Raw genomic sequence first — 71,020 nt, 5'->3', positions numbered from 1 at the left:
ATCCGACGAATGAGAATTTTACACATAGAAAATCCCCATTGGTCGGGGCTGTTAAGGGCTTATCGGATCCAAACCGAAACCCGATAGCTTACCGGCGACTCGTTACGGTGGATGCCACATGTCGATCACCCTTGACGAAAGCACTTTTATGACGCGCGACTTATCATAATTTTGGTAATGTCATGGAACATTTCTACGACAGCACATGTATGACTCTCTTGATTCTGTCATAAAATCGTCATGGATGTACATGCATGAAAGAACACGTGACCTACTGTGACAAACACGTATCATCACGGAAGTGTATTTTTTTTGTAGTGTCTCTTGCTCCAGTGACGAAGCCAACTATCGTGTCGTGGCTCACGTTGTGGCTGAATGTTCTTGGCTTTGTCAACTTCATCATGAGCTTCATCGCCCCCTCCACACCGCCACTCTCGTATTTTGTGACAATGTCAGCGCTGTCTACTTGGCTTGCAACCCGGTTCAACATCGTCGTATGAAGCACATCGAGATTGAAATACATTTTGTTCACGAAAAGGTGTCTCTCGGTCTGACTCGGGTTCTTCATGTGCCATCTTCGCACCAGTTTCCTGATATTATGACAAAGGGTCTACCGTGCAGCTATTCATGGACTTTCGGTACATTCTATGCGTCCGTCCATCTGACGCATTGATTGTAGGGGGATGTTAAAGTACATAACTTGTATAGCTATATCCTACCTCCGTATCTTCCTAATTATACTCGCTTGTAGATTGATACGAGGAGGTATGTTCGTTGGCTTCCAACGCTCCATGTAATCGTGATATAAATATAGAGCTGATCGCCCCGATTGAGTGGCGTCTTCCCTCATCTCTCTTGCCCGTTTATAAAATGCAAAACATTCAGTTTATGACTGGTGACTAAGATGAACAACCCAGATTTCTCCAAAGTTGCAACATTTATATTGAAGCAAGTCTTAAGCTGTCACTACGTTCCCCACTTAAGACTTGGGGGCTACATCTAATATGGATATAAGGGAGGTACACCTTCAAGTTCTCAGTATTGAGCAAACCGGGTATCATATTCTTTGTTGAGAAATTTACAAAGTTTATCTCCTCCAAGCTATTCATAGAAAGGCCCGGAAAACCGAATCAGCTATTTGATGCTATAATTACAAAAGCAAGCACCAAGTCATCACAAGGTGATAAACTCAAGCTTGGGGTTACAGTTGATACATATATTGGAGTTGAAAGAAAATTTAGATTAACCCGGGCTGGGAAAACCCAACCTGGGAGGATCCTTCCTATAAGGACTTGGTCTAAAGAAACCAAGGACAACAAATTACATGAACTAGTGTCAGCAACAATCATGACCCAGTGTCAGCAACAATCATGACCCGACATCATCAATCTCTGTAACTCGGCAACTTCGACGATCGCAACTCGACAAGCTCTACATCCTCAAGCTGACTAAACATCAGACGAATATATTAAGTCTAATTTTTTTATCAAGCCGACGTATTCAAAGCCGGCTCAGTATCATAAGGATATCTTAAGTCCAATATTTTTGTCGAACCAGAGCATTGGAAGCCGACTCAAATGGATTATTTTTCCCCAATATTTTTCTGCAAGAAACTAGCGTCATATAGTTGATTTTGAAGCCGTCCCATTGATGTAACAAAGAGACCCGGACTTGCCAAGAGGAATTCCATTGAATAAAGCTCTTGGATTTTTGCATTGGCAAAGTTTGACATATCTGCTAAAAAAGATTAGTTATGAGATCATGGCCATGTATCAAGGTGGCTGAGATGATGTCACGATATGGAGTAATTCAATAATTTCTATGTGTGCAAAATTTGCACGACCTGACAAAGATTGACTAGGTCGGGTGTCTTCAAAGAAGGAAATGACAAGGACTGTAGGATGAACATACGTTGGTTCAGAAGAACCCTCAACCCGACGCATAACCTATCAAATTTGTTCTTGTGTTATTTTTCAAGATAAGTTTAACATGGATAAATCCAAATTAAACTAGGGCTAATGTTGGGGATATTCCCCATGGTTTGACCTGGCCAGGAGGTGTAACCCGACCCATCACTTGGCGGCCAATGAGTCACCTGGCTTAACGGGTCGACCTGGAAGACAAGGACTAAAGGCCCAGTGTGCAACCCAGTAGGAAGCCAGCTCGCGAAGAGGCTGGAGGCCGGCTCATGGAGAAGGCCCAGACTAGGTAAACCCAGCCAGGAAGATCACGACCCGGCCGACGAACCTTGCCAGGAGAAGACCCGGACTAGACTCCGGCTTGAAATAGAAAGGAAACTGGTAGTAATCCTACTAGGACTTTACATGAAGGCACCCCTTCAACTTATATAAGGAGGGGCAACGCACCCCAAAGGGGGGAGACAGACAAGTATTAGAAAAGATCAAAGTAGATGCTCTCGAGATGAGAGGTAGTAAAATAGCACCATTGTAATCAAGATCATCACCATCATCAATATCAATTAAGCAGGATGTAGGCTTTTTCCAACATCGCGAGGGGCCGAACCTGGGTAAAACTTGCGTCTCTCAATTCCAACCAACCCCGTTCAAGCTACCACCTAGGTGCAGTGGCCTCACCACTAAGTCATTTCGCAAGGACATCTTGCCGTGACAAAACTACGATAAGCAGGCTCAAGGTAGGCTAAAAAAGCACCATGCTATCAAATTTACTTTGCGTATTGTTTTATGATATAATGCTAATACATGAGCCTTTGGTTTTGATAGCCGCGGTGACAGAGCTTGAGGTTGTTAAGGTTGAGCTAAGTAGAGCTCGGCGGGAGGCGTAGCAGCAAAGGCTGCAGCCGCTCGGGCCGAGAAGGAGCTAGCCAAAGAAATGGTAACTCAGGGAAAGGACCAGGTCCGGGTCGTCGAGGTCAAGGACACCCTGAAAGGCATGTACCTTGATCGCAACGCCTTTCAGGAAGAGGAGAAGAAGAAGGCGACCATGGAGCTCAAGAACCTGAGCCTGGCATACGCTGAGGTCCAGACCCAGGCCCGGGCGGACCGCGAAGTGCTTCAGCAAGTGAAGCAAATCATTGATGGTCAGCAATTTTTTGCATCAGTGTATTTTTTGCCGCAAGGGGTTCATCGAGCTCACCCAAGTACGGCGATCCGCAGAGGCTTTCGGGGACCTCACGAGGAGTGCTTCAGATGTCGGCCGCTACTTCGGTGCTCAAGAGGTCCATGCCACGGAGAAGGCGTTCTAGAATCTGTTCCAGGCACCATCGTACCCAGAGCTGCTCAATAACCAGATGGAGCTACTCATGGAGCTTTTCCGGATGGCGAAGCCGGCACTACAAGATCTCTGCGTCCAGCTCTGGCCCGCGGCAGCGCTGCCTAGCAGCTTCTTCGGTCTACTGGCCCGCCTGCGAGAGGTCGGCCCTCAGGTGAATCGCTGGAGGGCGTCCAATGGGCGTATGCTTGCATGGCGACACACTATCGGCATATTGATGCGACACTCATGGCCTCGGGGCCCTGAAGGGAAGAATCAGACCGTGGAGTAGTACTTGATTGGGGTGATGGAGGGAGCTCAGATCACTGAGGAGCCGTGTCCCAAGGACACATTATACTTCGGAATGACAAAGTTAACACGATGTAAAGACATGCTTTTTGTTTGGTAATAAATGTGGCTTTATGTTCCAATGTATGAGCGTATATATTTATTTGCCCTTATATTTTTACTCTTGTGTGACCGAATTGGCTTTAGAGGCAAGCACAGGATACAAAGGGTGTTTCAGGTGCAGTTTCGACCCTTAGCCGATGTCTTGGTTCCCAAAGGCGGTCCACGCATATGAAACGAGGTAATCGGACTATTTTGGTTTCATAGCTTTCACTTAGTCTTTAAGATCTTAACTGTGGGTACTAGTGAATAGCCCCCGATGTGTGAAGTGTTCAACAACTGGTCGGGGTTTAAGCCGCTATTCACTTCGGCCTATTCGAATAAAAGCCTCTCATTTTCGTGGATGATCTCCAACAAACCTTTGTTTCACACTGTCTTCGCATTGCCGAGTAATTTACGCTTACAAGGACAGTTAGTTTTCGGCTTTCTCCGCTGAGCCGCTGAAACATTTGAAATGTCGGCGCAGTCGCAGTGGTTCTACCTTTACACTCTTAGCCGAATGGGTCGTGAGCGTTAGAGGCAAGCACAGGAGTCGGGCAACCCAACTATTGATACTACTAGAACTGGCAAGATACAGATTTCTAGAGAAGCACAAAGCAACATGATACTACTACAACTTCGATTCATTCACGCCAGACCACATAACCACCTCATACGACTGGCAAGATAGAGATGTCTAGAGATGCAAGGTGGCACAATCTGGTGCAACCAATTAGTTAGTCCATTGGACGCGGATGCTTGGATTTGCCTTCTATCAGTCGTTGGACGGAGGTAATTCAACGGATGGTATTCAAAGTTGTTCATGCACTATATAGGGTGTCACGTCAATATATTCAAAGATCCTAGACATCTATGAGGTATCACCTCTTATTTTGAGCTTCTTTTTGTTGGATTGAATCTTGCTCATGCTCTTATTTTATCTATATTAGATTGAATCTTTTGGGAATCAATGAGATTTAATATGATGCATGTCTAGTATAAATATGAAAGACACCCGAGGTGATGTCTAGCATCATTTATGGGGCTTCCTGAAGCAACATGGGGCATGCTCAGTACATTAAGATTAAGGATAGAACTATGAGGTGTTCTTAGCAATACATTTGAGGTCTCATCCCACTTTGATCTGACAAAAGATGGAACTTATGTGTGATTCTTTACCACACTTTTTAGGGTATATCGTAAATTTTCATCAAGGCTCATTAATTTATTCACATTGATTACCAAACCTAGTAAATAAACACATGATTTCTTACTAGGATGATGCATGCGAGTGAAATATCAAATGTTGCTAATAAGCACTCAAAAATCTATTTAGTTTAAGGATACATCAAACAGTAATTAGGTATAATTGTGTAACATCATAATTTTGAATACAATGGTCTGGAATAAAGAAATAAATAGAAGGTGATATAGTATTCACCATGATTGGTGTTACAACATGTTTGACGTCAATCATTAAAACCGATGTAAATTTATAAATAGTAGTAACTTGGTAGAAGAAAGTCGCATGTTGCCTCCCTAATGATCGCAAGTCTTAGGGTAGCATTCGCACTTGGCACCCATTAGTATTTTAAACCGGTTCTGGCATTGTCCATCATCCCATCCGTCTTCCACACAACTATCTCGACACATTCCATTTTGATCAAGATGGCATTTATCCCAATGGTTGTGATAGCACATGTTTTCAGTAGATGAAACCTCGCCAATGTATAAATAGACAAGGTTAGGAGAAGTAATATGAATGAATGTGTCCAACAATGTTGATATGTCATTGCACAACATGAAACTTTGGCAAAATGTTGATACTATGGATAATTATACTTACTACATGTAGCCATAAGGCAGAAAAGAATCAAACAACACATGGTTGTCTTCCTCCAGGCCTCCATGTTATAATGGGAGAATGTTGGTGATTTTGCTGAGAGAAGGAAAAGAATGTTGTGAAGATGGTGTGTGTTTTGGTTTCTATCGTTTTGAGGTTCTTATAATGTCCATGCCCTATAGATAGTATAAATAGTTAGGTCGTAAGGCCAAGAGGAAAGCAAGGAAGCAAAATTAACCGGAGGAATACAACTAAGTGAACTAAACTTGGCACACACCTTACAACTTAAAATAAATAGTATATCTATCACCTATCTAAGTTTAGCTTGTTGAACTGAATTATTCTGCACATTGATAGGTGATAAGTGCATTACTATTTATATAGCATCCAAACTAAGATTGACGGTAAAGCACATTGGCTACAAAAAGGGAACCAATGATATGTTATTAATTTATCTATGATTTTTGTTCTATTCATTCCACAATTCTATTAATTACAAAAATATTCATATTTATTTGGACCAACATATTAATCAAGTTTGTATATCTAGTTCATGTTTTCAATACATATGCTTTATGTGAAAATAGGTTTTTGGAGTTCCATGGGAAATCTGGAAAATTAGGAGGGTCAACTTAATAAAGGAAGGGAATCAAAAGTCCAAGGAACAACGTCAGGAAGGACATTGGTGTATGGACACCCTGCCTAGGTTCTTATGCACACTCTGTCGGGGTTGATTTCTGATGCCCTTGGTATATATACACCTCAAAAAAACTTGGTCATATTTATCATATTTTTTTTGTTTGGTGGCACTTCGCAACCCAAGGCCATCATATCTATAGTCATATTAAGGTAAGCTTCCTGAGCAAGGAAAGATCGCCATCTTAGTTAACATTGATAATTGATGCTCTCATGGCAATATGTGAGGTGCCCATCAACAACATCAATCATTATGCTCTCATGATAAAGAGATAAAATCTGTTAGGTTATTCTTTATCTTTCATTTTTCCAACAATAGGTAAAAAACCATGTTTTAACTTCTTCAGATGGCATTGACATTGTAGTCTTAACAACATGGCACAGAGGAGTCCATCATTTCTAAACCAAGAATCGTATGCGAATATGGAGTCACTCACTGACAATTCGTTTCATTAAATTGTGTGTGATGGCATAACTATCTCTTGTTGTTTCTTCCCATATACCATTTGCGATCATACTAGTCATCACACACATTACATGTCAGATGGAACGTGTGCATTGTACTGTCAATAGCACATGCAAAAGTTCAAAAAATCACTTTATTCTAGTTATGTATTGCACATGTTACATTCTAGGTGAACCGTGTGATTTAATATGTTCATAAAACATGTATTCTTTTAATAAATTGTGGGATTTGATGTAACCATAAATTTCTTCATTGGATCACAACCCAACAGACGCCTTGAGATGTAACACTCAGTGTACTCCTTTGGAAAGCACTAAACAGAAAGGCATTTAGTTACACGACAATATTAAATGTTGTAACATGGCAAGGCGGTGAAACAGAAGTAAACTACCCTATCTAGTCATATTAAATGAGGTGGGAAACATTTACATAGCATCTCTCAAAAATACCTCATGGCATTTAATTAGGATAATTAAGGTTCTTCCCTAAACAGTATTATAGGAGTTGCTAACAACAAACTCAATGGTATATGTGAAAATAAAGTTAATTAGCTATGAGTTTAGTTGCAATCTACACATTTGTACAGTCCTAAACCATATATAAAATTTTGTGATCCGAACTGAAGTTAATTAGTTACGAGTTTAGCAATTTTACAAGGGTATTTGAGCAATTTTAATTCAGACACCAAGTTAAAAATTGTTGACATATGTGAAAATAACTTATTAAGAAACTTGACGAAATTCTAAGAAACTTACATACATAACATATTTTAATTGGACCAATGGTTTAAAAGTTATAGTATATGCATACAAATGGCATTTTTCAGAATTTATAAAATATGGAAATAACTAATATAGATAACAAGACTAACACAACTGAGCATCAGATATTAAATCGCACCCATAGGCGGTGCATAGCAGACTCGCTACTGTGCCAAAGCCTGTTACAGGAGGCCAGCAAGCGAGAGGCGCTAAAATGCCTACACGTGAGATATAGGAGGGGCACCCACCTTGTGGCCCAATGGGCGTTTGGTGACAGGGGCAGAGCAAGGCGGCGTGACTGCTAGATGGGCTAGCAGATCTAGCTAGGTTGCTTGGCTAAAGGCAGTCGGATTGCTGCGGGCAAGTTGTTGGCTGGCCCACATGCATTAAGCGAGCTAGGACGCAGGCAGGCGATGCAGACGAGCTCGAGGCTCCATCGAGCATGGCGGCAGAGAGCATCTGCTCGGGGACATTCATAGTGAGGGCTAGATAGGGAAGGAACGGACTGATCCAGGAGTGAGGAGGCGAGGGTCCTCGATTTTGGTTAGCGGCGAGCTGCTTCGGCCTGGTTGGTTCCCCGGTAATAAGAAATAGATTTGAGAGGGAAAGGAGGAAGGGAGAAGAGGCCACGATGATGACACGCTGCTTCTAATCGCTAGCGGCTCATCATTCGTCGACATGAGGTGGGGATCGTGTGCGTGGAGCTACGCACCGCTCGAAGGAGCTCGAGTGTCTCCCATGGCATGGAGGGTTGTGCTTTAGAAGGGGATCTCATGGCTCAGATTAAGGTTGGGCTGGGTTTGGGTGGTTGTGGACTAATATCAAAGGAGTCGTCCCCAAATTTTTACGGTTTACAAGAAATGGAATGGAGGCAATGCCATTTTTTGCATGGAAAATGGAGGAAATGCCTTAAATAGACAGGTACATCAACGGAAGTGTTACATCAACGAAAGTGTTATTCTGCTCGAGAGCTCAAATGAGCTTGGGTGAACAGCAAAATCGACAGAAGATGAAAAAAATTCAAAAAAATTCTGAAGTTTATTTGTGGTCACCTTTGACAAAAGTTTTCTATGTTTGAAAATTTTCATCAAGAAATGACATCCGTGGAAGTCATGACAAAAAAAATCAGTACTCCAAAATGCTTTAAAAATTAGCATTTTTGGTGTATCAATTTTGTTTTTTTACGACTTCCAGGAATATTCTTTCATTATAAATTTTTACAAGCACATAGAACATTTGTCAAAGGTTAACGCAAAAAAAATGGAATTTTTTGAATTTTGTACTATTTTCCTGATTTTACTGTTCAATAGGAGCATTTGAGCTCGGGTGCAAATACTCCACGTCCGTACATCAACCACTCTCTTGAAGAAAAAGACAACCCTTTGTTTGACACGAGAAATAATAACAAACAACGATGGTTATCATGTTACTATATCTCTACGCGCGCCAGGGGAAATAAAAAAAATTGCGGGCGTGCCAGTGTACTGTAGTACACAAAGAAAAGGATGCGGGAAACGAGTATTTCATTAATCTCATTGGAGAAACAAAAGTACAAGATCCCGTAAAGAAAAAGTGCGCTCCGGGGCTTACTAGCGCGGCCAGCCTGACTATGGCGATTGCGGTCTCCTGGTTCCCGGGGCCTCGGGAGGCTCCCGGTTAATTACTCCTGCAGGTTGCTCCGTGAGATACCTCCGATTAAGCTGTGTGGTCGTCTTCGTCGTCTTCGCTTCTCGTCCTCCATGCATGATGATGATGATGTGTGTGTGGGCAACGGCAGAGCCCGTGTCCTCGTCGGTACACGCGCCGCAAGTGGCGTGGCCTTAGCGGTGGCCGCGCCTGCCCTGGCTGTCGTGCCTCGTCGGTCTTGGCGGCGTTGGAGTAGTTGGTGTTGGGGTAGCATGGGTCGCGGTCGGCTCAGACTTCTTGATGACATGTTGCTTCATCGGGGTGTTCAAGGGGCTACGCCTTGCAGGAGTAATGGTTTGGGGAGACCGGCGTCAGTGTAAAAATAAACTGACACACGCTCACATTGGCGTGGCCGGGGTGGTTGGCGCCTCATCTTGGCTAGACGCCAAGTATTTGGCGGTCTGCCAAGGCAAAGGCGCCGCCTCACAGGGCCGTGGAAAGTGGTGTCGCAAAGGCCGCATCGCCTTGGGCTGGTACTACGCGAAAGAGTGACCTGTGCGCCGGCGATGCCATGGACCTGTACACTAAGGACCTGTCCGCCATGGTGGGTGCGCCTCTGGAAGGAGGGACCGGTCTTGGACAGCGTCGTTGCACTAGTAGAAAAAGGGTCAAACGTGAAGCACATTAGTGCCGGTTTGTAAAAAAACTGGCACTAATGTGATCAATAGTGTCCGTTCGAATGGCTATGCATTAGTGCCGGTTCATAATGAATCTTTAGTACCGGTTCGTGCCACGAACCGGTACTAAAGGGGTCGTGGCAGGCTGGCGTCAGGCCAGGGCCCCACGAGCCCGTTTAGTGACGGTTTGTGACACAAACCGGTACTAAAGGTCTAACCTATAGTATCGATTTGTGTCACAAACCGGCACTAAAGAGTCTTAACCTATAGTACCGGTTTGTGACACAAACCGGCACTATAGGGCAATTTTCAAACTCTACCCCCCTCCCCCCCCCCCCCCCCGTGTGTCGCCATTTCAGTTCTGAAAAAATCAAAAGAAAATGATAAAAACTTCAAAAAATAAAATCCTTCGAAAGGTAGTTATATTACTACATCTACTAGTTAGGAAAATTTGAAAACTTAAATTTGGACATGTTTTGCAAAAAGTGTAGGGAAAATGTAAAACGGCTATAACTTTTGCATACGATGTCGGAAAAAACGTATAATATATCAAAAAATTCAGCACGAAAATCCGCATCCGATGGAGACGGCCTATGGCCTGTTTGCAATTTTTTAAAATCCTCAAATTCCAAAAGGAAAAAAAGATATGGTCAAATTTAAGTTTTTTTAAATTTTTTTTGTTAAATCTAGTCAAACTACTTATTCAAGAAGTATTAATGTTACTACATAATTATTCAAGAATATTAGTGTTACTAAATAATTATTTCAATTTTTTGAATTTTGGTCAAATCTGGTCAAACTATGGTCAAACTATGATCAAACTTATTCAAGAAATATTAGTGTTACTAAATAATTAATGTTGTTTAGAATAATAGTTTCAAACTCAAACAGTGAAATGTGTGACTTCATGCTCAAGCTAAACTCCTGAGGGTTAATAGGATTGACATCTTACTATTGTCGGGAAAACAACAAGTACAGACTTGGAAACAAAGGAGAATAGAACCCGAAAGTTAAGCGTGCTCGGGCTGGAGTAGTGAGAGGGATGGATGACCGGTCGGGAAGTTAGATGATTTGGAATGAATGATCCACACTTGAGCAGTTAAGAGAGGTGATTAGAGACTAAATCACCAAATAATTCAGAAAAAATAAAAATCAAATAAAAATAATCAATTTTTTTTCCAAAATTAAAAAAAATTAAAAAAAACCTTTTAGTACCGGTTGGTAACCATACCAGGGCGCGAGCTCACGCCACGTGGTGGCACTTTAGCGTCGGTTCGTGCCGAACCGGTACTAAAGGGGGGGGCCTTTAGTGCCCACCAATTAGTGCCGGTTATGGAACCGGCACTAAAGACCCTTACGAACCAGTTTTAAAACTCCGTTTTCTACTAGTGTTGCAATATTCGGTTCAGTGAAGGATCTGTACACCTTAATGATAATTAATACTCCTCTGATCTTGATCATGACTGTGCTTTGTGAGTAGTTACGTTTGTTCCTAAGGACATGGGAGAAGTCTTGTTATAAGTAATCATGTGAATTTGGTATTCGTTCGGTATTTTGATGAGATGTATGTTGTCTTTCCCATGTGTCCTCGGGAGCGCTTTGCTTCAGTTAAGAGTTCGTCCAGGCTTGTCCTTTGCTACAAAAAGGATTGGGCCACCTTGCCGAACCTTAGTTACTTTTTTTATTTGTTACCCGTTACGATTTATCTTATCACAAAACTATCGGTTACCAATAATTTCAGTGCTTGCAGAGAATACCTTCCTGAAAACCACTTGTCATTTCCTTTTGCTCCTCGTTGGGTTCGACACTCTTACTTATCGAAAGGATTACGATAGATCCCCTATACTTGTGGGTCATCAAGACTCTTTTCTGGCGCCATTGCCGGGGAGTGAAGCGCCTTTGGTAAGTGAAATTTGGTAAGGAAATATTTATATAGTGTGCTGAAATTAACTGTCATTTGTTACTATGAAAAGTAATCCTTTGAGGATTTTGTTCGGGGTATCTTCACCCCGACCAGAACCATAATTAGTTGCTCCTCAATCTGCCAACAGCCATCGCACCCACAACACCCTCAACGTATCAGCATGGGCCTACACGGTGTGGCAAGAGAGGTGGTACTCTTTCATATCTACTTAAGTTATTGATCTCACCTGGAAAATAGATCTACCATGAAGGGAAAACCTGTCCACCGTGGCCTTGTTCGTCGCAATCTGTGCGTCATGAAGGGAAAAGCGAAAGTCGGGCTGCATCGTCAGCGAGCTCCAGTTCCGCCATGCCGTCTCCTTCAAGAACGTGATGCAAAACCTGTACGCCTGTGTATCCTTTGCCATGAACCTGTTCACAGTGGCCTTGTTCGTCGCAATCTGTGCGTCGCGACCTGTACACCATGGGCTATTCGCCGAGCACCATGAAGGCCGCCATGGTAGAGCGCCGGGGCTAGCGGTTGGGCCGCGTCGTTGGCGAGCTCCGACAGCTCCCGAGTCATCTCCAGCCAAGAACATGACACCTGAAAATAAAAGGCTTAGCATAGACGATCTCCGGCGGTGTCGGTGCAGTTTGCTGTTTCGGTGCAGTCATCTCCGGCGGCGGCGATGGGATCACACGAAGGTCATCTCTGGTGACCGGCACATACTCTCCGCGTAGCGCATGCATGCCGGCTGCGTTGGCCCGTCTATGCGATCTGGTCTTCTGCCGGCTGCGTAGCCGCGTAGATGTGTGATAGATGAGTATGGGCGCTGGTGAATGGATGGATGTTGGAGGTGCGCGTGATGGATACTTGCGTACGTGAGTTATGATGGATGAAGTGCAGCGTGATGGATGAGTACGATCTGTGTGGGCGCTCGCGAATGGATGGATGTGCAGCCTTGCGGCGTGGGTTCTCCCTCTCTGGCCGTGCGTGGATGTGCAGGGCGTCGGCGTCTACGCGTGCGTGCTTCCTCCCTTTGCGTGAGGAACTGATCGCTTTATATAGGAAAGAGCTAGGGCTATGAGGCTCTCACAGCGCGCCGCCAGGGGTCGTTCGGCCGAACGCACCGTCAGGAGAGATATGCGGCAACGCATCTCGTCTTGTTATCCTCTCTATTAAAGCTAACCACCCATCCTTATCCAATCACAAACCAACAGCCGTACTAATAAACAAAATAAAATGCACTGTGGCTGCTCTTGGACCCAAGAGATGCGCACGTGACGTGTGACTCCAGGAGGTTCAACCGAGTTGCCCAAACACTTTAAACATCGTGTCAAGTTTAGGGCGTTGGCCGGAATATTTAAATGACATACTGGTGATTGAGAAAGCTAATTAGCATGCAACGCATGCATGCATCAGGCTCAAGTCCACATGCATGAACTATGGCCACCGAAACGTGGAGAAAGCTTTTCTTTGTACGTGTGCATATCAAATACTACCAAAATCATTCTTCCTTTGATTCTATGAAAAAAATTATATGATATATACTCGTGCTCATAGATACTTTGGCGCGACAAATTCTCGTCGAACACCCTTCTCTTTGATCTGTATACTTTTCTCCCAAAAAAGCACATATGATTAGGCAATTTGATCTATGTGGAACGAGTCATAATGCATAGTGGCAGATGGTTGGGTCGATGTGAAGGAGATTAGTTGTTGGATTGCATGCATGGAAAAGGAAAGATGCTGAGATTAGCATCGATGACAGTCACATGAGACTTGTTTAGGGAGGCCAAGGTCAACACACATGGAAAGTGAAGTGAAGTGACGCATGCACATGTGCTGGGCTGGCACTGCTTTGTGCCGGTGGCTAATGAATTACGCTAGAATTAGTTGCCTACTAATTAAGCAACTCCAGTGCTGCCCATCAGTTATTGGGCTCTCAGAAGCAGCTGTGAGTTCTAAAAAGCATTGCTCTTGTACACACATGTACTACAAGTCTATGGTTATCTCAAGTATCGGTGCCTTTTCATCAAGAAAATTGCTAATTTTGTACTGATGTTTCTGTAATGTGCGGCGATATTCTTTTTTGTATGCTATAAGCCAAGCTTTCGGGCCGGGCCTTGGGCTTTGAGCTTTCCCTTGGTTCGCGATTGGCCTTTTCATCTGCACAATTGTTGAGCTTCAGGCTTTGGGCTGGACAAATGCTACGTTATTGAAGATCAGCCTTTTGCAAGCCCGGCCTGAAACCCAGCCCGGCCAGAGGAATGCCCAGGTTTAGTCGATGGACTTGAGTGAGATGAGAGAGAGAGAGAGATATTTGCATTCGAACTCCAAACTTCGCACTCATCTCCTTGTATAATTGACTAGTATCACCTGCATATTTAATTAGCACCAACACACTAGAACAATTAATTTAACCAGCTGCAGTAAATTTCAGATCGAATCAAGGTTAATTAATCATGGCAACGACCTAGTATATTTCGGAATGCCAAAGTTAGCACGATGTAAAGACATGTTTTTTGTTTGGTAATGAATGTGGCTTTATGTTCAGATGTATGAGTGTATATATTTATTTGCCCTTATATTTTACTCTTGTGTGACCGAATTAAAAACTAAAAGCGACCAGTCGTCGGCTTCAATCCCTATGTACAGGATACAAAGGGTGTTTCGTGTGCGGCTTCCACTCATAGCCGGCGTCCTGGTTCCCGAAGGCGGTCCGCGCATATGAAACGAGGCAATCAGATTACTTTGGTTTTGTAGCTTTCACTTAGTCTTTAGGAGCTTACCTGTGGGTACTGGCTAACAGCACCCCCGGATGTGTGAAGTGTTTATCAATTGGCCGGGGTTTAAGCCGCTATTCATTTCGGCCTATTTGAAGAAAAGCCCCTCGTTTTACATGGATTTCTCCAACAACCCTTTGTTTGACTGTCTTCGGATTGCCAACTAGTTTGCATCTACCAGGACAGTCAGTTTTCGGCTTTCTCCACTAAGGCGCTGAAACATTTGAAATTTCAGCGCAATCGCAGTGGTTCTCCCTTTACACTCTTAGCCGAACGGGTCGGGAACTTAAGAGGTAAACAGAGGAGCCAGGAAACTCAACTATTAACGAAAATCGAGGTTCGAAACTAGTGCATTTAACAAAACATCCAAGATGTCGAATAAACATTTCGGACTTATCAATTGGCCATGAGGGTTTTTAAAATCGAAATCCCTGTATCGCGAAAGTAATCTTTTGGTTCCGAGGCAAGAACTGAAAGGAACGTAATTATATGCATGAAGGCCTCGAGGGGCATATTATCTTTTATTTCATGTGGTCAAGACGTACATGCCGAGCCTTATAAAAGAAAACTTAATAACAAGATACAGTATGGAGCGAGGAGAAGGAAAGGGAGTAGAGAACAGGGTGAATGGCACCAAGGTAATTGGCTCGAGTCCTCCCCTGCCGCACGTCTACGCCTCCTTGCTGTCTATCAGCACATCCTCGTGTATAGCGAGGTTGGTATGCACAATCTGCTACCTCGGTCATTCATTTGCTTGATGTCGTTGACTGTGGAGTCCTTTTGAAAAGGTGTGCAGTTGCTATTCGATGGTCAAAACCATGCGTTTGTTTTACAGTGTCTTGTCGGTATGAAAGCTTGTTCTTCATCGTTTCTTGGTTGATCCGAGGACGACGAGTCATGTGATTCGGCTCCTCGACCTCCCATGGGATTTTGAGTGCAAAGTTGTGCACCCTAGGGACGTAGTACCCTATCAGAGGGAGGCAAACAAGGAGCTTGTACCTCTATTTGGGGTGCATAGTTGGCTGACCGAGGTCGATCGGTGTTGCATGTGTACACTTCGATGAGACGAGTGTGTTTATCATTACACGAGCTGCCTCCTTGGTTGCCTGGACCTCGGCTGTGAAAGTTGCGGTCTGCTCCTCTGTACGCAGGGAGTGCTCCGTGTTGCCATTTACTATGATAACACCGTTTGGTCCCGGCATTTTTAGTTTTAGATATGCATAGTGTGGGACTATGTTGAAACCAGCAAACGCGGTGTGCCCAAGGAGTGTGCGGTAGCTGCTTCTAAAAGGGACGATGTCGAAGATTAGCTCTTCACTGCAGAAGTTTTTGGGCGACCCGAAGACTACTTCCAGCGTGATTGTTCCCGTGCAGCGGGCTTCAACACCAGGTATATATGAGACCTTTGAAGGTAGTGGTGCTGGGCTTGATCCGAGATGAGTCAATACACATCTTCCGGATTGTATCCGCGTAGATTAAGTTGAGGTTGCTGCCTCCGTTCATAAGGAAACGTGTAAAATGGAATCCGTCAATGATGGGATCCAAGACCAAGGCTGCCAATCCACCATGCCGAATGTTGGTCGGGTGGTTGTGATTGTTAAACGTGATCAGGTAAGTCGACCATGGATTGTACTTCGAGGTGACTGGCTCTAAGGCATAAACGTCTCGAAGTGCTCATTTGCGCTCCCGTTTGGGAATGCAGGTGACGTAAATCATGTTTGAATCCTTTACATTAGGGTGGAATTGCTTTTGGCCTCCGTTATTCGGCCGGCGAGGTTCATCCTCGTCTTTGCTCCGAGGTTGCCCTTTATTCTGCACCCCACCCCACCCCCCCCCCCCCCCCCCCGTCGCTATTTTCCTAGCCTGCTTGAAGACCCAGCAATTTCTATTATTATGATTTGTTGGTTTATCCGAGGTGCCATCGATCTGGCATGGCCTATCGAAGATCTTGTCCAGCTGGCTAGGTCCATCTTTGTTCGCTTTAAAGGGTCTCTTCTTCTGTCCGGCTCTAGGGCCGTTGAACCCTGCGTTAACCACGGCGTCCTTGGTATCACTCCCGCCGTTCTTGTGCATGCGCTTCTTCTTATTGTGTTTGGGTTTGCCATTGCCGTCGCGGGCTCCCATGGTGCCGGTTTCGCCATTGTGAGAGCTGCGGGCCAGCCAGCTATCCTCTCCTGCGCAAAAGTGGGTCATAAGTGAGGTCAGGGCGGCCATGGTCCTCGGCTTATCCTGCTCGATTTGGCGTGCCAGCCATTCGTCCCGAATACTATGTCGGAACGCCGCGATCGCCTCTCCATCGGGGCAGTCTACAATTTGGTTTTTCTTGGTGAGGAATTTGTTCCAGAATTTTCTGGCCGACTTGCCGGGTTACTGGGTAATATGAGTTAGGTCATCGACGTCCGGAGGTCGGACATAGGTGCCTTGAAAGTTTCCCTAAAGGCATCCGCAAGTGCTTCCCAGCTCCTTGTTTCGAAAACAAAATACAAACAAACGCGGAAATAAATATGGGAACTCTATATTTCATTCATCATCGTACATATTACAAGTACATGGATGTTACATGCTCCCACGGGAGTTTGTCTATTTTTCCTTCTTCCGACTATGCTAAAGGAGTATCTAACTTGGAGAGATTGCTTGTAGTCTGTTGATTCCCGGGGCTTTTGCAAAGTGTTCGATTAATTACATCTGCAGGTCGAGCCTACGGAAAACCTCCAATTAAGCTGCGCGCGTTCGTCGTCAATTTTTCTAATCCATGATGCATGTGTGATGTTTGGAGTAAAGATATAGATGGTGGTGATACGTAGGTGCGGGTGGATTTGTTTTGCTTGAACCCAGTGATGGTACACCATTGCCATGTCGGTGTTTAGAACAGAATTTGTTGATGAAGATGGTGACTTTTGCCTTGTCGGTGCCAAGTCATGTACCCATGAATTCATCGAACACGGACATATGTATGTTGCTTTTGCCTCGTCGGTACCCAGCAACGAAGTGTGCGATACCTTTTAGGATTGTGACATGTTAATGGAATATAGTGATCTGGCCTTGTCAGGACTTGGCCATGATTTTGTCTAGTCTTGTCGGCACTAGGCATAAGATGGGTATGATGGATTTGACCATTGTCTCATGGAGATTAGGGAATCGATTTGAGATAGACAATTGATAAAGCATATATTTTCTCCTTTATTTTAACAATCAAACTCTTTCTGGTAAAGGTTGCACAATGCCGACATAGATGAAGCAATCGATGGTGTATTTTTTGTGAGGATTTTCATCTACTCCGCATGAATGACGTTGATGAGGCGGTCATGCCATGGTTGTAGGTTTCCTCATGGGCGACGTTGATGAGGCGGTCGTGCCTTGGTTGTAAATTTGAACATGGACGACGTTGATGAGGCGGTCGTGCCATGGTTGTACATTACCGAGCAGCCAAGTTGAGATTGTTTCTTTTCCATCACACAAAGATCAATGATGCGATCGAATCTCAGAACTTACCATCGAGGCCAAAGCTTCTTGGTGCAAAGATCAGCATGTTGATGAAGCTCCAGCGTGTGTATGCGTAGAGGTGATGATGAGAAAGAAAAAGAAAAGCCACTAAAAAAATGGGGTTGTACCGCACATCCATGTAAAATTGACACGTTGTTACATGAAAAAGTCTCCCCTGATTTATTAAGCGAAGGTTGTATTATTAACCTGTTTTTATGCATGAAGAAGCATGTTTTGTATGTAGCTAAGATATAGCCACCTTTAACAAGCCACTTGCATAATTGCCGCCACTACATCTCTTTTTCAATGGATGCTCTACTCTATACTCCTAGCAATTGTGCAAAAAAAAAGACAAATTAGTACATCAAGCACTCTCTTGAAGAAAAGAAGAAACAACAACCCTTCTCTTTGATTTGTATACTTTTATCCCAAAAAGCACATGTGATGAGGCAATTTGGACTGTCTGAAACAAGTCATAATGCGTAGTGACAGATGGTTGGGTCGATGTGAAGGAGGTTAGCTGTTGGATTGAATGCATGGAAATCGAAATATGCCGAGATTAGCATCGATGACAGTCACATGAGACTTGTTTAGGGAGGCCAAGGTCAACACACATGGAAAGTGAAGTGAAGTGCTTTGTGCCGGTGGGTTTAATTGAATTACGCTGTTGGAAAATGAATTACGCTGGAATTAATTGCCTACTAATTAAGCAACTACAGTGCCGCCTATCAATTATTGGGCTCTCAAAGCACAGCTGTGAGCTCTTAAAAATCATTGCGCTCTTGTGCGCACCTGTACAAATCAATAAAATTATGAAATGGTCAAAAGTCACTGCACTGTATACACATCACTAGTGACATTTGCATGCCACGTCACTCGGAACGATCTCTAGTGTCGGTGGACTTGAGTAAGATTGAAAAAAAAAAGGTGCATATTTGCATTCTTCTAAGCCCCAAACTTCGCACGTCTTTTTCTATTATTGAGTAGTGTCATCTACATGTTTAATTAGCACTAGCACACTTGCACTGTTAATTTAACCAACTGGGTCAAAGTCAATTGAATCGAGGTTAATTAGTCATGGTCACGAGCTAGTCTATTGCTATTTATTCAGTCTACTATGAGTCGTCTGCAACTAGACCCGATAATAGCCCGTGCGGTCGTAATGGGGCACAAGTATTTTGTAGACAATCATCATGATTTACCTGTCATTTTATTTTTAATGCGATTAGGTATTAAAAAATGGACTTTAGCGGTAAATTGATGGGAAAAATCAGCAAACCAAAAATGGAGGTTAGGTGGGGAGGGAGGACGAACAAAGGAACGTAAAACATAATCTTGCATTTTTTTTAAGTAGGTGAGTGTTTTCATTTTGGCTAACATTTTTTTTCATGACAATTTTCACAGTATATTATAGAATAAGCTCAACAAGCCACATTTTCATAGAACACTACTCGTGCAAGCATCACCGCATGCACACACTTGAATAGCACCTACTAAAGACATGAGTTTCAGAGTTTAAAGATCGATGAGATCACCAAGTACCCTTCTAAGCATCCGACCACACACACACCACCACCACAAACTGAACATAAGGTTGTCGTCCAATAAGGGCCCACATTTTCAAACTAAAAGACAACTTACTTAATTCTCTTTTAAGATGTAGTAGTTTGTTGAAAGTATTAATTTCGTTTGGATGTAATTAACTCTCACTGAAATTTGTAGAAACTTCCCGTGACTAACTGAAACCACAAGAAACCTCCAATAAAACCCTCAAAAGTGACCAGTCTTTTTCTTGTTTTGTTGGTACTATAGCATGATTAGGTAATCTATCACATGCATAATACTATTAATTAACCTAGTATTAATACGAGACAAGTCATACATGGTTGGCAAACAAAAAAAGTTGAAAAGAAAACATGTCACAAACTCACAATGCATAGTGGCTGGTTATTAGCTTTGCGTTGGGAGGACAGGTGGTTGGGTCGATGTGGAAAGGATTAGCTGTTGGATTGCATGCATGGAAAGCGAAAGATGCCGAGATTAGCTTCGATCACAGTCACATGAGACTTGTTTAGGGAGGCTATGGTCAACAGGAAATACACTGTGTGAAGTGACCCATATGCACATGAGCTCAGCTGGCACTGCCGACTGAGCCGTTGGCTAATTAATTAGGCTGAAATTAGTGTACCACCATTCAATTATTGAACTACCATAAACAGTCTCGAGAAGTACTAATTAACTCTTCTGCACGCACCCTACAAGTCTATATATGCAGGTATGAAATGGTCAAAATCACTGCACTGTCCACACGTCACTAGTGACATTTGCATGCCAGTTCACATAATTTGCTTTCTATTAACTTGGCTGGCAGTAACATATACTCCCTCTATAAACTAATATAGGATCTTTTAAAGGACGCGGATTTGGTGAACATGGGTGCGCGCACATCCTTTATGAATAGTAAATTCAAAAAATGCTAGAAAAAATAAAAAACTGAATTTATTTTTTAATATACATAGTCAACCGGTATACTCGCATATGAAGTTTCACAAAGAAATCACATCTGTGGTAATCTGGTCAAAAATGACAAAATCAAAACTAATTGAAGCTATATTAAAAGACACTGTTTAATGAATAGTATGGTCGCATTTGTATTTTCTTCACTAAGAATACCATGGGTATCAGTACATCATGAAACTTCACACGTGAGTAGAATGATCGACTAAGGTTCATAGCGTGAAATTTCAAAAAACTTAATTTTTTCTTGTATTTTTTTATGAATTTACTATTCACGTGGGTGCGCGCGCACCCATGTTCACCTTTGTATTTTCGTCTTTTAAATCACTACTTTAGTATATACTCCCACGAGGTCGGTGAAGGTTATTGTACTTCTTCCTTTGATGCATATTAACTATCGCTGATTTAGTACAACTTTATATCGAATGGGAGTACTAGTATCCCCTGGGTGCTTAATCTACCTAGCTGGAGTCAAAGCCGTTCAATCGAATCAAAGTTAATTAGTTATGGCGAGGAGCTAGTCTACTGGTATTTATTCAGTCTACTAAGCGTCATTTATGACGAGAGGATTGGGTCACCCTCTGAGTCAACTTTAAGAAACCTTGACCTAAATTTTAATGCAGCATAATAGTATATAAGTTTACATGGATGCTCAGCTTTGAACTGTTCAACACCGACCGACAGATTAAGCATTTGGAATCCAGCGCACAATTTTCCAACGGTCCACTCCTTCCTACTACTACTACGTTCCAAAGCGGAGCAGCATGATAATTACTCCCTCCCATAATATAAGATGTTTTTACGAGCTGTCAGCTTGCAAAAAAGTCTTATATTATAAGATGAAGGAAGTATTTTGCGTGAGGTCCATTGTCCTCCTGTGCCTAGTGGTACCAAAAATAAAGCCGGATTTATGAGGCACACCAATAACACTGACCATATGTCCACCAGGACTTTGAGAAACAGTATATGGCTGCGGTAAATCTTATCAAGATCTTGCCATGTCAAAGAATTCCTCATTTTACCACTTTTTTACGAGTTCTCATGTTACCACCTGGTTGTGCAATATTTTCACATTTACCTTGTCTAGCCAGACTTTCAATTGTAATGCCCATGTGACGTCTGACTAGGACGCCACGTCATAATTTTTTAACACAATATAGACGTAGACGCTCGTATATACGCGTATACACTCATCCCTATAAATATACACGCACACCCTATCCCTATGAGCACCTTCGAGAGATTGGCTCGGCATATCATCTTGAGATTGATGAAGTCACCAAAGGTGTCTCGTAGTCGACAGGAACGTCTCCTCTCACTGAACGCACATCGCCGAAAATCCTGAAATAAATCCAGGATAAATACAAGCACCAGGACTTGAACCCTGGTGGTGAGGATACCACTGTCCACCTAATCATCCAACCACAGGTTGGTTCACCACGTCACAATTATTCTAAATCAAAATCCTGGGCGATGCTTGGGTTTCCAATCAATTGCAGATGTCGAGTCTAAAGCACATCCTACATTCACAAATATAAGATATTTTAGATATTTCTATATGGATTACATATAAACTGAAATGAGTGAATAAACACCCTGTACAAATCAATTGCAGATTTCTATATAAGATATTTTAAATATTTCTATATGGACTATATACAGATTGAAATGATTGAATAAACACACTAAAAAACATGCCTATATATACAACTGATTCATAAAAAAATTATACCCTCTGTACAAATGCCGTAATTACAAAGACGGTAAGATTACACCACAAACAATAAACAGTTGATAATTGAGCTGAACTAATGTCGATTGCTGAAATTGGCAACCATCGTGAGCATGGATTATTAGGATTAAATTAACCCGTGACAGTTTTTCACTTTCGTTGTGAGATAAGATTTTTCTTATCACCTTAGCAAAACATAGAATTTCTCACGCTCACACTGTCAACATTTAGTATTTACACGCGGGCGTCCTCCTCGAGCTGCCGAATCCGACTTAAGTTTCATATACAAAAATAAAATGAAAATTATTGCCGGTCAAATATTTCAAAGCCTAATGGGGCATTCCATTGCAGAGTCGACACCCATGTCGAGGCCATGTGCACGCATCTGCGTTGCAGAGCTAAATTCCAAAGCCAGGAACTGTTCATCAAATAAACAATCTCACTCGAATAAAAGATTTCTGCTTTCGGATAGTGGAAAATGTACAGCGTGGTAGCTAGGATAAGCAGTGACATGGACCATGTTATGTTTAAAAAGTGAGAGTCCTTTCTATTCCATTGGTTTACCATAGTCACAAATCCATGCCTTAAATAGTGTTTGGTAAGATAGTGTTACTGTACAACATCCACCTACTAAAACGTTTTCATGTCCATCGTTTTGTCATTATCGGCCCATAAGTCTTGTGCATAGTTTCCCGAAATTAGTTGCAAGATTCTTGACAATGGTGCTCGGTCGCGCATGGGTTCGTTGGTTAGCACAAACCAGCCCACTTTTAAAACACTGACAGGATAATCCCCTTCCCCCTCCCCCCCCCCAACCCCCGCGTCGCCTCCCTAGTGGCTCAGGGGAGAAAACCCTAGCCGTCACAACCTTCTCTCCCCTTCCCCCTCCTATTCTCGTCTCGCCGTCGCCGGAGGGCGCATTCCGGCAAAGCTCAGGTCGGCCCAAGGAAGGTGGCGGCAGGGCACTAGTTCCATGCTTGAGTGACGCCGAATTGAGCGCGAGCATGGGCGGCACGGGGCAGTTCAGGGTGTGGATGGGCGCCTGGTGCGGGGCGTGGGCGCGAGGCGCTGGGCCACAGCGAGGTGTGCCTTCAGATCCGCGCGACGGCATGGCGCGACAGAGGCATGGAGCTGCGGGCGACGGCGCCGCGGTAAGGGCTCAGCGTGGCGGCCCGGAGGGCCTGGTGGTCGTGGCACGCGGCGCCAGTGTGGCCTGGGTGTCGACACCCTGCTCGGGTGCCTAGATCTGGGGACCTCCTTCCCCGATATATGGCTCTAGGCAGGCATCAAGGAGGGGGCTTGGCCGGGTTGCTCCTTGGTGGTGGAGGCGCAGCCCGGGGGCTGGCAGCTTAGTGCATAGGGTGGCGGTCAGCGTGGAGGAGCCATCGGTGTTGCTGCCTAGTATGTGCGCGGTGCGGCGCAGCGATGGGCGCGCGACCAGATCTTGGCTAGCCCAGACTTGATGATGGCGTGACGCTAGCGGCAGGAGATCCGACTGTTGGCGTGGCACACGAAGGTGGTTGGTCAGGTTGGCTGGCCGGTCCTTGGCTTTGGATGTTTGAGGCTGCCAGTGAAAACCGCCATTCGGCTGTGGCCGGAGCCATTGATGGCAGCGCCTTCATGCGTTGTATCCTTGTTGGAGCCGTCGATGTGCAGTCATCATCCTCCTTTCCATCATGCTCCGGGGCAAACCCTAGATCTGTTCTCCCAGATCGACAATGATGAAGCTCAGATCTCCCTCTTGGGGCATTGTTTTGGAGTTGGATCTGGTCAGAGGGACCCGTGGCTCGTGGGTGGAGCAGATGCATGCCGGTCGTCGAGGTTGGGCAACTTGAGCACCCTTCACATGCGAGGAGCGCCAGATGAGCCATGTTGGTCGTTTCTCGTGGGATTGGAGCGGCATATGTCCGCGTCCTTTCAAGCATGTCGTCCCTCTCCAGTGTCGACGTGGTTGATGAATCTGCTCATGGCAGACTGGACTGATGCGATAGTTTCGGTGTGCACTCTGGTAGCGAGCGACGCTCGAGTGCCCGACTATGCGTGTTGTGAGTTGTCCGCCTTGCTGGCGTCTTGTATGTATTGTGCTGCTTTAGGCCTAGGTTGCTAGGTGTGGCTTGCCATTGTTCAGGTTTTCGCCCGGCTTTAATAAACCGAGCAGTTCAGGTTCTGGTTCTTGTACCATCTTCGTCTTTACAATGAATATAACAGCTCTCCTGTTATTGTTCAAAAAAAAAACAAGTCCACTTTTCTCAACCATAGGAGCATGCTTGAAAACTTTCTTCTAGTACATCAGGTGGCGAGGAGACTGCATGCGAGGAAATGCAAAGGCGCAATGTTGAAATTAGATATCTCTTGAGTTTATGACTACCTCTCGTGGCTGTTTGAAGTTCTATGACAGAAGGGTTTCTTCGCGAGTTTTTTGTTTTGGTAAAGAGCCCCCTCCCCCTGCGTTCCATTTCATTAAGAAAAGGAACCTCAAAACGAATTCCTTACAACCCCAACAATATATGTCTCCAGAACCCAGCAAACTAGCTCTCATACAGACTATCAAGATTATATGAGTTTTAAACCCTAAAGAAGGCACACGGGCCGGCAGAGACATCAACGATACCCATAGAACACCACATGGATAGAATCTTCCTCCTCGGGATGTTTTTGTCGGTATTCCAGTGTGGTTCTTCCTCCATGTGTTGCCTTCCCCACCGCCTCCTTCCACGACACAACTCCAAGCCACCTTTTACAATGAGTTAGTCTGGTCCCAGTGCAAAAGGTCTTTTCACCTCATCCAGGGCAAGGTCTGAAACTCCATTAGGGCCCCCCTTGCATTTCCTTGAAAGGGTTTTTCTAGTCCCTCAGATACCAAGAGACCAGTCCGAGTACCTGTTTCATAGATACCCAAGTAACCTTATTAAAAACAATAGAATTCCTAAAATTCCGTAGCCCCCACGGGACCGCAGAAAGTGACTACATTAAGATGAAGACATCTCTTATTACAGAGCCGTAACTTTGCAACTAACTCTTTTTTTTCCTGAGTTTATCATAGGTCATGATTTTATTTTGCGAAAAGTGGCGTCGAAATTCTTGGACCCTTTGGGGAACCTTGACACTCCACACAACACAGCAGGTAGTAGATACAAAGGTTGAACCCCTCTAAAATTAATAGCAGCATACAAGGATTTTAGAAGAGTAAACCCCTCTACTTTTTCGTCATCTCTAAAGGTACCGAATCTAAGAGTATTAAAATCAGGTCAAACCATTGGATCATCAACTCATCATAAAAAGTTGTCCTAAAAGTGCGTCTATTCTAAACCCATAGGGCGAAAAGTAGACAAAAGTTGGCATCATCATCACAGAGGAAAAAGAAAGAAGTTTACTCGACCATGGTCACCGTTGTAGGAACGCGCGAGATTTGAGAAAAGAGTATCGTTTTCTTTAATTCGGTAAGCATTTATTCGCATAATCACATTAGTTTAGGCAGGTAAATAACGGGCCCGTCGCAACCCACGCGCATTGTCCTAATAGTTAATTAAGAGAGGGGGAAAAAAGGCTGGTATTTATTTATGTGATAAAAGGAGGGAGCCAAAATGGGCATGCTATTAACTCTAGCCTAAGCAAGACACGGTGCTGAATCAATCATCAAGAAAGTAAGTAGAAGAGAAACCGCGTGGCAAGAGAGAGAGAGGGGAAGAAAAGAAGAGAATGGAAAGTGTTAAATAAATAAATAAATAAAATTAGAGAATGGAAAGCGGTGGTCAAGCTGATAAAAGTCCGTCCTTTTTCCTCTGCTCAGTAGAGTAGAGTGGACGAGTGGAATCCAGTCCAGCTACGGAGGGAGTCATCAGTGGGTGGCAGCAAGATCACGGGTGGGTGGGTGAGAGGGAGGGAGGAGAAGGGGAATTTTTGGTTTAGGAAAGAATTTAGTCACTGTTCATCTCGTCTCATGCTTGTTTCTCTTTCCGTCCGCGGTTACCTTCCCCTTCCCTGCATCCCCGCCGCCTTCAATGCCACCACCGGTCTTTCACTGCTGGATCTGATCTCCTGAGAGAGCTACCTTGTTCCAGCTGTTTCTTCAGGAGGCGATTTCTCCTTGGCTCTCCTTCTTCCTCCTCCGGAATTCGGTGCGAATCCATCCGTGCGGGGATCTTTTGCTCCACCCGGGTTCGGGTTTCTTCTTGCCATTTCCTCCGTTTCTTGAGGCGAGCTGACATCTTCTCGCCGCCGCCGCAGTAGGAGGAGGAGGGGAAAGAATTCTGCCTCGTTTCCGCGCGAATCAGTCCGCGGAATCCGCGGCCGGATTTCCTTTCTCCCCGCCGGATTCGGTGCATGGAACAACCACCTTCCGTATCCAACACCAACAACAAGGCACTGCTGCTGCTGTGCTAGGCTAGGCTAGCCTCCAATCATGGCCTCCTCGCCCTCCCCCTCGCCGGGGGCCACCAAGGCCTCCCCGGCCGACTCCGTCGCGCCCGCCACCTCCTCCCCCTTCTCCCCCGCCCCGGTCAAGCTGCCCAATGACACCCCGGCCGACCCGCCGGCGGCCCCTCCCGCGCCCTCCGCGGCCGTGCCGCCGCAGACGCCAGAATCCCCGCCGCCCCCTTCTCCGTCGCCGCCCCCGGACCCCGTCGCGTCGCCGCCGCCGGTCCCCGTCGCCTCTCCGCCGCCCACCCCGCCAGCAACAATGCCGCCTGCTCAAGTGCCGCCGCCGCCCGCGCCTGCTGCCGACCCGCCCAAGCAGTCGCCTTTGCGGCCCCCTGCGCCGGCCGCGTCGCCGCCGCCGCCAAAGAGCACTTCTCCACCACCAAGCCCGCCGGATCGCTCGACCGCGCCGCCCGTGCCGCGGTCACCACCGCCGCGCCACCCGGGGTCGCCGCCTCCTCCAACCGAGCCGCAGGCGCCGCCGCCCTCTGTCAGTCCCATCATCAAACCTCCCACCAGCCCCTCCCCAACCCCTGTAGATCCCACCACCCCTACTGCTCCCACCACCCCCTCACCGCCGTCGACGCCAGGTTTTGGTCCTCCATCCGTGCCTACCAGCCCAACAACAACACCACCAACACCAATTGCTCCCAACATCCCACAGGTCCCCTCATGGCAGGACAGCAGACCCTCGCCGAGCAGCGGTGGATTGTCTAATGGCGCAAAGGCGGGGATCGGCATCGTCGTGGCGATTCTCGTGCTTAGTTTGATCGGCGCCGGGTGCTGGTACAAGAAGAAGCGGAGGAGAATGACCGGTTACCATGCCGGGTTTGTGATGCCTTCACCCTCACCATCTGCTTCTCCACAAGTGTTACTAGGTAAGTGCATTCCCGTGCAATGAGCTCCGTAAGTGCATTATTCCTGTGCTGTGACCTGACAACTGAAACTCAATTTTTGTTCAGGGCATTCAGAGAAGACTAAAACCAATTACAGCGCCGGGAGCCCTGAGTTCAAAGACACAATGTCAGAGTACAGCATGGGCAACTGCCGCTTCTTCACCTACGAGGAAATGCACAACATCACAAACGGTTTCTCTGATCAAAACCTGCTGGGGGAAGGCGGCTTTGGGTCTGTTTACAAGGGTTGCTTGCCCGAAGGGAGAGAGGTTGCCATTAAGAAACTGAAAGATGGCAGTGGGCAGGGGGAGCGCGAGTTCCAGGCCGAGGTGGAGATCATCAGCCGCGTGCATCACCGCCACCTGGTTTCTCTCGTTGGGTATTGCATCTCGGGCGACCAGCGCTTGCTTGTCTACGATTTTGTGCCCAATGACACGCTGCACTATCATCTACATGGTATGTATCGTATGGTGTTAGTTAACCTTTCATTTTGATGCTGCGCGACATCTTTTGATGTCCCGAGTTCCGACTGAACAGTCGTTGTATTTTGATTCTGCCGTGTCATATATAGGACGTGGAGTGCCGGTTCTGGAATGGCCAGCCAGGGTTAAAATCTCTGCTGGATCGGCTAAAGGAATAGCATATCTTCATGAAGATTGTAATGCCCATTCTCATTCATTTGCTTTCCATGCCCTGCTTTCTTCTCATCACACCTGAATTTTCTTCCCTTTGGCAGGTCATCCCCGAATTATCCACCGAGATATAAAATCCTCTAATATTCTGCTGGATAACAACTTCGAGGCACAGGTAACAATGCCATCTACATAACTCGGGAAACCCACTGTAATATGATTGTTGATACTGAATTGGATACTGTGCATGTACCAGGTTGCTGATTTTGGTCTTGCAAGACTAGCCATGGATTTTGCTACGCATGTAACTACACGGGTGATGGGAACTTTTGGGTAAGTATAAGAAGCTGACTGGTACACGACAATAGTTCACATTTTCTCATCTTCTGATGATATTATTTTTATTAATTTAGGTACATGGCTCCAGAGTATGCATCCAGTGGCAAATTGACAGAGAAATCTGATGTCTTCTCTTTTGGCGTTGTCCTCTTAGAGCTCATTACTGGTAGAAAGCCCGTCGACGCATCAAATCCATTGGGTGATGAGAGCCTTGTCGAGTGGGTAAGCTTTATTACTAAATGAGGATTTCAGCTCTGTTGAAACAATGGGAAAGTAGCCACATGATAGCCCTGATTCATTCACTAGTAACTGAATCTTAATATGAAAATCTACTACATTACCAATATATTCATAGACAATGTGATGATGATCAAATCTTTCAGTTCCAGTTATTTGTCATGATTATTCGTAAAGGTTATAATATGTGTACCATGTGAAGTCGTGAACCAGCCAACTGAAAACAGCTTCCGACACAATCCTGTTGTAACTCTGGTTTATAAGATTGATCCTCTGTGGTCAGCAACATTTCCTGACCCCCACAGTTATCTGCAGGCTAGGCCACTGCTGACCCAAGCGCTCGAGACTGGCAATGCAGGGGAGCTGCTGGACCCCAGGCTGGACAAGAACTTCAACGAGGTCGAACTGTTCCATATGATCGAAGCGGCAGCAGCCTGCATCCGACACTCGGCAGCCCGGAGGCCCCGGATGAGCCAGGTACGAGGATATCGATGAGATTACATGCACCACATCATCTTTTCAGAACAGCAACTACACCACATCCCATTGGATTGGACCAGAGGTTAAAACATTTTTATCACCGGCACATCTGCTCTGTCTCAGGTGGTGCGCGCTCTCGATAGCCTAACCGACGTCGACCTGACCAACGGGGTGCAGCCGGGGATGAGCGAGATGTTCAACGCCCCCAACACCGCGGAGATCAGGCTGTTCCAGCGGATGGCGTTCGGGAGCCAGGACTTCACGACCGACTTCACCCAGTCCAGCAGCTGGAACAGCAGCCGTCAGGGCGGTGGAGACGTCGACGCCTCTGGTGGGCCGAGGCACTCGCAATTGCAACCGTAGTAGTATAACTAGCTAGGGTGGGGGTATTACTGCTCCTTGGTTCATTTCATGCAATTCGTTGGGTGGATCGTCCGTCTTCGGGTTTTTTTTTCTTGGGGTCGTCGTCTCGGCTGACTGACAGATGGATGCATATAGCGTGCTGGGAGCCGTCTATGAATAGGATGGGCCGCAAGTCACTGACTCTTGGAGGGGAATTGTGCGCCTGGTTGATTGGTAGACCTGGTCTCTTGGGAATCATGGGCGAAAGAAAAGAAATGCTTGGTTGTTATGTGGGGTGGATTCTTGGTGTAGGTGGAGCTGAGAGGGACATGGAATTATGCAGAGGCTTGTGCGCATGAGCAGTGAGGTGGGATGGAGGCTGTGCGTTGCGTTGCACATGAGAGAACGTGGGTGGGTGAAGGGAAGGGAATAATATATCTGTCATGTCCACTTCAATTTGGCTCTTTCCCTTTTCTCTAATCCTCGTGAGAAGATGCAAAAAGCTTTGCACATCCTTTTTGTAATTTTTCTCTCTTGTTTTCTTTTTTTTTTTGGGTGAGGTGTTTTTCAGTTGCTCGTGTTTTAACCCACATGGACCATGATCTGAAACTAGTAAGATCCTCTGGCTGCGGAGTCACGACACGGTAGAACCGCAGACACCACACATATTTTTGTTGGACGTAGACGACTAGTGTCTAAAAAACAATGACATGGAGATTGCCATGTTACCGGTAAAATGCAAAACTGTTACTGAAGATAGTGGTGGGGCGGGCGAGAAAAAAGAAGCGTTTTGTTTCCAAGTCTGACCGAGTGATGATAGCCGTAATAAAAGGACATGGAGTATCCTCATCAAGAAAGAAAAGAAAAGAAAAAAGGACATGAAGAATCAAGGATGAAGTGTCTACATTTATATCCTAAGTAGAAACCTTGCACACGTTTTTCTTTTCTTTTCTTGGACAATTTAAGCAAGGGAGGTCATGAAGAATCAAGGATGGAATGGGTTGAGCAGCCAAATTTGACCTCCCCTATCCCATGATGAGATGAGTTTGATCAACACACACCCACACGAATACACGATGACAGACACCAACTGTGGTGCATTATGTGTGACGGTGGCCCATGCGCATCACCACTACTCCCACCACCTACTACTGGGGTGCGGATTCTCTGCCTTGCCATGGGCAAGGCAGGAGCTACAATGTTCCACCTTTGTCCGAGAGACATTGGATCAAAAATGGGTGGTCCAGATCGGGACAAAGACTGTTGGATCAGATTTGGACGGTCCGTTCTTGATCCAAGAGACGAAAGAAGTGGAAAGGCAGAGGTACAGCAGCTCTCTGCCTTGCCCATGGCAAGGCCCATGGCAAGGTAGAGAATCCACAACCCTACTACTGGTACTACTAATCAGACGAGCTAGCAACGTGGGGAAAGGGACGGAGACACGAGCCATTGTGTACCACTCAAAACAAGAACAATAATTTCACTTAAGGGAAACCGGAAATGGGAAGCCCTTCTTTTCTGTTCTTCAAGAAAAAAAAACTCAAAAGAAGAAGAAGAAGCCAAGAACACCGACAAAGGCAAGAAGAATCGCTCGGCGGTGGGTGGCCATGACCCGAAAAACCGCAAGGCATATGTATATTTGTATAAAGCCTAGGTTCTTACTACTCCCTTTGTACCACAATACTTGTTGTTGGGAGAACTTGTACTAGCTTTCTCTAACTACAAGTATTTCGCGGTACAGAGGGAGTATATGTTTTTGCTAATGGCGTACAGACTCCGCTATGCTCAGCTACAAATCCTATCATGTCCGCAGGAAAAAAAAGGAGATGAGAAATACCCTACCATACTATGCCCACATGATTGCAACTCACAGTCACACAATTATTTGCTCCACAACATTTACAGGCTCAGGCTGCAAACCCAATTATTCATCTCCTCTGCTGCACATCATCTTACTACACATCTAGTTGCTGAAAGGATGCGCGAGCAGCACACGGTCACCTTATTATCTTCACATTTTCCATCCATCGATGCATCATGTTCCGACTTAATACACCATGGATCACTCCCCCCCCCCCCCCCCCCCCCCCCCCCCACTACGGCTCACACAAACAAGATACAGCAGTGAACATACAACAACCTTTACACCTCAGCTCCAATACGCTCATGGTTTGGTAACTTCGCATCACAGCGAGGGACGCAGGCGCGACGAAGATTGCCTGCATCATCATCAAGTCAGAATCGCTAAGGCGGCGGTGGCCCAGAAAAAGCTCTATTCCACTTGTTAATCGTGTTATTTTGTACTGCACCCTTGATTATTATTACTATTCCACTTCGGCCAGATCGTCAGCGTGGTAAAGACCACAAGACTTCTTTATGGAAGGAAATCTGAGGAGCACATGAGAAACTTACATGGACTCTACGACGATGGCTGAAGCACCACCTCCGCCGTTGCAAACTCCGGCAACCCCAAACTTGCCCTGTTTCTGTCTAAGAATCTGCGGTGGAGCAAAAAAAAAAAAAGTTCAACAGTATGAAATTGGATGCAACTATACCAAAGGACAGGACAGCAGCAAGATCAAGATATCCAACTTAAATAAAAACTATTGTTTTAGCTTAAGAGGAGAGAGATTCCAGAGCTACTCTACCAAGGCAAAGGAACGGTCAATATCCTTGCAGATTATAAACAATTTTGATGAAATATAACAGGAGGACGAACCAACACTACGACAGCAGAAGGCCATGAATCTATCACAGTCTCCCATTTTGTATGGGATGGAAACATACATACCCCGAGCAAGGTGACTATGATTCGGGCACCACTGCAACCGATAGGATGGCCCAGGGAAACAGCGCCACCACTTATATTCAGTTTTCCCTGAAATAGTTAAATGCCCATTAATATTTATAAAACTGTTTCCAATTACATATTTTCTGAAAAAGATAGTTTACTGAAGTTTTTTAGCAGCTTACAGGAGAGATGCCAAGAAGTCTCTGATTTGCCACTGCAACAACCTGCCAATGTCCAGAAGAATATAGCTAAGTCTCACCTTCATGCTTCAGATCTGATTATACTCTTAAAAAGTATGAAAAGACCATTCACATACCGAGAAAGCCTCATTTATCTCATAATAATCTATTTGTGAATCTCGGAGACCTGAATTTGATATAGCCTTTGGGATAGCAAGAGCTGGAGTTGTTGTAAATAGCTCAGGTGCCTGAATCGTAAGGAGTGTCAATACAACAAACTCTTTGTAATAATGCATAATAACAAGATAAAAGAAAAATAATGAACACGAATCATACGGGAAAGGATCATTGGATGAGAGTAGCCAGGTTCACAGTTTTGAGACAGGGGAAAGGATAATGTTGGTACAAGTCATTCATTATAACAAGAACAATGGGTCGAGATTTCTCAAATGAAATTTGTCTCACCAACAATGATTAATAACAAGGCATGTAAGATTTACCTGAGCAGCATCAGCATACCCTCTGATCCTTGCAATAACTTGAAGGCCAAGGTTCTTGGCTTTCTCCCCACTGACTAGCACAATTGCAGCAGCACCGTCGCTGAACATTGGAAGATAAGAATGACACTACAGTTACACTTCCAAGTAAACATTGCTTTACATAACTTATATTAACCATGGAGAAAGCCTACGAAATAATATAGCTTCAGTACACTCTTAAGATGATACATTTACTACTGAAGATATACAACACAGTTTGGCTGCATACTGCATACTGCATACAGAAGGTAGCCTGGCCGTGTAAAAATAAAGCTACAATGCTACACTAAGAAGTATTATAATTCTGAATGATACTTCGATCACGGAGCTCAATATCTACTACTCCCTCTGTTCACTTTTATAAGACCTTGAAGACATTTCAGACAATGTGCAAACCAGCCCATTTTGAGTTGTCTAAAACGACTTACAAAAGTGAACGGAGGGAGTAGCTTTCAAATGCTTCATTCAAGATTGTGATAGCGTACTGGACTGTGGCTGCACATTAGCTACTCTGCAAGATTTTCCATCTAAGAAACTATCCAGAGATAGTAAACGACTAGTCAGAGTACGAAAACAGCGAACCTTATACTAGAAGAATTGCCGGCAGTCACAGAGCCATTCTTCTTAAAAGCCGGTCCAAGTTTCTTCAGCTTCACTGGATCGTACTGTGCACATGGATCACCAGACGAAACATGTCAAAACCAGAAGGAGAAGAATAAAATGGGTGTGCTGATGGTTACTATTGCCACAGCTTAATTTCTGTATTCTATTGAATCCGCAATAGTAAAATTGAACCATGTCGGTTTCAATAAAAATCAAAACATGCCTAAATGACATCAAAGGAATCCCTCTGTAAGACAGATTCCATAAATTTGCGAGATTGCAGGACTACCTACCTTTGCAAGACCCTCATCCTTGTCAACAACAACTGGTGGTCTGCCTCTACCGGAAGGAATTTCAACCTGGTCAACAACAGATGTTTGAAATTGGTACCTAAGCGTCAATATTTCATACAGAAGAAGAGTTTTGGTTGGGCCCTCAAATAATGCGCATACCGGAACAATTTCCCAATCAAACGCGCCGCTGTCTCGAGCCGCTAGTCCAAGCTCATTGCTCTGTACGGCATAAGCATCCTACATGAAAGAGCAAGTTCGTTCAGATAACTAGATGTGCAGTTCTAGCTGTATAAAAAGTCTGAAACTCATAAGGATCGGTCAGAAATGCTGGCAACCTGCTCCTCCCTTGTAATCGAGTGCTGATCTGCACAGAGCTCAGCGCACATCCCCATATGGAAATCATTGTACACATCCCACAACCCGTCTTTCAGCATCCCGTCGATCAGGACATCATGCCCAAACCGCGATCCTCGTCTGCGTTTCATCTCCACAGGAGGTCACTATAAGCAATTAAGCTACACAAGAGAGGACCCTGGCTCCACCAAAAGCTATAACAATAAAGAGAAAAACATGCGAACCTTGCCGTGGCAGCGTATTTGGGGGCATTGGACATGCTCTCCATGCCGCCGGCGACCACGACGTCGTTGATCCCCAGCTGAATCGACTGCGCAGCAAGCATGACAGCTGCGAGGAGCAGGCCAACAACATAAGTTTATGAGCAGCAGTGACAACTGACAAGCAACTTTGCAGGTGAGGAGATGAAAATTTTGGATACCCTTCATCCCCGAGGAGCAGACTTTGTTGACGGTGGTGCAGGGGACGGTGTTGGGCAGGCCGGCGCCGAGGGCGGCCTGCCTGGCGGGGGCCTGGCCGAGGTTGGCGCTGAGGACGTTGCCCATGAACACCTCCTGCACCAGCGCCGGGTCGACGCTGGCTCGCCGGAGAGCACCTGATCAATCAACCGGATGTAAGACGTCGGAGGATGGCTGACCGGCCGACAGCTCGGATCCGGCCACCGCGAGGCGATTTGAGCAACTGCTTGATTACTAGTGGCGGGGGAGTGAGAAAGAAGAGAAATTTCGGTACCCTGGATGGCGACGGAGCCGAGCCTGGTGGCGGGGAGGGAGGAGAGGGAGCCGAGCAGGGCGCCGATGGGCGTGCGGGCGACGCCGACGACGCACACGTCCCTGGGATCCAGGCCGCCGTCGGGGGCGCTGGTGCTCGGGGGCGGCGCCATGGCGCGGTGGTGGACTGCCTTGGCTGTCGGCTCCTACCCCTCTGTCTCCGTGCTCGCCGCCGGCGGGTGGATTGATTTGGCCGGAGAGAGAGAGAAGTCAGAGACGGGGACGGCAGCGGCGAGAGGGATGGGGAATGGCGTGCCGTTAGAGGACAACGGAATGCCGTTCCGGGCCTGGACTCTACCAGATAAGCTGGGCTTGCCTTCTAGACTGGCCCAGCATATTTTTTTTATTCTAAAAAAAAGGCAGCATTTTCTTCTCCCATGCAAAACATGATCTATTATAAGAAAAAGGGTTTCCCCCTCTTTATATTATAAAGCATACCACCAAGCATCCGAAGTCACAAAGTCAAGTACAATAAGTCGTAGAATCATGCTGGGGGCACAGCAAGACAAGCCCCAAATAAAGCTAAGAGGAGACTCTAATCCGGCTCGGGAGGAGGAGGTGGTGGCGGTGGAGGAGGAGCAAAAGACGCTGCCGAGGCATCAAGACCCGCCATGATGTTGTCGATGACGCCTCGGTCGCTCTATTATTAAGAAGAAGAAGAAGAAGAAGAAGAAGAAGAAGAAGAAGAAGAAGAAACAGACAAGGCGAGAAATGATCTATTATCCATCACTCGGTGATGAGCAGGCCGATGAGGTCCCCGACGACGCCGCATCACTCCGTCGTCTCGCGATCCATGTCGGCCACCGGAGGTTTTTTGTGGATCCCCTTAAACGCGTTCTCGCATGCATTGCCCGCGGCCTTCGCCTCGGACACGATCTTCAGTGTGTCGGCATAGTGCCCACCGTTGAAGCTGGGGCGGGCGTCGACCATGAGTTCGGTTGCCGCAATGACATGTGCCTTGACACATACAATATATCCCACGCGGGCCCCTCGGGTTTGCCCTGGTGCTTACCGCCTAGGTCACAGATGACCGCGGCATTCGTCTTGGCGGTGTTGGTGGCGATTTGCAGGGCGACGCTGGCGAGGTCATGCTCGGTGGACGCGTGGCCGCTCTTTGGGTCGGCGCTTAGCACGGCCACGCACAACGCGGGGTTAGTGGTCTTCTTGCATGTGCGGGCGATGAAGTCGATGTCGCTGCGGGCGGCGGGGAGGCCGATGAGGTCACACTCGATGCTCGCGTTGCGCGCTCTTCTTCTCCCCCTCCAAAGCCCCGCGCGCGTCGGCGCCAGCGAGCCGCACCCATGGACGCACGCGCCGGCACCCCGCTCACCCCGTCCTATAGCCGCGACCCCCCCCCCCCCGCCACCGCCGCCACAAACCCTAGCCCGGGTGGCGTTGGCCTCGCCGCCGCCGGAGCTCCTCCGACGAGCGGCCTCGCGCGCGGCCTCTTCATGCCGCCGCAGATGACCTCGGCGGCGGGTGGCGTCGCATCGGCGCCGGCCCGAGCCGCCACCCCCTCCTCCTCAAAGCTCCCCAATGCGGCGCGGCTAAAGAAGGGCAAGACATCGGCGAAGAAAAACAAGGCAGCGGACGGCTCCGGCACCTCCAAGGCGAAGAGGAAGAAGCTTGCGGGGCGTGCGACGGGCGCGGCGGCTGCCGAAGCGCCCGCAAGCTCACTCGTTGAGCCGGCGGCCGGCGCGCACAACATGTTCGACGAAATGCCTCCAAGGTAAAAAAATTCTAACTTTTCATTTTTTTGTTCTTTTTTGAATGCATTCGTCACATATAGATAGCTTATTTGCATTGTGCAAAAAAATTTGTAGTCTCAATGATGATGCATATATGTCAACGATGGGTGTTGGCTCCAACAATTCGCATTGGTCTCAAACCAATGACATGCATTTTGAAGACCATGAGTTCGAGGTGGACGAGGAGGGTGAGGGCATTGTCGGCGCACCGAAAGGAAGAGCGGGCGATTACACCAACACCGATGACATCTTACTATGCAATACTTGGTTGCAAGTGTCGAGGGATCCATCCGTTGGAGGCGATCAAAATAGAGATGCTTATTGGAACCGGATGAAGGAACACTTTGATGCTCGCAACGTGAGTGGAATTGACCGCTCCAACCGATCACTTAGGTCCCGGTGGTCGACAATCAACTCGGATTGTCAAAAGTGGGCGGCTTGTCAAAAGGCGGTTGACAAGTTGAACCCAAGTGGCACAAATGAGGACGATAGAGTAAGTGCCATTTCATCTTACATGTTGGTGCTAAACTTGCTTTGTTTTGCTTGTTGTTGGTGCTAACTTGCTTTCTTTTCATGTAGTTCAACATTGCGCAAAACTTGTTCAAAGAAGAGGAGAGAAAAACCAAGAAGGGGAAGATCAAGAAAGGAAGGGTCTTTACTTTGCCTCATTGCTATGATGTGTTGAAGGATGATGAGAAATGAAAGAAGCGTGAATATTTGTATGATTTGCATTTGAGCGACAAACGGAAGCGAACAATTAAGTTGGATGATGATGGTGATGAGGATGATGCATCAAGTGATGACGGCAAGAGAAGCCCTACACCCAACTCGGTTTCTTACTCGAAGCCAAAGCGACCGGATGGGTGCAAGAATGAGCAAACCCAAAAGAAGAAGAGGAAAGGAGATGATGAGCTCAAACATGCTATGGAAGATATTGTGAAGGCAAGAAAAGAAGCCAACGAGGTGAGGAAAATGGCAAGGACCCAAGATGCCGCGGCCGAGGAGAGGAGGTTGGCGGCCGAGGAGAGGAGGGTGGCGACCGGGGAGAGGAAGGTGGCTTTGGAGGAGAGGAAGGTGAGCAATGAGGAGTGAACTAGGTTGTTGGAATGGGAGAAGCACTTGTTCTTCTTGGACACAACTAACCTTAATGCGGTGCAAAAGGAGTATGTCAATCTTGCCCAACAAGAAGTCTTGATCCAAAAAAGAGCCATGGTTCGTGCAATGGGTGGCGGTGGCCTCGGCGCCATGGGTGGCGGTGGCCACGGCGCCATGGGTGCCATGGGTGGCTTCGGAGGTACCATGGGCGGTTTAGGTGCAATGGGAGGCATGGCTGGCTTTGGAGCACCCCCTGACGCTATGTCCGATGGGAGGCATGAGTTTTGCTTCTCTCATGGGAGGCATGGGTGAACCTCCGGCCGCCATGGGCGGAATGTCTTTCGATGAGCCTCCTCGCACACATTCTCATGAAAATGCCGTTGAAGATCTTGCCAACACCGTTGGAGCTTCACGTGATGCGGTGCGCGAGAGGGAGGAAGATTCATCTTCGGAGGCGGAAGAATCGTCTTCCGAAGATGAGGACGAGGACGAAGACGAGGACGAGGAATGATGTGTCTTTCCTTTGTGTATTGAACTTGATTTGCATTTTGAACTTGGTTGGATGAACTTGTGGGCATGATTTTAAACTTGTGGGCATGAACTTCATCAACTTGTTTGTGTGAAATTTTTATTGTGTTGAAAATGTTCATCATTTTGTGTTGAAAAATGCCATATGCAATGCACCGGCGGGTCGCGCGCGCTGCATTTTGGCGCGCTGCTGGAGCGACGCGCGCGCGCTGCATTTTAGCGCAGCCGTTGGAGCCACCGCTGCCGTCCGCGCAAAACCAGGCGAACGGCGCGCGGCAAATGCCTTTTTTGCGCGCGGCGCGTTGCGCGGCTGTTGGAGATGCTCTTAGTCCCAAACAAGTTGGGGTAGGCTAGAGGTGAAACCCATAAGATCTCGCAACCAACTCATGGCTCTGGCACATGGATAGCAAGCTTCCACGCACCCCTGTCCATAGCTAGCTCTTTGGTGATACTCCAATCCTTCAGGTCTCTCTTAACGGACTCCTCCCATGTCAAATTCGGTCTACCCCGCCCTCTCTTGACATTCTCCGCACGCTTTAGCCGTCCACTATGCACCGGAGCTTCTGGAGGCCTGCGCTGAATATGCGCAAACCATCTCAGACGATGTTGGACAAGCTTCTCTTCAATTGGTGCTACCCCAACTCTATCTCGTATATCATCATTCCGGACTCGATCCTTCCTCGTGTGGCCACACATCCATCTCAACATACGCATCTCCGCCACACCTAACTGTTGAACATGTCACCTTTTAATCGGCCAACACTCAGCGCCATACAACATTGCGGGTCGAACCGCCGTCCTGTAGAACTTGCCTTTTAGCTTTTGTGGCACTCTCTTGTCACAGAGAATGCCAGAAGCTTGGCGCCACTTCATCCATCCGGCTTTCGATGGTTCACATCTTCATCAATACCCCCATCCTCCTGCAGCATTGACCCCAAATACCGAAAGGTGTCCTTCTGAGGTACCACCTGGCCATCAAGGCTAACCTTCTCCTCACACCTAGTAGTACTGAAACCGCACATCATGTACTCGGTTTTAGTTCTACTAAGCCTAAACCCTTTCGATTCCAAGGTTTGTCTCCATAACTCTAACTTCCTATTTACCCCCGTCCGACTATCGTCAACTAGCACCACATCATCCGCAAAGAGCATACACCATGGGATATCTCCTTGTATATCCCTTGTGACCTCATCCATCACCAATGCAAAAAGATAAGGGCTCAAAGCTGACCCCTGATGCAGTCCTATCTTAATGCATCCAATGCATCCAATCGACAAATAAGTGTAAATTAATATACCTTCTTCATGAGAGGTAAAATAGATGTTGATACAAAAAATTATACCAAAATCAACTAATAAATGTGCTCTAGCAAAAACAAACTGATGTAGTGGCATGGAGTACATACTTTTATAATATGGACGGCATGCGAGAAAATCCTTATGATATGATCTGCCTTAATCACAATATATTTATTCATTTTGCTATATGGAGTGTAATAAGAAATCAAATAAATGAATGAAGGATCGAGTACTCTAAGTCTTCCGAATTCATTAGTGAATAAATATACATTTTTTTTGCAAATCAACAAATAAATGTACTCCCGTTGTGCTTTCCATGAGTCGGAATTTTGTTTCAAGAATGTAACAAATGAAGACAATCAAAGTTGATACGAAGTGTATCTGGACATGGCAATCCCACCACCTAAATTTTATCATTGAACAATGATTGATAAGTTGGTCAAGAAGAACAATTATGTACAATTAAGAACAGAGAAAGGAACAACTCTATCATGTTGAGACCGAAACTGTCGTCTAATCCCGGTTGCACATACACTTGGTATGAACTGTAAAATACAAAAAAAAATCTGAACTTTTGTCAACAAACTTTTTCTTAGTTTCCCCCCTGCAAAAAAATTGCTTATGTTTTAACCTACTTGCTCATTTCGTGATGATGATATGGGAAAAGAATAAAAGATTTTTTTTGCCTAGACATTACGAATGTGTTTTCATCATGGCATTGATGATCTGGGAAAATTCAGGTTTTTTTAATGAAATTGTTCGACAGCTTGCTAGGAAAGAAAAGCCTACCGCGATGCAAACAGAGCACATAGGCCCCAGGCTAAGTTGTGATTTGCTTCTGGGCCCCCTCCCTGGGCGATATGGTACCAAACGGTAATATGTCTTGTATGCCCTAGGGCGAGGCTATGTCTCGCTTCGTGCGATACAGAAGCTAGTCTCGCCTGAAGAGCGCGAGACTGGACCGGCCGCGGGAGGCCACGGTCCTCAAAGCGCTCGCTATTTCTGTTTTCTTTCACATTGTTTTTGTATATACTTCTAAATATTCTAAATATATATTACAGAAACACTTTATATTTTTTAAAATGTTAATCATGCATTAGAAAATGTTAAATGTCTATAGAAACATATTTTAGGAACACTTTACATTATTCTCTGTTTTTTTCTCGACAAGAAAAATATATCTATTACTGAGAGGAATAGACAAGCCGAGAAATGATCTATTATAGATCATTTGGTGAGGAGCGGGCGGATGAGGTCGCCGGCGAGGCCGCAATGCTCCGTCGTCTGACGGTCCATGTCGGTCACGGGAGACGTTTTGTGGATCGCCTTGAATGCGTTCTCGCATGTATCTCCTGCGCCCTTCGCCTCAGACACAATCTTCAACACATCAGCGTAGTCCCCAACGTGGAAGCTGGGGCCGGCACCGGTGATGAGGTCGGCTGCAGCAAGGACATGTGCCTTGACACATACATGCCACACTGGTGCCTCGGGTGTGCCCTGGTGTTTGTAATCTAGGTCACAGATGGCCGCGGCATTCTTTCGGGTGGTGTTGGTGGCGATTTGCAGAGCAATGCTGGCGAGGTCATGCTCGGTGGATGCTTGGGCGCTCTTTGGGTTGGCCCTTAGCACGGCCATGCACAATGCAAAGTTATTGGTCTTCTTGCATGTGCGAGCGATGAAGTTGATGCCGCCGGCGTGGGTGGTGAGGAGGCCATAGGACATGGCGACAACTACAATGAGAACCATAGCTAAGGATGTTGCAACGCTTGCCATTGTAGTTTACACTTTGTATGAACCTAGGCGTTGCTGTGTTGATGTAATACACGAGACTCTACATATCTATATATGCACGGCACATGGGAGGAAATCATACTGATATGATACGCCTTAATGATGGTCTATTTGTTCTTTTTGCTAAAGGTAAGCACATATCAAATGTGTAATAGTACTTGCGAATCAAATAGTGATGTAGTTATTAAATGTAGAATAAATGCATCAAATCAAAAAATAAGGGTACCCCTACTTTCATTGAGCTTAGAATTCCCAAATTGATGTATCTTCTTTATGAGAGGAAAGATAAACTAATCTTTGATAGTAGAAATTTATACAAAAATCAACTAATAAATGAGCTCAAGTAAAAAAATAGTAAAGGCATTGATATGGAGTATAAATATTTATAGGTGGACATAATGTGAGAAAATAATTATAATATTGTCCGCCTTTATCATGATTTTTTTGGCTACACACCTGGTGGGGCCCACAGCTATAAATATTAAACAAAATTTTAAAAATATTTTTAGTATTTAAATGTTATTAAATATATAGCACCCTAAAAAGTACAACCAATTTTTTGATAGAAACGATTAAAAGACAAAGAGAACAAATAAATAACTAAAAAAACTCATGGAAAAGTGGGCCGGCCCATTTTTCCTGGCTATCAGGCGGAGCATATCCTATTTAACGCTACCAGGCCACCAATAAGAGGCAGCTCTTAATCAGCGCTACGAGCGCTGGGTTGTCGTACTGGCACTCACGTGCGCGTTCTCTTTGGGCCGGCTCATTAGCATGAGAGCTCACTACTTGATCGCTCAACAGCTGGATCGCTCGCTCGACAGCTGGTCTGCTACAAAAAAAAATCTCTAATTCGATCGTTCCATAGACCGTTTGACCATGTTCATAGATATTTGGAAAACAATTATCAGTTTGAAAAAAGGTTTATCAGTTTGACGAAAATTTCACAATTTTGAGAAAAAAAATCATCGATTTTGAAGAAAAGTTCACAAATTTTAATAAAATCCATCGATTTTGAAGCAAAGTTCACGAAATTGAAAGAAGTTCATCGATTCTGTTAAAGAGTTCACGATTCTGGAACAAGTTCATTGTTTTTGAAGAAAAGTTATGAATTTCGAAAGTTCATGAATTTTGGAAAAGTTCATCGATATTGATAAAATGTCTAAGATTTTTGTAAAAGATCTATTTTTATAAAGAAATGTTCACGAATTTGCAAATAATTCACACATTTAAGGAAAAAATAAAAGTAAAGGAAGATAAAAATAAGAATAAAAAAGAAAGAAAAAGGAATAAGAACCATCCAAAAAACCATTCAGCGAAGTAGGAAAACCGATTTGGGAAGCTTCCCAAAACCAGGGGCCTCCGTGAACTGAAAAGGGAGAAAATGAAAAGAGAGTAGTTAATAGGCACGAGTGTTGAGATGTCCTTGTTGAAAAAGGATAAATGGGCCGGCCCAACACAGAGGGGCGTGGGGGGTGGGGGGTGTGTGCGCCATTTGGCCAATTAGGCTTTGAACGGCGCTGAAGGTGCCATATAGGGTTTGGGCCATTTTTTATATATGTTGGGTGCTTTTTATATCTCGCTTGACACAATATAGAACATAGCCTTGCCTCAAGCAAACTTATGGTGGGCCTGCCCAGCTGTGTTACGTACGTTGTTTTCCTTTTTACATTGGAGTATTTTAAAATATATAATATATTTTAAAATTTTAATTACTTGTTCATCGCACATTAAACAATGTTCATGCAGTTAAAAACACCACACAACTTTTAATTTTTTTGATAGCATTCAAAAAAAAGTTGTTGACATTTAAAGAAATCACAGATTTCAAAAGATGTTACTGATATTTTTATTAAATGTTAATACATAGTAAAAAAAGTTTGTTCAATTCAATTGTTTTTCATACCATTCAATAAAATATGCATGTGTTATATAAAATGTGTTCATGACATTAAAAAAATGTTTATACGGTGTAAATAGTTAATAAAAAGGTTCGTGCCATTTAAAAAAAGGTTCAACCTGTATTTGAGAAATTTTTAACATAAAAATATATTCAAAACATGTGCTTGAAAACAAATAGATTATGTATTTTAAAAAAGGTTCAGCGTCTATCAAAAAAGGTTTCACATGTATATGAAAAATGTACAATGTATATTGAAAAAGTAGTCATGTGTTGAAAAATAGAAAAAAAAAGTAAGGAAACCAATGAAGAAACACAGTAAACCAGTCAAAAAACATGTAGAAGCTTCTAAAACCGGCAATAGAAGCTTCCTAAAACTGGCCATATTGGGCTAGCCCATGTAGCAAATGCCTACTATGACACGGAATATCGTCTCCTGTAGGCAAGATATAAGATATAGCCCTCGCGATATATGTTCCCCTAAAAAACGTACTATAGATATCCTTATAAATCATGGTCTTAAACTGTCAAGCAAATTAGAACTTAACAGCACATAAGATTTGCAGCCTAGGTTGATCTAGCCAGCAAATGGCCACTGAGTTAACTTAGGCCCAAATGCAATAATACGCGTCACAAGTTGTGCAGAATTGATTGCTCTTCTGCCTATAGCTTCGGTTTAAGGACTCTCATTCGGCACAATCGGTGTGATCATCAGCCCTTGCCTTGCACCCCTACCCTACCCAGTCTCGAGCCACCTTGATCGTCTGGATTGTGCCCCCCCCTGCAGTGCAGCAGGCAAAAAATTTCCCTTAAAAAAATGAGTCGCAGGGTCAGTGCACGAGATAACTAACTGTAAATTATCAAGTTGCTAATGCGTAGTCGGTGGAAAGAAATTATATGAGAAAAAGGGTTTTCCTCCGCTTTGTATTACAAAGCAACCATCCGATACAACCAACGATAGATGCTGGGGCGGAAGCAGCACAAGCACGCCCAAAAGAAAAGAAAAAGAAAAAAGAAAAAGAAATATGCCGACAACGGCAGGTCGACGAAACAAAGATGACCAGTGACCGCTGCACCCACCGGAGAAGTACCACCGCGCTTCTAGCACTCCGAGGCGTCGCGTACCAAGCAACACCTTCAGGAAGGAATGCGACGACGACGCCGCTGCTGCCCGGACAAGTTCAAGGGTTTCCCCTGGTACGCAGAGGGCAGTGGGGAATGGGCAGATCCGACGCCCTTCAGGAAGGTCCGGCGGCGCCCGCAGGCGTCACCGCGTCGGTGATGGACGAGCCACCAGGGATTTCTCCCAACCCAAACAACCACCACCACCCCACACGATTGGAAGTGCTCCACCAGAACTGCCGCCCACCAACATGTGCCACCACAGTCACTGAACCATCATCGCCGTCTCGCTGAGCCACCGACACGAGACCTGGAGGAGGGACGAGGGGCCAACGGGCTCGGGGGCAGCCGCAACTCAGCCGATGGGAGGGGACTGCCACCACCGCCGATGCGGAGCCGACCGGATGTGACGACATGAGCTTACTAGGCCCGCACAGGCCCGTCCGGACCCCAAAGGATCCGGACAACCCCTGCCGCCATGCTGCAGCACATCGGCGGACGAAGCCGCCACCACCCGCATCCCTCGACGCCACGCCACCACCCCAGGGAGCCACGCCGCCGCACGCCGGAACGCCGGCCCGCCCCAACCCAGCTGGGGCCCAGAAGAGCCCAGATCTGGGCGGAGCGGAGGCCGGCGGCTAGCCGCACCACCGCGCGCCCCGCATCAGAATCGCCCGCGCCCGCCGGACCCCATCGCCAGGACGCACCATCGGCCGCCGAAGAACACCGCCGCCAGCCACCATCGCCCGAGCAGAGGAGGCCGCGCGCGGGGATAGGCAGGCCTGCCGCCGCCGGCACCACGCGGGCAAGGCCCGGTGGCGCGCGCTGGCGGCGGCAGGAGGAGCTTGGGGGCGCGCGGGAGGGGAGCGGCGTCGCCCCCCCCCCCCCCTCGCCTTGCTCGGGGAGGCGACGCGGGGGGTACAGGGACGGGGGGAGGTGGAGGGAGGAGCGGGGGTGCGGGGGAGGCGAGCGGCGGCGCGGAAACCCTAGGCGGAGCGGGATGTGTGACCTCCGGAAAGAAATTATATGTCCACCCAAAGTACAAATCTTATTAATGGACATGTTATCATACTGTTGACACTACCTGATCGACCATAAGAACCTGTATTCAGGGTTGACATGATACTGAGAGCACAAAATTTTGCAGGCTATCTCCCCTCAAATTCTCCTTTTTTTGCGGGCTATCCATCTGCAAGCAGCGAGCTTTAGGTTATCTCTAAAAATCAGACTCAAGTGAATAATATGTTACATTATAATTCTGATATGGAGACAACGATGCGTACCTCACAGGGACTGAAAACTCATAGGAATTATTTGCCCACACGAGAATTTTCCACGCCAAAGAGAGGACTGAAGCACCTAACGACGGACAGAGTTGTGAGCTAAACAGAAACACGTACCAGCGCCGTCCTTATCAGTTGGCTGTTTCTTCAGCAAAGTGCTTGGCTCCAAGCCAACCACCTTGCCTTTTCTATTCGGCAACTCATGGCCCAGAGAGAAAATATTGGATACCCTTTGTCCTAGGGTGAGGGAGTCCAACATTTTCTGGTATGATTAGGACTTGCCATAAGGTTAGTCATCATAAATTCCACGTGCTTTCGTCCTCAAGAACAGACCGGCATCCTTGACTTGGAATGATATCCCTCCCTCTTGGTCATAGTCAACATTTCACCTTCTCCTATTTAGTACTACCTCCGTCCGGAAATACTTGTCATCAAAATGAATAAAAGGGGATGTATCTAGATGTATTTTAGTTCTAGATACATCCTCTTTTGTCCATTTTGATGAAAGTATTTTTGGACAGAGGGAGTACTAGTTGGGTGGGAGTTGGGGCACACCGGGCGAGCTAGAACATCCACACTGTTCGTGAGAGTCTCTTACTAATTAAATGGCGAAAGCAGGCAAGCCCACGGCTTCATCGTCTTGCTTTGTGGTGCCGCTTCTCTACTTGATGATCACGGTCCTGCTGTCTTCTGGGTGCAAATCCGTGGGCGCAACGGATACTCTTCTTCCGGGCCAATCTCTGAGCGGTAACCAGTCCTTACTCTCGAAATATGGTTCCTTCAAGCTGGGCTTCGATTCAGATTCTACACTCGGCATATGGTACATGAACTCATCAACTTGCAGCCCTCCTCTAGTTTGGTCGCCTGATGTAGATTTTCGATATTATATACATAAGACTTTGCCCTCTTCATTCGGACTCTCAGAAGATGGCAGCATATATCTCAAAAATGATGACGGCTCACTTGCTTGGTCATCACTTGGTACGGACGCTATACCTATCTCTGCAGTTGCAATACTTGTTGACAATGGAAATCTTGTAGTAAGAGACCAAGCGAATATCTCTTTGGTGTCATGGCAATTGGCAAAGCTTTGACAACCCAGTCGGTGCACTGCTGCCTGGAGGATGGCTGGGATTTAATAGGGTCACTGACAAGAACGTCTCTCTTGTTTGGAATGGTTACGACTATATCCTGAAGATAAATGCAGCGCAAAGTAGAGGGTTTACTGTGCAGGATACTCCCAGCTGGATGGACATTCGTGAGGAGGATGGAGGCTCTTTTCTGTTGTTCAATGATGCACATCTATACATACAATTGCATGATGATGGTACTGTCAGTGCTGCTAAACTAGGGGACTGTGGTCCGGCGCTGTGGTCTCAATATAGTCGATGCGGGATTGCTGCATATTGTGGCCCAGACAGCATTTGTGTAGTGGCATATGCCGAAATCCGGTCATATTGTTTGAGAGTTGCAGCTCCACATTGTCTATCTAATCTTTCCGCTAAACAAGACATCTCTTTTCATCCCATAGATGAAGTCCTTGTATTTCCAGAAACTCCGTCGTTGGTGCAGGTCAGGGACATCAGAGAATGCGAAGCTATTTGTTCCGGTGACTGTTCGTGTACAGCATTTGCTTTCAATGTAACATGCTTACTGTGGTCTGTGGAGCTGCACAAACTCACAGTAGGGATCATGCCTGGTTCAGATGGGCGTCTGTACGTACGCACGGCTAAGCAAAAAGAAAATTCGGGTTCCAAGATTGGAATTCTTATTCCAACAGTGACGGGTGTTTTGCTCCTCCTCCTTGTTGCTCTGTTTGTTTGGTGGAGAAGCAAAAGGAAGATATTCACAGAAAGACCAGAGAATTGTAGCGGTGGCCTTACGATCTTCTCGGACGCGCAGATGAAGAAAGCGACGAGAAATTTCTCTGAAAAACTTGGAGAAGGAGGTTTCGGCTGTGTTTTCAAGGGGACATTGCGAGCAGGTTCCTCCATGGTGGCTGTCAAGAAGCTAAAAGACCTTGGGCATGGAGAGAAGCAATTCCGAGCGGAAGTGCAGACAATTGGAATGATCCAACACATCAATCTTGTCTGTTTATTTGGGTTTTGTGTGGAAAGAAGTACGAGGATGCTGGTATACGAGTACATGGAGAACGGATCTTTGAACTCCCATCTGTTCTCCAAGAAGGGTTCTTCAAAATTACCCTGGGAGCTGCGGTACCGCATAGCACTCGGAACCGCGAGAGGCCTGGCCTATCTGCACGAGGGATGCACGGACCGCATTATACACTGCGACATGAAGCCGGACAATGTGCTCCTTGATGCAGACTTCTGTCCCAAAATTGCAGACTTCGGCATGGCCAAGCTGCTTGGCCGAGATTTCAGCAGGGCACTGACCACAATGCGAGGGACCATCGGATACCTTGCGCCGGAGTGGATCTCGGGGGTTCCGATCACACATAAGTCAGATGTCTACAGCTACGGCATGATGCTTCTTGAGATCATATCAGGGCGAAGGAATTCAGAGATAATTAAGGAAGGGGAGTTTACCTACTTCCCCATCTTTGCTGCCGTCAAGGTCCATGAAGGAGATGTGGTGTGCCTGCTGGACAGTAGGCTGGAGGGCGATGCGGATGTGGAGCAGCTGACCAGAGCTTGCAGAACTGCGTGCTGGTGCATTCAGGATGATGAGGATCATAGGCCAATGATGGGGCATGTTGTTCACATGCTAGAAGGTGTTGTAGACGTCCAAGTACCACCCATTCCGAGGTCTCTACAGAATTTTGTGGGAATGGATGATTGCTCTCACTCTACAGCCTTCTATACTCTTTGAAAGGCTACAGACCTCATTCTGTTTGTCGATGAAGTATCACAGTTTATATGTATCTTTTGTATTTTCTAGACTGCACTCCTCCCCTATTTATTTCCCAAGGTTCGGATAAGTGGTTGTTGCGATTCATTATACTTATAGTGATATCCTGCAATTATCCCCTATTTATTCCCATGGTTCTGATGAGTTGCGATTCATAAATCCTTATAGACTTCCTGTGATATCCTGCAGTTTTAAGCGAACGCCCTCACTTCCTTTCTATGCTGGCTGGCAAAAGTGTGAACTACATATAATTCCAATTTAAGGACTCAGTCCAGTCAGTGGTGGATTACCAATCCTTGCATCCCCAATCCCCAAACTTCAACTAAAAACTGTAAATGGTGTTGTAAGCATACCTTCAACATTGAGAGTTTCAGGACTGCTGTTGGCATATGAGGGTTTTTAGGCATGAAGTTATTTGTCTAAAAAAAAGGCATATGCAGTTATTATTCATAGTTATTGTTCAGAATTCATCGAATTTGAGTATTTGTTCAGAAAATTGAAGTGCTCTACTACTCTTTGCTCATGCTGTCAATCATAATGGGAGGATTGCAAGGCACTATTAGCAAGAAAATTGCGACATCGTGTCTCCAAGGCCTGAAACAAAAGCGCCCCTGCTTATGCAGAGACGAAATTTGGGAGTTCACGTCCTCCTCTGTGAACCACCGCAGATACAACCACAGCGCGCCACCCACCATTAGCTCAGCCACTGAATTAGTGATGCTGGTCGTCCTAGCGCAACACAGATGAGAGGGGTCGCGCAGGTGAGGTGCAGGAGACACATCCTAGTGGTTTCCTTACTTCCTGTGGACACGAGCTGCAGTTTAGTTTTGGTTTCGGTTAATTGAGGGGGAGCCAGGTGATCTGCAAATGTTGTACTAAGTTGAGATCATGGGTTCAATACTCAAAATCCCATTGTGCTGCAATAGTCTGTGTCGTGTTACAATTCGAAATAAATACGTGTTGTGCTAATAAGCTCTGTTACTCTGTGTTTCAGTCACGTACAACAGTTTGATACTCCTCAAAGTTTTGGTCATGAACACCCTTTTTGTAATCCAACTGAGATTGACAACAATAACAAAGACCGTGGCAGCGGCAACATTTAAAAATACATGCTTTTATCCCACATGATTTCTTTCAAACTATGTATGTAATTTTAAGAGGATCAAACAATACACTACTAGGCAATCCAAGTAAAAAAAGAGCAGATGTCATTTGTTAATTTTCTCTCTCTTAGTAATTCATATATCATGATGAGGCAGTCCATACTTGATGTGTTTCAAATAAACACGAGGATATTTCAAAAGTAATTTGTATACTTCCTCCATTCTCTTATACAAGGTCACTATCAAAAATACATTTTACATCAATACAAGGCCACCAACAGTAATCGAAGCAAAAATTAATGATGTTTTCTTGTACTAGCAACTTTTTAATACTTACATGCATGTAGTCATAATGACACTTAGCTACTTCCTTCCCATTCATTTTTTTGAGAATCACGGGGGGGGGGGGGGGGGGGGAGTTCCCCCACCTGAATATATTACTCAAAGGACTGCCGAGGCAGTAAGAACAGCATTACATAGGCACGGTGCACCGTGCAGAGAGGTAGGAGCGCCACGAGAAGACGTCCTCCTTGTCTTCTGAAAGCACAAGACGGTGAGACCATAGGTCTAGAGCGGAAATAAGGTTCCTAAGGGTTATTACAGCGCTTTGATCAATCATCCTAAATACTATGTCGTTGCGAGCCGACCAGATCATCCATAGCAGGGCCAATAGTACTGAAGGCCATGCTGAGGTAGGGAGGTGGGTAGGGATTTCGACATCCCAGAGGTCTGTGATGTCGTCAGACTGAGGCAAAAAACCCAGGCGTTGCCAGACCCTGTTGGCAAGGGGGCATGATATGAACAGGTGGTTGGAGTCTTCTGGCAGGCTTGCGCACCGAGGACATATATCTGAGGCGATGATATGTTTGTGTGCAAGGTTGCACCTGGTGTTGAGGCGGTCCTTGAAGAGCAGCCAGGCGAATACTTTGAGCTTACGAGGTATCTTTGCAGACCAGATAAGCGGGGCATGATGATCATGCTCTGGTTGCTCCATGATTGCGGCGTATGCATGCTTGGTGGAGAAGGCGATGCCATGTCGAAGGAACCGTTGGTCTTCCCCAGCCGACGGCATAAAATCCTGCAAAACAGCCACAAGCGAGACAAGTTCTTGCTTTGCCGAAAGGGAGAGACGGTTACGGAGGTTAGCTTGAATACCGAAATGCAAAATGTTAGCCACTTTTACCACCTGGAGAGTGGAGTGGGAGAATAAGTGGGGGAAGGTAGTGGCTAGGGGTTGTGGAGTCAACCAGGTATCTAGCCAAAAGTAGGTGTGTGAGTTTATGGCGTATTATTGATCCCAGTTAACGAAAGAAAAGTTGACTTACAAAGCAGTCATTAAATTTTATCTTGGTACATGTAATCTGAGTTTGTGGCCTTGTATAAGGGAATGGAGGGAGTATTATGAAATACACCAAATGTAATTGCTTAAGAGAAAACTGCCTAAAATAAACACGATTTTCTTAAATTTAAGTGGGGACTAAAAATGTCAGTGTGGTACAGTTAATGCTTACCGGAGAGACTGGCGGCGGCACCTCTACGCCCGTCGCCGGCGTCGCAGCGAAGGCACCTTACCTCGCCTCTCCGGCTGCCCCGTCTCCTGCGCAAACGGCAACCTTGAACAGACTGACCCCTCCGCGGCGGCGCGAAAATCCGGCGAGGGATGAGTTTGGGGCAAAGGAGAAGGGAGTAGCCGCAGGCGGGAGGGGGGAAGGCAGCGGCGGGAATCTCTCGCTGGGATTTGGGGGATGGGTATCGAGAGCAGCCACGTCCACGGAAGGAAGAAGACGATGAGGCCTCTCTCGCGTTCACCGGGCCCTGAAGGGGGACTATAATGGGCCTGAAATCGTACAGCCCATCAACATAACTTATTTATTTATTTTTAAAATAATCCAAAACTGTGAGTACATAATGCAACCGTGAACAATTTCCTATTTTATCCATGAGATTTTCATCAAAAACAAAAAAGATTAACATTTTACTCATCTTACAGCTATTTAGACATTACTGGCTACTTAAAGGGATAATCCAAGAAAATGCTTGAGAATACCAAGATTGGACTTAGAAAATAACGGGCCACGTGTGGGGATTCGGCTGGAGTGTGCCGTCGGGAGGAAGGAGCGGGGTGGCTGTGCGAGATGATCAGAGGACCAGCGGGTGTGGGCGTCACGACGGTGGATGGGAGGAGGGGAAGGCGGTGGGGGATCGGTATGTGCAAGATATATTTTAGTTCAGATTAGCCGCAACTCGTACCTATATATAGGAACTCTTTGGCGAGTGCCTATGGTCAGGAACTCCGCAAAATAGTCACATGGTGAAAAAAAATAAACGATTGCGAAAACAATGCCGAGTGCCGTAACCCGGGAGGCAGGCAAGAGTGGCCTACCGTAACGGAGTACACAACAACTGCTGTTGTCGCCGCGCGTGGCACAAACTTCGCCAAATCCGTCCTGCCAGGAACTCGACATATTTCGTATAAGCCGAGTTCCCTTTACCCGGCTCTCAGCAACAACACGCTTCTGTTGAGTCAGGCATGTTGCCGAGAACCGTACTCGGCTTACATTGTTTTGCCGAGCTTCCGCAGTTTGATTTTCTGCAAAAATAATGGCACTTGGCAATGACTAATTTTCAAGTAGTCGGGAATGAATTTTTTAATTTAGATATTTTTGTGTAATCTCATCGTGTATGGTGGGGGTATGAAATATCAAGTTTCCCAACGCACCTAGGCTTAACAAACAATATTGACCATAATACCCTTGATTACACTAATTTAATATTTTATTAGAAGGACTTCTCCATATGGATGGTGAGTAAAAATCAGAGGGGTAACTAAGTACCTGAATGTACTTGGCTACTTGCCAACCACCGTAACACAGCTTACTTACTCAATATTAGGTAGAGAGTTAATTTTGCAAGTTCAAAATGAGCAAACACTCCAAAGACAAACATCCTTTAAGATCCAACGACAGTGGTGTTAGTCCGTATATGCAATTGTGGAGCAATCAGTAACACATCAAACCCTGTTTAGATGGCATTATGAAAATCCTCCTGTTTTCAAGCATGCAACCACATTGTGCACGAATAAAAGCAAGTAATGAACACGTAAAAAGAAGCAAGTAATGAACATTCTTGAGGGAGGAAGCAAACATTTTATATATAGGTGCCTATGGTAATCCGGGATGTTTATTTTTCTTTGATTTCCATGTGAACAGTAGGGAGGGCCCTTAGTTTTTTCATTTTTCTAAGTAACCAATGCACTTGATTCAGCCAATGAGCTTATAAGCTATAGCATGTGAGAAGACCACCAAATCGACCATGCCCATGACTACGACGCAATCGTTTGAGAGCCATCTGCATGGATGGCCTTTGTTGTGGATCTTCGACGATGCAATCCATGCCCAACCTAAATACGGTGGCCATCTCCTCCATGTACCGCGATTGATCTGGGATGCCCTTGTCGACGATGACCTTAAACTGTTCCAGGTTGTTTGCCATAAGCTCATTGCAATTGTCTCACGTCCAAATTGCCAACTGGCCATCCACTCCAGCTCTAGTGGCCACCTGCCCAGTCACGAGCTCCAGCAGCACTACACCGAAGCTATAAGTGTCTACCTTCTCCGTCAATTGGCTTGTTGCAACCCCATATTCTGCAAGTAATCAATTATTACTACTACTTAAAAGACAAAGCAAGTGAAGACATAATTCCATTTCCCAACCTACCTGGAGCCGCATACCCAAATTTACCAGGAGGCAGGTCCGTGATTGGCAACGGTTGGTTGAACCCGGCCATATTCATCTGTGCAGCACCAAAACTGGCAATCTTGGGATTCAACTCGCGATCAAGCAAGATGTTGCTAGAGTTGATGTTGTGGTGGACAATTGGCTTATTGCACCCATAGTGCAAGTGGCACAGACCTTTGGCCACGCCGATGGCAATGGATCTTCTCTCTGGCCAGCTTAGCAGCCAACCAGCATCCTTTTCCTGGTGCAACCAGTAGTCAAGGCTTCCATTCACCTCGTACTTGTAGACAAGCATGATTGCTTCCTCCCTCTCAATGACATCTAGGATTTTGATGATGTTGTCGTGATATATGCTAGCTAACAGGATCATCTCAGACTTGCAACGGTTCTTGACATTGTCATCTACTAATAGCATTGGGTTCATGTTCCGGAATTTCTTGACGACTAGTGTAGTCGGGAGACCAATGCCAACAATGTCCTGAACATGCACCAAGTATAGTTCATCCTCCCCTGTCCTTCTACTAGCCCACATCCTTCTCACATTATTTTCAGTAAGGTTGTCAACTACGCCTTGTTCATTGTACTCAATCGGCGGTGTTACTGTAGGACGGCTCCAGAACTGCATCCTCTCAGCGGCCAGACAGGGCGTGAAGACTGTTTGTGTGTCAAGGTTGTATCAACCTGCGAACACTTTTTTATTAGTATTGAGAAGCTTGATCTCCCATTGGTTCAAAAAGGTTTTTCTATTAACTTATTTCCACATTACAATGCGTATTAGGAAATGGGGTATGCATGCATGAGCATTTATGACCAGACAGCTCTATGAGGCAATGCATGAACCCTACACAACCGCTCTTACACGAGCTGTTGCTAAGATGCACTCGTTTTTTGAAACGTATGGAGTACTAACTATTAAGAGATAACGGGAGAAGCAAGCTCGTAATCAGTTTTAGCCAGAAAGGTAATTAATTTGAGTCAAATAGTGACAACAAAGGAACAAATAATGGTGGATTAGAATAATATGTTGGCCTTTGAAATAGTTCAGGATTTTCTGGACCTCGACCTACAAAGGAACTTTTCGCGTAAAGGCCATGAGATCCTGCTACTATATTTATTGCGCAATTTGGTTCTTCATACATGATACAAAGGTCAAATTACTGAAGTGGTGATACATTGCTGGTAGCCTGCACCTATTATAACTTTTATTATGGATATATTCTAAGTCCTGCATCCTTGCAACTTATTTACGTGATAGTATAGAAACAAGACATCACATGATAACATCAAGAATCCCCGGCGCGCGCGCGCGCGCGAGAGAGAGAGAGAGAGAGAGAGAGAGAGAGTCCTGCATCCTTGCAACTTATTTACGTGACACTCGGAAACAAATCACACATGATAACATTTAGAACCCAAAGGGGGGGGGGGGTTCAAAAGCTAGAGAGAGATAGAGGGGGAGGGGAGGGAAAGATAGTGAAACAACACATCATATGATCATATGATAACAATCAAAAACCATAGATGGAATGATGGATAGATAGATAGAGAGAGTCCTGCATCCTTGCAACTTATTTACGTCACACTAGAAACCACTGAGAGATAGAGAGATATAGAGAGGAGATAGAGAGAACAAGAGAGAACAAGAGAGAGAGAGAGAGAGAGAGAGAGAGAGAGAGAGAGAGAGAGAGAGAGAGAGAGAGAGAGCGCCTGGCGTAGAAGTACGTACCTCGGACCTCAGTAGTTGGGTGCACAACCAAGCTGCTGAGTGTGACGCGTAGCCTCCTCCCTGCCGGACTAATTATCAGTTAGGGAGTGCTGCTTGAGTGGTGTTGGTGTTCCAGCGGTGTGTGGGGCGTACGTATATATACTCCATTAGCCCAAGCATGGCGCACGGAAGAGAGCTGGTGGAGCCCCTTTGCACGACCCACAGGAAGGCAGGTGGTGGGGCCCTTTGCACGACTTGCAGCGGCCTGCTATTGACCACTACTAGTATATGGTTGGCTGGCGGAGTTGCAGACAAGGGTTTCCTCCCGACTTTCCCTAAAGCTGGAATCTCACAAGGAGACAATGGTCTCAACCATAAACTATTGGAGCCAACTAGGGCGTCATCACATGCTCGCATAAGATAGCCGGTTTGACCCCTGTTGTCAAGAGGAAGTGCCCATAAATTAAGCCCTGAACGTTCCTAACCCGACATGACAGGGGATGCATGTATGTAAAAAAAAGCAAAAAGCAGAAGTAGATTTTCTTTTGTGCGGGAGCAGAAGAAGTAGTTGGCACATTTGATCACGTGCTTATTTGCTTGGGTTTTGACGCAACTGCCACTGTCAGTTGCAGTGAAATTGCTCCATTCAACTTTTGCTCGCCCTCATTATACTATCTAACATCACTCCTTAATTAAGTGGAGAGTATTGTTTTTGTTACGTAATCCAAGGTCTGCTAACCAGCGGTTCTCACCCACATGCATCATGGGCCCGTTACACGAGTGTCTCGGCCCATCAATCAGGTCCAACCAAAGAGCAACACAGACCTACACCAGGGTTTGGGCCATCTCCTCCTAAAAGACTAGCCTAATAGAAGGGGACACCCTCACCGGTATAAGTTATGCTCTGCCCCCTCCTACAATCGATGTGCGACTAAATCCAACAATGTCCTCCTCACACATCTATCACAATGGACCTGCTAACATTAGCATTTTCAGCCCACCAACCCTGAGCAACCACCCTTGAGTTACCGAGATTTATTTTGGGCACCTAGGCTCCGATACCACTTGTTATAATAATCCGAGACACGTCATCGATCGTCCAAGGATCAAGAAATCACACTAGGCATGACACCAAGATTTTTTTAACAAGGTTCGATAGTTCACCAACATGGCTACATCCCGGGGCTCATATGTTACATCATGTGTCTACCATGCATTATGTAAGAGGCCTAGGATACAAAAGTCCTACTAGGATACATCACCATGCCCTTTCTACAGAGAGTACGACTTGAAGTCCAGCTGTAACCTACATTACACAAAATATTCGACACAATTCTAACTGTTTTGTGAAGGTGTCCATATATTTGATCAAAATTAATCAGTATTGTTACATTAAAGAAGGAGACATGCAAAGTTGTTAGAATCTTTGGAAGACATGTAAAGTCTGTGAGAATCTTTTGGGGAGAGGTGTGGCTGCACCCGGGTAAACCTACACCCCTTTATCCAAGCCATCAAAATTCCTCAATCTGTTTACAAGCTTGCTTGATTAGCTTCATTCACTATATTGTTCTAATGTTCCTTTTTTCGTGCAAAGGAGCACAGGCTCCCAATTTAATTTGCATTGTTCTAATGTTCCTGATGCCGTATGTTTCATCTCATTGAGCATCCAATGTAAAAGGTGCCATGCCACGCCTCCTGGGCATGGTGCCTATTTGGCGCTGAATTGTTATTTCCCTAAAGGTCAACGGGGGGCAAAACCACTCCACATGAACATTTCATTAAACTGCATGGCAAAAACAACTGTTTTATGCGCTTACGAACACTCATGCAGAGACGTGGCAGCACGCGACACCATAACGAGCAAGTGCCAAGCTACAGTTGCAAAGAGAAGAAAAACTAGGATGTACCAGTCCAAAGCTGCGAAGTTTGGAACCGAAGCATGGAATATCGATTTACACATTGAGCACGAGCAGCGCCATCTCCAGCTACACAGAGGAGCATACGATCCCGCAAAAACATTGCGTTACAATTTTTCAGATGTCCTAGAGCACAACCACCGCAGGGGCGAGCGAACACATGGCAAGCTAGGCCGACTAAATACAAAGGGGCCATAGAAGGCTTCAACCATGGCCACCGTGGATGATGGCTCCTAGATTGCGCGAGCATGCATGCACACAACAATGAGATGCTTGGCGTCTCCTTGGCACCGCAGAAGCTGCACGCCACACTAGGGATGATGTGTCGGTAGTGGAGGAGGGCTGCACACGAGGGCCGGCGACAATAACACATCCAAATGAAAAACATACACTTAACCAGCGGAAAACTCCTCCGGATGCTGGCGTGAACCCATGCACAACATGCACCGACATGGTCAGGCGGTAGGCGACCCGAGAAATGAAAGAAGCCGCATAGGGATGGAGCCCACGTCAGTCAGTACACAATCCCAAAGCATGACAGCCTCGAGGTCACCACAAAGTCTCAACATGATCGATCATCGAAGGGCGAGGCTGGAGGTGCACGACAATGTTGGTGCTCAACTCAATATGATCCATCATCAAATACAACATAGACATTGGGCCGAAGTCTGCATTTGTACTACATGGCGGCGTTGTACTACATGGTGGCGGGGTGGCTCGAGGGCTCGATCGGGTTTGATGGAGAACAAGGAATGATAACCCACAAGTATAGGGGATCGCAATAGTTTTCGATAAGTAAGAGTGTTGAACCCAACGAGGAGCTAAAGGTAGAATAAATATTCCCTCAAGTTCTATCGACCACCGATACAACTCTACGCACGCTTGACGTTTACTTTACCTAGAACAAGTATAAAACTAGAAGTACTTTGTAGGTGTTTTTGGATAGATTTGCAAGAAAATAAAGAGAGCGTAAATAAAAGCCAGGGGCTGTTGTAAGTAAAGAAGCAATAAAGTAAATATAGCGAGTGTGCAAAAGTGGTGGTAGGAGTTGCTAAATTATCCCTTAAGCAATTGACTACTTTACTAGACCGATAGCAAGTATTATGTGGGAGAGGCCACTGCTAGCATGTCATCCCTTACTTGGAATTCTATGCACTTATGATTGGAACAATTAGCAAGCATCCGCAACTACTAACATCCATTAAGGTAAAACCCAACCATAGCATTAAGATATATTGGTCCCCCTTCAATCCCGTATGCATCAATTTCTATGCTAGGTTGAAGCTTCTGTCACTCTTGCCCTCCAATACATAGTCCTATCAACATACAACTAACCCTAAAGTGTGATCCACGCGCGCGCTCATATGATGGGCACCAAAGGACAGCAACATAACCACAAGCAAATTAAATCAATCATAGCAATTCATCAACCACCAATAGGACAACGAAAATCTACTCAGACATCATAGGATGGCAACACATCATTGGATAATAATATGAAGCATAAAGCACCATGTTCAAGTAGAGGGTGCAGCGGGTTGCGGGAGAGTGGACCGCTGTAGATAGAGGGGGAAGGTGATGGAGATGTTGATGAAGATGGCGGAGGTGTTGGTGAAGATCGCGGTGATGATGATGATGGCCACGGCGGCATTCCGGCGCCACCGGAAGAGAAGGGGAGAGGGGGCCCCTTCGTCTTCTTCTTCCTTGACCTCCTCCCTAGATGGGAGAAGGGTTTCCCCTCTGGTCCTTGGCCTCCATGGCGTGGGAGCGGCGAGAGCCCCTCCGAGATTTGATCTGTCTCTCTGTCTCTCTCTATTTCTGCGTTCTGTTCTACTGCCCTTTCACCGTTTCGTATATATATGGAGATCCGTAACTCCGATTGGACTGAAACCTTTGCCGTGATTTTTTTTACCAAAAATTAGCTTTCTTGCGGCCGAAGAAGGGCATCAACCGCCTTACGGGTGGCCCACGAGGGTGGGGGGCGCGCCCTCCTGGGGAGGGCGTGGGCCCCTGCCTCATGGCCACCTTGGACACCGTTTCGCGTTGATCTTTCTCCTAGATTTTCCGAATATTCCAAAAATAAGCTCTGTCCGTTTTTATCCCGTTTGGACTCCGTTTGATATGGATATTCTGCAAAACCAAAAACATGCAACAGATAGGAACGGGCACTGGGCACTGGATCAATATGTTAGTCCCAAAAATAGTATAAAAAGTTGCCAAAAAGTAAATGAAAGTTGAATAATATTGGCATGGAACAATCAAAAATTATAGATACGACGGAGACGTATCAGCATCCGCAAGCTTAATTCCTCCTCGTCCTCGAGTAGGTAAATGATAAAAAAGATAATTTTTGATGTGGAATGCTACCTAGCATAATCTTGATCATATGTCTAATCATGGCATGAATATTAAGACACGAGTTATTCAAAGAAATAGTCTATCCTTTGACATAAAAACAATAATACTTCAAGCATACCAACCAAGCAATTATGTCTTATCGAAATAACATAGCCAAAGAAAGCTCATCCCTACAAAATCATATAGTCTGGCTATGCTCCATGTTCACCACACAAGATATTCACATCATGCACAACCCCGATAACAAGCCAAGCAATTGTTTCATACTTTTGACGTTTCTCAAACCTTTTCAACTTTCACGCAATACATGAGCGAGAGCCATGGACATAGCACTATAGGTGTAATAGAATATGATGATGGAGGTTATGTGGAGAAGACAAAAAAGGAGAAAGTCTCTCATCGACGCGACTAATCAACGGGCTATGGAGATGCCCATCAATTGATGTCAATGTGAGGAGTAGGGATTGCCATGCTACGGGACTTGCAAACCTCAACACAAGTATTTCTCAATTTCACAATTACTCAACTAGCACGACTCTAATATCACCACCTTTATATCGCGAAACTATCACAAGGAATCAAACATATCATATTCAGTGATCTACAAGTTTTATGTAGGATTTTATGACTAACCATGTGAATGACCAATTCCTGTCATCTCTCTAAATAGATATAAGTGAAGCACGAGAGTTTAATTCTTTCTACAAAAGATATGCCCACGCTCTAACAAATATAAGTGAAGCAAAAGAGCATTCTACAAACGGCGGTTGTCTAAGTAAAGAGAAATAGGCAATCCAAACTTCAAATGATATAAGTGAAGCACATGAAGCATTCTATAAAGCCATACTCAAAAGATATAAGTGAAGTGCAAAGAACATTCTATAAAACAACCAATGACTATCTCATACCAGCATGGTGCATAAAATAAAAATGAAAACTAAATGCAAAAGACGTTCCAAGATTTGCACATATCACATGAATGAAACGAATTCGAAAACATACCGATATTTGTTGAAGAAAGAGGGGATGCCTTCCGGGGCATCACCAAGCTTAGATGCTTGAGTCTCCTCGAATATTTACTTGGGGTGCCTCGGGAATCCCCAAGCTTGAGCTCTTGCCTCTCTTCCTTCTTCTCACATCGAAACCTTCTCGATCATCGAACACTTCATCCACACAAAACTTCAACAGAAAACTCGGTAAGATCCATTAGTATAATAAAGTAAATCACTACTCTAAGTACTATTGCAAACCAATTCATATTTTGTTTTTGCATTGTGTCTACTGTAATATAGCTTTTTCATGGCTTAATCCACTGATGTAAATTGATAGTTTCATCAAAACAAGCAAACTATGCATCAAAAACAGAATCTGTCTAAAACAGAACAGTCTGTAATAATTGAACATTCACCATACTTATGATACTTGAAAAATTCTGCCAAAATTATGAAAAATAAAAAATTTGTATAGAAAGACAGTTCAAGAGGAATCAGAACAATTTGACGTTCCAGTAAAAAACTAAAAATCGCGCACTACAGCCAAAGTTTCTGTCCTGCACCGTACAAACCAACAAGTATTGTAAACATCCTAAAGGCAATACTTGGCACATTATTTTTATAATACAATGGAATTGTACAAGGGGATAATTATTTTTATTGAAAAGTTCCTGTAATTAAGATTCACAAAGTTCCCATGGGCATGAACAAAGTTCAAGGACGTCCCCCACTTTCACAATGCTCGTCTCTCTCACTTTCACTTTTCTTTTTGAAAAGTTTTGGGTTCCCCTCTTTATTTTTTTGTTTTTAAACTATATAAAAGCACTCAACATAAATAAATGACTCTCTAAAACTTCCGGGTTGTCTCCCTGGCAGCGCTTTCTTTAAAGCCAGTAAGCTAGGCATATAGTGCTCAAGTAGTGAATCCACCCGGATCCCAAGGTATATCAAAGCCAATTTTAATTAGCAATGGTTTGTAATTTAGTAGTGAGCACAAAGCAACATATATCAAGAAAGGACGAAGTCTAACTCTCTTCCTATGCATCGGCATGTCATAAAAGAACAATTCATGCACACATAGTAAAGGCCAATGCATAGTATAAATAATTTCTTGCAATTTTATCATATTGGAAACATAGAGAGGTGGAGATATAGTTCCTCTCTCATAATAATTGCATGTAGGAGCAGCAAGCACATGCATATTATATTCATCAAAATCATCATGTGCAACGGTAAAAGGCAACCCATCAATATAATCCTTAATAAAAGCAAACTTCTCCGATATAGTGTAGTTTGGAGAATTCAAAAAGATAATAGGACTATCATGCGTGGGTGCAATAGCAAAAATTTCATGTTTAACATAAGGAACTATAGCAAGTTCATCTCCATAAGCATAATTCATATTGGCATCTTGGCCACAAGCATAGCAGGCATCATCAAAAAGGTATATTTCAAGAGAATCAACGGGATCATAACAGTCATCATAGCAATTATCCTTCGGTAAGCATGAAGGGAAATTAAACAATGTCTGAGTTGAAGAGTTACTCTCATTAGAAGATGGGCACGGGTGATCAATCCGCTCTTCCTCCTTTTGTTCTTCGCTCTCCTCCTCATCTTTTTCATCCAATGAGCTCATAGTTTCATCAATTTCTTCTTCCATAGACTCCGGCAAAATATTAGTCTCTTCTTGGACAGCGGAGACTTTCTCAATAAGTGCATTAATTTTGTAATTGTATTCATAATTCTCATAACAATATTTAAGGATAGCTAAATTTTCAGGTCTATAACCAGCATCATCAAAATTTTCAAACTCTTTAGACATAGATTCAATTTCATAAGCACCCATAAAAGCAACAAATTCTTCTATTTGCTCCACATCATAGTAATCATATATACCATTAGCATAAGAAGCTAAGGTTTTATTATCATTAAATTTGCATGAAAAGGGAAGGTGTGGATCCTTCATCCTAGAGCAACAAGTATAATCATATTCCAAGCATAGTTGTCTAGCATACCACTTCAATATATGAATTTGATCCCATAATAGTTTCCCTTTTTGTGTCAAGCGGTAATCCCTAAAGTATTCACGTTGATCCAACGTTACTCCCATTACATAATTGAATGGGGTTTTCTCAGGATTATTAAAGTAGTACGTAATATCTTTCACATAACCAGCCTCGAGGGTTTTAGGAGATTCCCCATCTCCATAAGCAGAAAGTACACCTAATTTTTTTGGTATTTCGTGTTCCATATCCATAACTAAAGATAAAGAACAACTAAGAACAAGAAAAAAATTACTTAGTGATAAAGCAAACAAGCACACACGAGAATATTCACCCCACGCTATAACTCCCCGGCAACGGCGCCAGAAAAAGGTCTTGATAACCCACAAGTATAGGGGATCACAACAGTTTTCGATAAGTAAGAGTGTCGAAACCAACGAGGAGCTAAAGGTAGAATAAAAATTCCCTTAAGTTCTATCGACCACCGATACAACTCTACGCACGCTTGACGTTTACTTTACCTAGAACAAGTATAAAACTAGAAGTACTTTGTAGGTGTTTTTGGATAGGTTTGCAAGAAAATAAATAGAGCGTAAATAAAAGATAGGGGCTGTTGTAAGTAAAGAAGCAATAAAGTAAATATAGCGAGTGTGGAAAAGTGGTGGTAGGAGTTGCGAAATTGTCCCTTAAGCAATTGACCACTTTACTAGACCGATAGCAAGTATTATGTGGGAGAGGCCACTGCTAGCATGTCATCCCTTACATGGAATTCTATGCACTTTTGATTGGAACTATTAGCAAGCATCCGCAACTACTAACGTCCATTAAGGTAAAACCCAACCATAGCATTAAGATATATTGGTCCCCCTTCAATCCCGTATGCATCAATTTCTATGCTAGGTTGAAGCTTCTGTCACTCTTGCCCTCCAATACATAGTCCTATCAACATACAACTAACCCTAAGGTGTGATCCACGCGCGCGCTCATATGATGGGCACCAAAGGACAGCAACATAACCACAAGAAAATTAAATCAATCATAGCAATTCATCAACCACCAATAGGACAACGAAAATCTACTCAGACATCATAGGATGGCAACACATCATTGGATAATAATATGAAGCATAAAGCACCATGTTCAAGTAGAGGGTGCAGCCGGTTGCGGGAGAGTGGACCGCTGTAGATAGAGGGGGGAAGGTGATGGAGATGTTGATGAAGATGGCGGAGGTGTTGGTGAAGATCGCGGTGATGATGATGATGGCCACGGCGGCGTTCCGGCGCCACCGGAAGAGAAGGGGAGAGGGGGCCCCTTCGTCTTCTTCTTCCTTGACCTCCTCCCTAGATGGGAGAAGGGTTTCCCCTCTGGTCCTTGGCCTCCATGGCGTGGGAGGGGCGAGAGCCCCTCCGAGATTGGATCTGTCTCTCTGTCTCTCTCTGTTTCTGTGTTCTGTTCTGCTGCCCTTTCACCGTTTCGTATATATATGGAGGTCCGTAACTCCGATTGGACTAAAACCTTCGGCGTGATTTTTTACCAAAAATTAGCTTTCTTGCGGCCGAAGGAGGGCATCAACCGCCTTACGGGTGGCCCACGAGGGTGGGGGGCGCCCCCTCCTGGGGAGGGCGTGGGCGCCTGCCTCGTGGCCACCTTGGACACCGTTTTGCGTTGATCTTTCTCCCAGATTTTCCAAATATTCCAAAAATAAGCTCCGTCCGTTTTTATCCCGTTTGGACTCCGTTTGATATGGATATTCTGCGAGATCAAAAACATGCAATAGACAGGAACTGGCACTGGGCACTGGATCAATATGTTAGTCCCAAAAATAGTATAAAAAGTTGCCAAAAAGTATATGAAAGTTGAATAATATTGGCATGGAACAATAAAAAATTATAGATACGAGGGAGACGTATCAAGGAAGAAGGAGGGCAGAGGAGGCAGAGGATGGGGTATGGATGAGGAGGAAGAGGAAGACGATAGTGCCCGGCTTAAATAGCCCATGTGCGACGTGGTTTCACCCCGTAGAATTAATGGGCGGGCGGCGTTTGGTGGCGCCCCATGAAAGTGTGAACACGAGCGTGGGAAACGGGCTGCGACACTTCTGTGCCACCGGTCGCAGGTCAAGGGGGACGGGCTCACGCACGCGTCTGTGCCGTCGTGGGTCAAGGGGACACGCCTGCCCCGGGTTCTCCGCGTGTGCCGCCCGTGCATGCATGCCGTAGCCCATTAGTTTGCCCATCTTGCTAGGGCCTGGCTAGAGGGCAACGTTTGGTCGATGGGAGACATGACAATAATGGACGCCTTCATTTGCCCATCTTGTAACGGGCAGCACGCCATTTGAACTGCATCTATTCCCATCATGCCCGTATTGTGTCCTCATAGAGGAGCACGCCATGCACCGCACGCCATGCACCGTTGGCTTTTTGGTTGTCTTCATCGGGGTCTGGCTGCTGCATTGTGGCCGGGTGCATGCTTTGATGTGACGCTGCATCGGTTCTAATGGTAGGCATGCGATAGCTTACTGCGTCGATAGGGGTGGCGGAGCAGGGCTACGTCGAGGGCATGCATGGAACACACGGGCGCAGTTCTGCGGGTGGGCATGCATGCTGCGGGTAGGCACGGGCACGCATGCAATGATGGAAAGGGAACTGCATAGGCTTGGTCCATGCACCGCGTCAACTCGTGCCGTTGTATTCAAATGAACGGTCTTGATGCCCCAACGAGAGAGGCTGATCCAAACCCCACCGATTCAACCAATCAGCGCGTCTCATGCGGATCGATGCACACTGATTCAACCAATCAACGCGTCTCATGCGGATCGATGCACATTGTAGCTAACCCTAGCGCCTGATCTCAACCGTCCACACACAACGATCGACGACCCGGTAGTGTGTGGGGTTTTGAGGGTTTTTGAGAGGTTTTGAGAGGTTTTGACTGATTAGGGTTGAGCATAACTAATTCAAAAAAATCAAAAATATATAAAACTTGCGCACATTGTCTTATTATGTCGTATAGTAACGAGAAAAAAAATATAAATATGGTTTACATACATTTTTACGAAAAATCCTTCACTAAATTGTCATTCCTCGAACAATGTAGTATGGAGTTCAAGGGAGAGAGTAGTGGGCACCCGAGAGTAGGTGGGGTTTTGAAAATGAAAAGTGTGAAAACCTCACCAAAACTTCATTTTGGATTGACTAAGAAATATCTTAACTTATTTTTCTCATTTTCATGTTTTAAACTTGTTATATATATAGTTTTCTATTGAACCTTGTTTTTTCAAAAAGAAAAGAAAATAATAGAAAAATAATTCAATAATTAGTGAGACTTTAGATTTACACTATATAGGTAGAATAGATGTGTAGAAAAATTATTTGGCTGGTTTAGACAAGGTGCCAAAAAAACTTGCTTAAATATGAGGCCGTTTACCCTACCTTTGGAGGTCATTTGAAACACACTTTTCATGACTATGAGTTCAACTTACCAAAAGGGCTCGGATTGATCAGCAAGCAAACATATTTCAGTTGAGGTACTTTAGATAGCATTAAAACATCAATACCCAATCCCTAATTCAAATTTGAGTCCAAATTTGAATCCAAATTTGAATTTAGAAAAATGACAAATAAATTATTTGGCTGGTTTAGAGAAGGTACCAACAAACAAGTTCGAATAGAAATACGGGGATACATAGTGACTACCAGTACGCACCAAGTTACAAATATTATTACATGACACAAATTTTCAAACTGTTCTCTATTCTACCTCTTCCTACCACGTCGTGTGCCCTTCTTCGCCTTAGTACTTCTTGTTTTTGGTTCTACTACACACACAACACAAGTTCACTGATCATCTTGGTTTTCTTCACTGGTCTTTTCAACACCTCGCCAACACCCTCGAGATTAGTGTCTTCAGTCTGAATGTTGACAGCGGTTTCATTTTCTTCGGTGTGTACCTCAACATGGGTTTCTTCAGTCTGAACCTCGACACGCTCAGGTTCAGTTTCAACCTCGAGAGCAGTTTCTTCAGTCTGAATGTGGACTGCAATTTCAGTTTCTTCGGTGTGCACCTCCACATCAGTTTCTTCAGGCTGAATGTTGACTGAGCAGGATTTTCTTCAGTCTGCTCAGGCTCAGGCACACTTCTCTTCTTTCTACAGCCATTGACTCTTGCTTTTTTTGTTGGCCAACACTGTTCAACAACAAGGGGTTGACTTGCTCGCTTCCTCCTGCCCATTGGGAAAATGTTACACATATAGTAATTGAAAAAAAGCACCAAATCAAAACACAGATAAATAAACAAGAACATACTTTGGCTTATCAGGAGTGTAACGGCATGTTTGCTAACAAGTTTAAGTTCACCTCTAATATTAGCCATATAATCACCCAAGTATTTAATCATATCGGAATTTTGTTTTAATTGTCTACCAAAATAAGCATTGAAATTTTCTTGTTTGACAATAAAATTATCAAACTCATCAAAGCATTGCCTAGCAGACTTATAGTGAGGGATATCACCTTCATCAAATCTATAGAGAGAATTTACCTTTACTACCTGTGTCGGGATATCGGGATCAGGAGGTTCTTCAATAAATAAAGGATTAAGATCATATACTTCTTCAACAGGCGGTATATTAAGACCATGTATTTCTTCAATATGAGGTAAATTCTTAACGTCTTCAGCTTTAATACCTTTTTCTTTCATAGATTTCTTTGCCTCTTGCATATCTTCAGGACTGAGAAATAGAACACCTCTCTTCTTCGGAGTTGGTTTAGGAATAGGATCATTAATGGGAGCAGGAGCTGGCTCAGGAGGTGCCCAATTATTTTCATTTGTCAACATATTATTCAATAGAATTTCATCTTCATCCGGTGTTCTTTCCCTGAAAAGAGAACAAGCACAACTATCCAGGTAATCTCTGGAAGCATCAGTTAGTCCATTATAAAAGATATCAAGTATTTCAGGTTTCTTAAGAGGATGATCAGGCAAAGCATTAAGTAGCTTGAGAAGCCTCCCCCAAGCTTGTGGGAGACTCTCTTCTTTCATTTGCACAAAGTTGTATATTTCTCTCAAAGCACCTTGTTTCTTATGAGCAGGGAAATATTTAGCAGAGAAGTAATAAATCACATCCTGGGGACTACGCACACAGCCAGGATCAAGAGAATTAAACCATATCTTAGCATCACCCTTTAATGAGAACGGAAATATCTTAAGTATATAAAAGTAACGCGATCTCTCATCATTTGTGAACAGGGCAGCTACATCATTTAACTTAGTAAGATGTGCCACAACAGTTTCAGATTCATAGCCATAAAAAGGGTCGGATTCAACCAAAGTAATTATATCAGGATCAACAGAGAATTCATAATCCTTATCAGGAACACATATAGGTGAAGTAGCAAAAGCGGGGTCATGTTTCATTTTATCTCTAAGTGATTCTTTCCTCCATTTAATCAATAACCTCTTAAGCTCATATCTATCTTTGCAGGCTAAAATAGCTAAAGAAGAATCTTTGTCAAAAAGATAACCTTCAGGAATAACAGGCATATTTTCATCATCACTATCATCATCGTATTCAGATTCATCAATTTCTCTTCCTCTAGCCCTAGCAATTTGTTCTTCAAGAAATTCACTAAGGGGCACGGTAGTATCAGGCTGTAACGCCCTCGATGCGGCTATATCTCCCACGTGTCGAAGCACGACTTAGAGGCATAACCGCATTGAAAGCAATGTCGCAAGTGAGGTAATCTTCACACAACCCATGTAATACATAAGGGAAAAGAGTTACATAGTTGGCTTACAATCGCCACTTCACACAATTACATGAATAAAGCATTACATCATCCAAGTACAATCAAGGTCCGACTACGGAACCAAAATAAAAGAAGAACCCCAAATGCGACAAAGGTCCCCCGATCGACCCCAACTGGGCTCCACTACTGATCAACTAGAATGAAACAACATAAAGGACAATATCTTCATCGAGCTCCTCCTGAGCTGAATTGCGCCATCTGCACGGACTCATCGGCACCTACAAGCTGGTTTTGGAAGTATCTGTGAGCCACGGGGACTCAGCAATCTCGCACCCTCGCGATCAAGACTATTTAAGCTTATGGTTCAGGTAAACGGTATGAGGTGGAGCTGCAGCAAGCGACTAGCATATATGGTGGCTAACATACGCAAATGAGAGCGAGAAGAGAAGGCAAAGCACGGTCGATAAAAGTATGATCAAGAAGTGATCCTATAGCAACCTACGTCAAGCATAACTCCAACAACCGTGTTCACTTCACGGACTCCGCCGGAAAGAGACTATCACGGTTACACACGCGGTTGATTCATTTTAATTAAGGTCAACTTCAGGTTTTCTACAACCGGACGTTAACAAATTCCCATCTGCCCATAACCGCGGGCACGGCTTTCGAAAGTTCAAATCCCTGCAGGGGTGTCCCAACTTAGCCCATCACAAGCTCTCACGGTCAACGAAGGAATAGACCTCCTCCCGAGACATTCCAATCAGACTCGGTATCCCGGTACAACAAGACATTTCGACAGGGTAAAACTAAACCAGCAACACCGCCCGAATGTGCCGACAAATCCCGATAGGAGCTGCACATATCTCTTTCTCAGGGCACACTCAGATTGTCTTAGGTACGGGTAGGCCAGCCCAGAGTTGCCCCTGGTGGCCACCGGCAGCTGACAGGTGGACCAACACTCAGAGGAGCACTGGCCTAGGGGGGTAAAATAATGATGACCCTCAGGAGCGCGACTCCCAAGGGAAAAGAAAAGGCTAGGTGGCAAATGGTAAAACCAATGTTGGGCATTGCTAGAAGAGCTTTACTTAAGGCGAACTATCAAGGGGTTCCCTGTTGGAAATATTCCCTAGAGGCAATAATAAATTAGTTATTATTATATTTCCTTGTTCATGATAATCGTTTATTATCCATGCTATAATTGTATTGATAGGAAACTCAGATACATGTGTGGATACATAGACAACACCATGTCCCTAGTAAGCCTCTAGTTGACTAGCTCGTTGATCAATAGATGGTTACGGTTTCCTGACCATGGACATTGGATGTCGTTGATAACGGGATCACATCACTAGGAGAATGACGTGATGGACAAGACCCAATCCTAAGCATAGCACTAGATCGTGTAGTTCGTATGCTAAAGCTTTTCTAATGTCAAGTATCATTTCCTTAGACCATGAGATTGTGCAACTCCCGGATACCGTAGGAATGCTTTGGGTGTGCCAAACGTCACAACGTAACTGGGTGGCTATAAAGGTACACTACAGGTATCTCCGAAAGTGTCTGTTGGGTTGGCACGAATCGAGACTGGGATTTGTCACTCCGTGTAAACGGAGAGGTATCTCTGGGCCCACTCGGTAGGACATCATCATAATGTGCACAATGTGATCAAGGAGTTGATCACGGGATGATGTGTTACGGAACGAGTAAAGAGACTTGCCAGTAACGAGGTTGAACAAGGTATCGGGATACCGACGATCGAATCTCGGGCAAGTATCGTACCGCTAGACAAAGGGAATTGTATACGGGATTGATTAAGTCCTTGACATCGTGGTTCATCCGATGAGATCATCGTGGAACATGTGGGAGCCAACATGGGTATCCAGATCCCGCTGTTGGTTATTGACCGGAGAGTCATCTCGGTCATGTCTGCATGTCTCCCGAACCCGTAGGGTCTACACACTTAAGGTTCGGTGACGCTAGGGTTATAGAGATATTAGTATGCAGTAACCCGAAAGTTGTTCGGAGTCCCGGATGAGATCCCGGACGTCACGAGGAGTTCCGGAATGGTCCGGAGGTAAAGAATTATATATAGGAAGTGCTATTTCGGCCATCGGGACAAGTTTCGGGGTCACCAGTATTGTACCGGGACCACCGGAAGGGTCCCGGGGGTCCACCGGGTGGGGTCACCTGCCCCGGGGGGCCACATGGGCTGTAGGGGGTGCGCCTTGGCCCATATGGGCCAAGGGCACCAGCCCCAAGAGGCCCATGCGCCAAGAGAAGAGGGGAAAGGAAGAGTCCTAAAGGGGGAAGGCACCTCCGAGGTGCCTTGGGGAGGATGGACTCCTCCCCCCTTGGCCGCACCCTTCCTTGGAGGAAGGGGCAAGGCTGCGCCCTCCCCCTCTCCCTTGGCCCTATATATAGTGGGGGAAAGGGAGGGCAATCCAATCTAAGGCCTGGCGCCTCCCTCTCCCTCCCATGACACATCTCCCTCCTCCCGCAGCGCTTGGCGAAGCCCTGTTGGAATCCCGCTACTTCCACCACCACGCCGTCGTGCTGTTGGATCTCCATCAACCTCTCCTCCCCCCTTGCTGGATCAAGAAGGAGGAGACGTCCCTGCTCTGTACGTGTGTTGAACGCGAAGGTGCCGTCCGTTCGGCGCTAGGATCATCGGTGATTTGGATCACGACGAGTACGACTCCATCAACCCCGTTCTCTTGAACGCTTCCGCGCGCGATCTACAAGGGTATGTAGATCCACTCCTCCCTCGTTTCTAGATGACTCCATAGATAGATCTTGGTGACACGTAGGAAAATTTTGAATTTATGCTACGTTCTCCAATAGTGGCATCA

General features: G+C 45.3%; 4 protein-coding genes, 1 long non-coding RNA gene and 3 pseudogenes across 6 annotated transcripts; 2 read left to right on the top strand and 6 right to left on the bottom strand.

The window, feature by feature from the left end:
* Window positions 1-4,959: 4,959 nt before the first annotated feature.
* On the bottom strand, window positions 4,960-5,644 carry LOC147977560 (uncharacterized). The gene is made up of 2 exons (XR_015617891.1): window positions 5,462-5,644; window positions 4,960-5,334 (listed from the first exon to the last, which is right to left on the bottom strand). It is a non-coding gene; the product is annotated as an uncharacterized LOC147977560 (long non-coding RNA).
* A 20,288-nt stretch (window positions 5,645-25,932) lies between these two features.
* LOC147977559 (proline-rich receptor-like protein kinase PERK3) lies at window positions 25,933-29,806 on the top strand. The gene is made up of 8 exons (XM_087545813.1): window positions 25,933-27,399; window positions 27,484-27,873; window positions 27,989-28,075; window positions 28,154-28,224; window positions 28,306-28,382; window positions 28,463-28,610; window positions 28,941-29,102; window positions 29,229-29,806. The coding sequence occupies exons 1-8, from the start codon at window positions 26,508-26,510 to the stop codon at window positions 29,466-29,468; spliced, it is 2,067 nt and encodes a 688-aa protein (XP_087401939.1). The 5' UTR covers window positions 25,933-26,507; the 3' UTR covers window positions 29,469-29,806.
* A 1,468-nt stretch (window positions 29,807-31,274) lies between these two features.
* On the bottom strand, window positions 31,275-35,258 carry LOC147977558 (acetyl-CoA acetyltransferase 2-like). Of its 2 annotated transcripts, XM_087545815.1 has the most exons (13): window positions 34,939-35,256; window positions 34,628-34,801; window positions 34,431-34,536; window positions 34,188-34,326; window positions 34,012-34,089; window positions 33,853-33,918; window positions 33,539-33,621; window positions 32,918-33,017; window positions 32,555-32,665; window positions 32,421-32,462; window positions 32,239-32,325; window positions 31,860-31,945; window positions 31,275-31,666 (listed from the first exon to the last, which is right to left on the bottom strand). In XM_087545815.1, the coding sequence occupies exons 1-13, from the start codon at window positions 35,087-35,089 to the stop codon at window positions 31,633-31,635; spliced, it is 1,257 nt and encodes a 418-aa protein (XP_087401941.1). In that variant the 5' UTR covers window positions 35,090-35,256; the 3' UTR covers window positions 31,275-31,632. The 2 variants fall into 2 exon arrangements, with proteins under 2 accessions (XP_087401941.1, XP_087401940.1); XM_087545814.1 differs by having other exon boundaries at window positions 33,853-34,089; window positions 34,939-35,258.
* A 444-nt stretch (window positions 35,259-35,702) lies between these two features.
* On the bottom strand, window positions 35,703-36,684 carry LOC147977557 (pectinesterase inhibitor-like; annotated as a pseudogene).
* A 4,053-nt stretch (window positions 36,685-40,737) lies between these two features.
* On the bottom strand, window positions 40,738-41,464 carry LOC125529958 (uncharacterized). The gene has a single exon (XM_048694379.2). It carries the CDS (start codon window positions 41,416-41,418, stop codon window positions 40,873-40,875), a length of 546 nt encoding a protein of 181 aa, XP_048550336.1. The 5' UTR covers window positions 41,419-41,464; the 3' UTR covers window positions 40,738-40,872.
* A 4,271-nt stretch (window positions 41,465-45,735) lies between these two features.
* On the top strand, window positions 45,736-48,846 carry LOC125529956 (G-type lectin S-receptor-like serine/threonine-protein kinase At2g19130 pseudogene; annotated as a pseudogene).
* Window positions 48,847-49,282: 436 nt separating this feature from the next.
* LOC147977556 (uncharacterized) lies at window positions 49,283-52,180 on the bottom strand. Its single transcript, XM_087514480.1, has 3 exons — window positions 52,148-52,180; window positions 51,227-51,530; window positions 49,283-49,473 (listed from the first exon to the last, which is right to left on the bottom strand). The coding sequence occupies exons 1-3, from the start codon at window positions 52,178-52,180 to the stop codon at window positions 49,307-49,309; spliced, it is 504 nt and encodes a 167-aa protein (XP_087370606.1). The 3' UTR covers window positions 49,283-49,306.
* Window positions 52,181-52,988: 808 nt separating this feature from the next.
* LOC147977555 (receptor-like protein kinase HAIKU2) lies at window positions 52,989-54,110 on the bottom strand (annotated as a pseudogene).
* Between the last annotated feature and the right edge of the window lie 16,910 nt (window positions 54,111-71,020).

Source organism: Triticum urartu, chromosome 3A, assembly GCF_056163025.1.
Source record: "Triticum urartu cultivar PI428250 chromosome 3A, HENAU_Tu73, whole genome shotgun sequence".
NCBI lineage: Eukaryota > Viridiplantae > Streptophyta > Magnoliopsida > Poales > Poaceae > Triticum > Triticum urartu.
The sequence above is the reverse complement of the archived record's forward strand: the minus strand, read 5'-3'. Positions and strand labels throughout refer to the sequence as shown.

Bases quoted from the DNA above. Each gene is read 5' to 3' on its own strand.
- LOC125529958 (XM_048694379.2), bottom strand. From the start codon at position 41,418: ATGGCAAGCGTTGCAACATCCTTAGCTATGGTTCTCATTGTAGTTGTC.
- LOC147977556 (XM_087514480.1), bottom strand. From the start codon at position 52,180: ATGTCGAGTTCCTGGCAGGACGGATTTGGCGAA. The intron at 51,531-52,147 runs GTTTGTGCCACG...GTCCCCCTTCAG, and splicing joins GGCAGGACGGATTTGGCGAA to GGCCCGGTGAACGCGAGAGA. The intron at 49,474-51,226 runs GTAAGCATTAAC...CAACATTTGCAG, and splicing joins TGCCGCCGCCAGTCTCTCCG to ATCACCTGGCTCCCCCTCAA.
- LOC147977558 (XM_087545814.1), bottom strand. From the start codon at position 35,089: ATGGCGCCGCCCCCGAGCACCAGCGCCCCCGACGGCGGCCTGGATCCC. The intron at 32,326-32,420 runs GTAAGCTGCTAA...TAACTATTTCAG, and splicing joins GACTTCTTGGCATCTCTCCT to GGAAAACTGAATATAAGTGG. The intron at 31,667-31,859 runs GTAAGTTTCTCA...ATGATGATGCAG, and splicing joins GCCATCGTCGTAGAGTCCAT to GCAATCTTCGTCGCGCCTGC.
- LOC147977559 (XM_087545813.1), top strand. From the start codon at position 26,508: ATGGCCTCCTCGCCCTCCCCCTCGCCGGGGGCCACCAAGGCCTCCCCG. The intron at 27,400-27,483 runs GTAAGTGCATTC...ATTTTTGTTCAG, and splicing joins TTCTCCACAAGTGTTACTAG to GGCATTCAGAGAAGACTAAA. The intron at 28,225-28,305 runs GTAACAATGCCA...TGCATGTACCAG, and splicing joins ATAACAACTTCGAGGCACAG to GTTGCTGATTTTGGTCTTGC.